Source organism: Hyla sarda, chromosome 10 (assembly GCF_029499605.1).
Source record: "Hyla sarda isolate aHylSar1 chromosome 10, aHylSar1.hap1, whole genome shotgun sequence".
Lineage (NCBI taxonomy): Eukaryota > Metazoa > Chordata > Amphibia > Anura > Hylidae > Hyla > Hyla sarda.
The window spans coordinates 126,623,800-126,695,888 of record NC_079198.1 but is presented as its reverse complement, the minus strand read 5'-3'; the positions used below and the strand labels follow the sequence as shown (position 1 = coordinate 126,695,888).

The 72,089-nt window shown below is 43.9% G+C and overlaps 3 protein-coding genes across 18 annotated transcripts in view; all 3 read right to left on the bottom strand.

The window, feature by feature from the left end:
- Positions 1-175: 175 nt before the first annotated feature.
- LOC130293252 (indolethylamine N-methyltransferase-like) lies at positions 176-4,373 on the bottom strand. The gene is made up of 2 exons (XM_056541753.1): positions 4,147-4,373; positions 176-1,418 (listed from the first exon to the last, which is right to left on the bottom strand). Exons 1-2 carry the CDS (start codon positions 4,371-4,373, stop codon positions 998-1,000), a joined length of 648 nt encoding a protein of 215 aa, XP_056397728.1. The 3' UTR covers positions 176-997.
- A 17,208-nt stretch (positions 4,374-21,581) lies between these two features.
- LOC130294189 (indolethylamine N-methyltransferase-like) lies at positions 21,582-43,790 on the bottom strand. Of its 11 annotated transcripts, none has more exons than XM_056543701.1 (4): positions 36,017-36,165; positions 29,073-29,218; positions 23,793-24,000; positions 21,582-22,820 (listed from the first exon to the last, which is right to left on the bottom strand). In XM_056543701.1, exons 1-4 carry the CDS (start codon positions 36,148-36,150, stop codon positions 22,391-22,393), a joined length of 918 nt encoding a protein of 305 aa, XP_056399676.1. In that variant the 5' UTR covers positions 36,151-36,165; the 3' UTR covers positions 21,582-22,390. The 11 variants fall into 11 exon arrangements, with proteins under 11 accessions (XP_056399676.1, XP_056399681.1, XP_056399678.1 ...); XM_056543706.1 differs by lacking the exon at positions 36,017-36,165 and adding an exon at positions 43,646-43,790 and having other exon boundaries at positions 21,583-22,820; XM_056543703.1 differs by lacking the exon at positions 36,017-36,165 and adding an exon at positions 43,646-43,710 and having other exon boundaries at positions 21,583-22,820; positions 29,073-29,247.
- A 20,557-nt stretch (positions 43,791-64,347) lies between these two features.
- Positions 64,348-72,089, bottom strand: part of UBASH3B (ubiquitin associated and SH3 domain containing B) — a 131,595-nt gene continuing 123,853 nt past the window's right edge. For 5 of the 6 annotated variants that reach the window (XM_056543058.1, XM_056543060.1, XM_056543062.1 and 2 more), the window contains exons 11-14: positions 71,092-71,236; positions 69,687-69,793; positions 66,944-67,071; positions 64,348-64,591 (exon numbers count right to left, since the gene is read on the bottom strand). In XM_056543058.1, coding sequence (XP_056399033.1) covers positions 64,454-64,591; positions 66,944-67,071; positions 69,687-69,793; positions 71,092-71,236 — 518 coding nt within the window. In that variant the 3' untranslated portion in view covers positions 64,348-64,453. The remainder of the gene's footprint in view (positions 64,592-66,943; positions 67,072-69,686; positions 69,794-71,091; positions 71,237-72,089) is intronic. The other variant, XM_056543059.1, reaches the window with a different exon arrangement.

Below are 72,089 nucleotides of genomic sequence, written 5' to 3'. Positions count from 1 at the left end.
AAATGCATGAATGACACAATGTATTTTCTCTTTTCCTCTAGTTTTGGATCATTCACTATCCCCCCCCCCTTCTTCTCCCCTGTTCATACTACAATGAGCTCCCAAATAGATTTGCAGCCTGGAAAGTATAAAAAGTGCGACATTCAAGATAAATGCAATATTCAAGATCAGCTGATCCACAGGTTTATTCCTGGGTCACGTCCCAGCTTACATAGTCAACATATCCATATTTAGTTTCCATAGATCTACCAGAAGGCAACAACTCGTCTGCAGTAATATATCTGTCATATCATAGACCTCACTGGGGTAAAACACTGAAGAGTAAAAGATCAGAGAATAATACAAATACATACATTGTCTTCCCACACTGATCAGCATCAAACTGTGTTAAATCAGTTAAAGAGTACCGGTCACCAAATAAAATGTGCAAAACAAATGTGTAATTAGCAGACACTTTCCCATTCACTTGCTTTTAAATTATCAGCATAAATATGTTTAAAATGTAATATAAAAAACGTCCACTAGGTGGCTCTATTCTGTTCCCTGCCACAATTAATACAGTGAGTTTGGTCTCCTCCCGGCCTGGCAGGAGTCCAAACTCAGGAAGTGTTTCTCTGCACTGAGCTTGATTGAAAGCTCCAAAGATTCTCACAGAAAGCTGCACAGACTAATGGGTGCAGGAGAGCCTCATTGATAGCAACAAAGACTGAAACATGCACAGAGCCTGAGGTCTTCTATCCATCACAGCTCTGCAACCATGTGAGGGCAGAAGTGGTTCCCCAGCAGGCTTCAGTGATGTCATGGCTACTAGAAAACACCCACTTTCTCCTGCTGGGAAATTGCACTATGTGAGCAAAAAGAATGGTAAGATACACAGCTTTATAAAGCTCTGATTTTTTTTTAAGGGTGGGAGGGTGTTAGGAGTAGTTAGGGAACATAGCCTGAGTTAGTTTAGAACAGTTTATTTGGTGACAGATACTTTTTAAGATTTTATGTCTCATATTTTACGAGCCCTGACATACACAAGGCTGTCATAGATGATGTAGTCGCTGATGTCCGCCCCTGGTCTCCTCTCCAGACTCTCGATGACAAATCCTGTGTCCCTAAGGGCCATCTTCAAAAAACTCTCATTGTAACCAAAACAGGGAACCAATTGTTCCCCAACTATGTACGACTTTCCATTTATGACACCAAAGAAAGCTATATGCCCCCCGACCTTCAGCAGAGCCGCCATCTTCCCCAGGTTCTTCCGGAAGTTGTCCTGGTCATTGATGATCAATTCAAGACCCCAGATGCTCAGTATGCAGTCCACCGGAGGAAGAGTGCCAGGGGTCACAAGGGGGTCCGCTGTGAGGTCACAATCTATCATCCGCTTCATTCTCTCTCTTAATTGTTCCTCCTTCTCTATCCACCCATTACTAAAAATACAAAAGAAAACAAAGATTAATGACATTTTCAATTTCAGGATGATACATTTAGAGCTTTACTGTCCTTTAGAACAATCTTTAACATGTTTCCCAGACATGTCAAAAGCTGAGATTATAAGAGAAAATAAAAGGAAAGAGAGGACAGCGCCTCGTGTAACTCTGCGAGTATAGAGGGAGGTGATAGCCTAAAGATGGACTCTCACCTGTTGCACCTCTTGGCTTTTAAACATATCGCCCCATATAGCGGGGTACCAGGGAACTGCCAGCCAGAGGAGTGGTTGCTGGACACCGAGTGATCGGGTCCAGAATTGGGCAAATACAGGAAAAGAGAAAAGAACTCCAACTCGGCGCTGTTCCAATGAGGCAACGTTTCCGTTCTTAATCAAGTAAAACCATATTTATTTGATAAAATAGTTTTACAGGCACATCAGAGGCAAGACGCGTTTTGGGTCACTACGTACCCTTTCTCAATTGCGGATCCGCAATTGAGAAAGGGTACGTAGTGACCCGAAACGCGTCTTGCCTCTGATATGCCTGTAAAACTATTTTATCAAATAAATATGGTTTTACTTGATTAAGAACGGAAACGTTGGCTCATTGGAACAGCGCCGAGTTGGAGTTCTTTTTTCTTTTCCTGTAAAAGCTGAGATTATACCAGGTCTCAGTCCAGAGACCCGCTACAATCTTGAGCTATTAGTTGGTGAAGTTCACAGAAGTGTGTTCCACTCCCCGGATGGCAAATCTGACCCTTTTGCTCCACAGGCTTTTTCAGTGAAAAGGTCGGGTTTGAGTGACAGCCGAGGAGAGAGGCGTGCACTTGTAAGTGGCGAGCACAGCGAGCCTCGGTTGCAATCTCAATTTTTTACATGTTTTGGCAACATGTCAAAAGTTGTTTTAAACAACAGTAACACTTTAAATTTAATATCCTGTTGACACTGTAAGGAAAGTCAAGAAGAGTATTTCTAAAGATGCCGGAAGCTTCCTGGTCAGGCAGAGTTCACACAGCAATTTACCAGGAGGAGTCTATATAGATCAGTGGTGTCCAAACTGTGGCCCTCCAGCTGTTGCAAAATTACAAGTCCCAGCATGCCTGGACAGCCGTAGTTTTGCAAGAGCTGGAGGGCCACAGTTTGGACACCACTGATATAGATCAATGATGTAATATATGGTTGGTGACATCATCTGGGTTTCCCGTAGACATGTGGAAGATGGGCTCTATAGTCAGCCTTCCTCTCCTCCTCCCCCGGAGATCACTACAGAGCAGTGGTGCTAATGGCAGCCACCCGACAAACATTTTATTGCGAAATGTATGTCAGCTGGTTGTAAGCCTTGTCACAGGTCTGCAGGGAGCTCAGGAGGAGGAGAGGATTCTTGCTATACCATGCATTTGTATCTACCAGCCATGGAAGTCTACTACACAATTTCATCTTTCATTTTTTATTTCCTGGCCAGACAGAGGCCAAATAGACACAATCTTTTAGCTCTCATCTGGCAATAGAAGTCTATAGGGTACATTTAGCACATATATAGGGAACTTTACTGACGTACACTCTAAAATAGGGTCCCAAATGCAGCCTAATAAAGTACATGCACTGTGTTCAATGTAATGTGGGCGGAGCAAGGAGCGAAGATTATATGTGGGGGAGGGCACAGCAGGGGCCATGTGTGGTGTGCCACTTTGGTGAGTGGCAGGGCCACGGGTGTCGCGGTGAGTGGTGGGATCAGGTGTTATTAACCCCGGGGGCCGGATGGTATAAACCCCTATGTGTTCGTGACACCAGTGTGGGTTTTCAGGTACCGGAACACCAAATGCCCGGATTCTCCGCTATCCCACGGGCTAGTAGTGAATAAAGAGTCCACAACCGGTTATGGTCAAACGGAGTCCACAACCAGTTATGGTCAAACCAGTTATGGTCAAACGAAGACAGATGTAATTATCTTCACAGCTAAGGCCAGAATACCCCGAGAGGTGGCCAGGACCCAGAGGACCTCACAGCTTGCTGGACCAATACTTGTAATTAACTTGACTTGTAATTAGACTGGACTTGTACTATGTGCAGGACTTGACTAACTTCAGTGGCAGCCGACATAGACTTGTAGACTTACTGGAGAGTTGTAGCCTGGTGGTCTCCAGATGCTGAACACTTGTCTCTAAGATTTCTGGTAGCTGCTTCAACAAAGACTTGTTTTCAGCAGCAGGTGGTAAAGCTTAGAGAGCTGGTAGCTAAGAGAGCTAATTAAAGATGGCCGCCCCTTTATATAGTGAGGGGGCTGGACTATTGCCCATTGGTCATACTGTGGGTCATAGGTTAAAGCTGGTGCTCTCTGGGAGTACAAGTTGCAACAAATCATATCACTGTATAACATAACATGTGACAAGCTTACTCACAGGTCCTTGAGTCCGCCAAAGGTCCTATATACTATCTATACATAAGGATCCTATCTATGATCTTAAAGTCACATGCACCACATTTAATAAATTACCAAGAGAACAAGGGGAGTCCCTGCAGGGGAGACCCCAGGTTACTGAGGGACTCAACCTGACAGGGCCTACAGTTATTACAGGACCATGTACCTGTAGTGGGACATGACACATGCATTAATATAAGCTTGGGTGACTCTGACTAAATGATATATCTATAGCTGACCACATGCAGCTTCTTAGACTCATTTACATGGATGATGAGATTAGTCTCTGGTCACAGCGCCATCACTTTACCTTTTTCCTTCCAGTGTACAGGCGTACTGTGAGGCGTGCGTCCAGTCCAGGGCCCCCGGATCTTTCTTCAGCCATTTCCTCAGTTCCTTGGAATTTTCTTCATTGAATTCCAGGACATTGATCTCTTCAAAAAATTCACAGCAAACCAGCAGCTTGTACGGGGCGGGGCCCGGGTTAAATTGTAGAAAAGTAGAGAGGACTGTGCAGCTACTGTATAACTTCATCATTTAGGAATTGGGGAGAGTTTTTAAGCACACAACTTCCTGTGGAGGATACAGCAGCTGAAAAGTACTGAAAGGATTCAGATTTTTATATAGAAGTAATTTACAAATCTGTATAACTTGCTGGCACATTTTTTCCCAATATAGTTCCCCTTGTAAGTGTGCTTAAAAACTCTCCCCAATTCCTGAATAATGATGTTATACAGTAGCTGCACAGTCCTCTTCACTCCCTTCTAACATTCATCCCTATGATCAGTGCAGTGAGTGTTTAATTTCCTGTTACAGACCATGGAAGGTAGAGGGATGATGGAGGCAGTCTATAAAAAATGCATAAGGAGCTGTCTATGAGAAAGGGGAATATAAGGAGCTGTCTGTGAGAAAAGGGAATATAAGGAGCTGTCTGTGAGAAAGGGGAATATAAGGAGCTGTCTGTGAGAAAAGGGAATATAAGGAGCTGTCTGTGAGAAAGGGGAATATAAGGAGCTGTCTGTGAGAAAGAGGAATATAAGGAGCTGTCTGTGAGAAAGAGGAATATAAGGAGCTGTCTGTGAGAAAGAGGAATATAAGGAGCTGTCTGTGAGAAAGAGGAATATAAGGAGCTGTCTGTGAGAAAGAGGAATATAAGGAGCTGTCTGTGAGAGAGGGGAATATAAGGAGCTATCTCTGAGAAAGAGGAATATAAGGAGCTGTCTGTGAGAAAGGGGAATATAAGGAGCTGTCTGTGAGAGAGGGGAATATAAGGAGCTATCTCTGAGAAAGAGGAATATAAGGAGCTGTCTGTGAGAAAAGGGAATATAAGGAGCTGTCTGTGAGAGAGGGGAATATAAGGAGCTGTCTGTGAGAAAAGGGAATATAAGGAGCTGTCTGTGAGAAAGAGGAATATAAGGAGCTGTCTGTGAGAAAGAGGAATATAAGGAGCTGTCTGTGAGAAAAGGGAATATAAGGAGCTGTCTGTGAGAAAGAGGAATATAAGGAGCTGTCTGTGAGAAAGAGGAATATAAGGAGCTGTCTGTGAGAAAAGGGAATATAAGGAGCTGTCTGTGAGAGAGGGGAATATAAGGAGCTGTCTCTGAGAAAGAGGAATATAAGGAGCTGTCTGTGAGAGAGGGGAATATAAGGAGCTGTCTGTGAGAAAGAGGAATATTAGGAGCTGTCTGTGAGAAAGAGGAATATAAGGAGCTGTCTGTGAGAGAGGGGAATATAAGGAGCTGTCTGTGAGAAAAGGGAATATAAGGAGCTGTCTGTGAGAAAGAGGAATATAAGGAGCTGTCTGTGAGAAAGAGGAATATAAGGAGCTGTCTGTGAGAAAAGGGAATATAAGGAGCTGTCTGTGAGAGAGGGGAATATAAGGAGCTGTCTCTGAGAAAGAGGAATATAAGGAGCTGTCTGTGAGAGAGGGGAATATAAGGAGCTGTCTGTGAGAGAGGGGAATATAAGGAGCTGTCTCTGAGAGAGGGGAATATAAGGAGCTGTCTGTGAGAAAGAGGAATATAAGGAGCAGTCTGTGAGAAAGGGGAATGTAAGGAGCTGTCTGTGAGAAAGGGGAATATAAGGAGCTGTCTGTGAGAAGAGGGAATATAAGGAGCTGTCTCTGAGAGAGGGGAATATAAGGAGCTGTCTGTGAGAAAGGGATATAAGGAGCTGTCTGTGAGAAAGGGGAATATAAGGAGCTGTCTGTGAGAAAGAGGAATATAAGGAGCTGTCTGTGAGAAAGAGGAATATAAGGAGCTGTCTGTGAGAAAAGGGAATATAAGGAGCTGTCTGTGAGAAAGAGGAATATAAGGAGCTGTCTGTGAGAGAGGGGAATATAAGGAGCTGTCTGTGAGAAAGAGGAATATTAGGAGCTGTCTGTGAGAAAGAGGAATATAAGGAGCTGTCTGTGAGAGAGGGGAATATAAGGAGCTGTCTGTGAGAAAAGGGAATATAAGGAGCTGTCTGTGAGAAAGAGGAATATAAGGAGCTGTCTGTGAGAAAGAGGAATATAAGGAGCTGTCTGTGAGAAAAGGGAATATAAGGAGCTGTCTGTGAGAGAGGGGAATATAAGGAGCTGTCTGTGAGAAAGAGGAATATAAGGAGCTGTCTGTGAGAAAAGGGAATATAAGGAGCTGTCTGTGAGAGAGGGGAATATAAGGAGCTGTCTCTGAGAAAGAGGAATATAAGGAGCTGTCTGTGAGAGAGGGGAATATAAGGAGCTGTCTGTGAGAAAGAGGAATATTAGGAGCTGTCTGTGAGAAAGAGGAATATAAGGAGCTGTCTGTGAGAGAGGGGAATATAAGGAGCTGTCTGTGAGAAAAGGGAATATAAGGAGCTGTCTGTGAGAAAGAGGAATATAAGGAGCTGTCTGTGAGAAAAGGGAATATAAGGAGCTGTCTGTGAGAGAGGGGAATATAAGGAGCTGTCTCTGAGAAAGAGGAATATAAGGAGCTGTCTGTGAGAGAGGGGAATATAAGGAGCTATCTGTGAGAGAGGGGAATATAAGGAGCTGTCTCTGAGAGAGGGGAATATAAGGAGCTGTCTGTGAGAAAGAGGAATATAAGGAGCAGTCTGTGAGAAAGGGGAATGTAAGGAGCTGTCTGTGAGAAAGGGGAATATAAAGAGCTGTCTGTGAGAAAAGGGAATATGAGGAGCTGTCTCTGAGAGAGGGGAATATAAGGAGCTGTCTGTGAGAAAGAGGAATATAAGGAGCTGTCTGTGAGAAGAGGGAATATAAGGAGCTGTCTCTGAGAGAGGGGAATATAAGGAGCTGTCTGTGAGAAAGGGATATAAGGAGCTGTCTGTGAGAAAGGGGAATATAAGGAGCTGTCTGTGAGAAAGAGGAATATAAGGAGCTGTCTGTGAGAAAGGGGAATATAAGGAGCTGTCTGTGAGAAAGAGGAATATAAGGAGCTGTCTGTGAGAAAGAGGAATATAAGGAGCTGTCTGTGAGAAAGGGGAATATAAGGAGCTGTCTGTGAGAAAGGGGAATATAAGGAGCTGTCTGTGAGAAAGGGGAATATAAGGAGCTGTCTGTGAGAAAGGGGAATATAAGGAGCTGTCTTCGAGAAAGGGGAATATAAGGAGCTGTCTGATAAAGGGGGCACAAGGAGCAATCTGTAAGAGATGGGGGACATAAGGCATAATTTGTGGAGGGGGATAAGGAACTGTTTAAGAAAGTGAAGGTGTAAGGAGCAGTGTAGCGTAGCAACAACAGTAATAGGGGCAAATGGAGCAGAAGAACTACATAACTTCCTCTGGAGCATATAGCAGCTGATAAGTACTGGAAGGATAAGTAATTTACAAATCTGTTTAACTTTCTGGCACTAGTTGATTTAAAAACATAGTTTTTCACCAGAGTACCCCTTTAAACAGAAATCCTTGTCCCTGGACTGCCATAAGAGGTGCACTTTGCCCACTGCAAATGTCCTCATACACCTGGAGACCCCCAGGAGATGCAACAGGCCCCTTTACAATCTGCTCTTCTCTGAGGACCTGTCTGTACCCTGAGCCGAGGAGAGAACATTAGGGAAACCAACCTTGGGAAAATTCCTTGTACAGCTGCCTCATGGGGTAGAGAACAACCTCATCGAGAAGTGTAGGGTTGACATCTGCAGATAGGTAAGTGTTATAAAAGTCTCTGGACTTCAGCTGGTGGTAGATCTTGTAGACGCTCCCGTTCATCCTGTATGTCAGATAATGGAGGATCGGATCCTTGGGATTATAAAGCCGCAGAAGTCAATATTAGTCACTATCATGAGACTCCAGAGACAGAACATTTGGTTAGGACCGCCGGCAATTTATGACCCTTTATATTGACTGAACATATATGACAATACCCATCATCCACCTCTCAGATACACAAGATGAGGTCCTGTGTTACTTCAACTCTCTAAGGAGAATACAATGTATCCAGTCATCAGGACACTAAGTCAATATAACAGCTTATGAATCCAATGCTGTCTATTATTATTAATATTTGTAGAAACATGGGCATAGATAGGAGACCCCCGAGAGATGGTGGTTAAGACCCCCACATCCCTCATCTTCAAACCGGAGGATAATTTATCCTCGCCTGTGTTTCCTAATGCTGTAGAGCATGCAGAGAGGAGAGGACCAAAGCCGGACCCCACAACATATACAGTATATACCGTATAGGGACCACCCTACATTGCTCCTTCTGATGCTGCCTCTACAGCTGATAATACGTGCAGATCTATGATTGCAAGAACTAACATCAGGAAGCGGAGATGTGTGGACAGGGTGACAGGTAAAATGTATATAAATATTTGCATAAATATCAGGGATATGGGACTACATAATAGGTAAGAATATACAGTACAGACCAAAAGTTTGGACACATCTTCTCATTCAGAGTTTTCTCTATTTTCATGACTATGAATATTGTAGATTCGCACTGAAGGCATCAAAATTATGAATTAACACATGTGGAATTATAGACATAACAAAAAAGTGTGAAAATCTGTCATATTCTAGGTTCTAGCCACCTTTTGCTTTTATTACTGCTTTGCACACTCTTGGATTCTCTTGATGAGCTTCAGGAGGTAGTCACCTGAAATGGTCTTCCAGCAGTCTTGAAGGAGTTCCCATGATGCTTAGCACTTGTTTGCCCTTTTTGCCTTCACTCTGCGGTCCGGTTCACCCCAAACCATCTGGATTGGGTTCAGGTCTGGTGACTGTGGAGGCCAGGTCATCTGGCGCAGCACCCATCCCTCTCCTTCTTGGTCACATAGTCCTTACACAGCCTGGAGGTGTTTGGGGTCATTGTCCTGTTGAAAAATAAATGATCATCCAACTAAACGCAAACCGGATGGAATAGTAGCCGCTGCAAGATGCTGTGGTAGCCATGCTGGGTCAGTATGCCTTCAACTTTGAATGAATCTCCAACAGTGTCACCAGCAAAGTGACCGCGATCTGACCCTTTTCCCCTTTGGATAGAGGATACATTTTTAATAAACTGGACTACTCCTAATGTATGAATAAATAACATATCCATATAAAAACCAATCCCCAATGAAATTTAAAGGGTAACTCTCATTAAAATAAATTTTTGCTATAGCACTCCTTATGGTAAATAAAAAATATTTCTAATATACTTTGTTTAAAAAAAAAGAACTTTTCTATGTTTTATTTGTGCTTAAAAAAACCTCAAGAGCACATTTTCCCCCATCTTATTCACAGACTTAGGACCGAAGCCCAAACACAGGAAGTGCAGCCTGGAGTGCTGAGGGGGGGTGTCCAACCTCATCCAATCACAGCTCCTCTCACACATAACTGCCATAAGCTGTTGGTTGGACCCCCCCCCCTCCCTCAACACTCCAGGCTGCAAATTCTGTGTTTGGGCTTCGGTCCTAAGTCTATGTATAAGATGGGGGAAATGTGCTTTTGAGCTTTTTTAAGCACAAATAAAACATAGAAAACTTCATTTTTTGTAACCAAAGTATATTAGAAATCTTTTTTTTATTTACCATAAGGAGTGCAATAGCAAAAAAAAATTTCATGAGAGTGCCCATTTAAAGTAAAAGTAGTGTAAAGAATGGATTCTTTATATTTCTGAATATTCATTTAATCTTTATAAACGGTGATTAATGATGTAAAAGCAAATTTTCTATGTCTGCGGGCCGTGATCCCAAGTGATAGCAAATACAGTGATATTACTGGTGTTTTGGTTATACTGGTACTGTTTAAAGTTAAAGGGGTAGCTCAGCGTTTGGAACAAACTGCCCTAATTGATAAGGGTTCCCAGGTGTCTACAATACCTAAAGATATCTTCTATAAATACTGGGTTATTATGTGAACCTGACGATGTCAACTTTAAAGTGATGGCAGGGAACGGGAAACCAGTACCCAGGCATGGGTACTGGGAGCCAACCATTCAAGTGGGAGAGTATGTCCTCAGGGGACAAGGAGTAATTGTGACTAATGTAGTCGATAAGGGGGCGGCAGAGTTCATACTAGGCATGAACATTATGAGACACTGTTTTGATGAAATAGTAGGACCTTTGCATGCCTCTCTCCCTCACATGTCACGTTCAGGCCGGCGGGCTGCGCAACACCACTTGAAGACTCTTCAAGCAGAGCAAAAGTTTGTCAACCGCCAGGGAGAGATTTGCCGAGTAAGGATTCAGGACATCTGGTCAGTAGTCTTACAGCCTCATACAGAAACAATCATCTGGGGCCGTGCCCAACCTGGGGTCAAGAACCAAGATTAAAAAGCATTGCTGCCATCATGCTGCCGAAGTATTCTCCTGTTGCTCAATTGTATCATCTTGGGCCAAAGGACATCCTCACCAAGACACAGGTCGCCCGACAGCTAACAGCCCAGACAGTTCATGGACCTAACACCAGTCATCCTGAGCTATGGTGGACCCAGCTCCAAGTGGGGGATGAGAGCACTCCCAAGGGAACAGGTGGGTGGAGTCATTCAAGGGGCTAAACAGTACCAGGAGGCCTTCAGCAAGCACTCCACCAATTTTGGCCGGACTACTATGATACAGCACCGGATCCTGACAGGCGAGAGTCGCCCAATCAAGGAGAGACACTGCCCAGTGGCCCTGGGTATGTACCAGATGGTCAAGAAAATGTTGATTGAAATGAAGGAGGCTGACGTCATCCAAGAGAGTCAGAGTCCCTGGGCCGCTCTCTTGGTACTTCTTAAGAAGAAAGATGGGACTATCCATTTCTGTGTGGACTATCAAAAGTTAAATAACGTCACGCATAAAGATGGCTACCTTCTACCCCGGATTGATGAGTCCTTAACTGCTTTGGGATCAGCCGCATACTTCTCTACATTGGATTTGACCAGTGGATATTGGCAAGTGCCGATGGCTGAAGAGGACTGGGAGAAGGAGGCTTTCGTGACTCCGATGGGATTATTTGAATTCAAGAGTATGTCCTTTGGGCTATGCTACACCCCTGCTACCTTCCAACACCTGATGGAGCAATGCCTAGGACATCTCAACTTCCAAAGCGTGCTGTTATATCTGGATGATGTCATTGTCTATTCCAAGACTTATCAGGAGCATCTTGACCACTTGACAGAGGTATTCCAAGTCTTGATCCATCATGGACTGAAGAGTAAGCCTTCTAAATGTCATTTGTTGAAGCCACAGGTTCACTACCAAGGCCATGTCGTCAGCTCGGAGGGGGTTCAACCTGACCTGGAAAAAGTGAGTGTTCTCAAGGACTGGCCTACTCCACACACAGTAAAGGACGTTAGGAGCTTCCTGGGATTTGCTGGCTACTATCGCTGCTTCCTTCCCCACTTCCCACAGATTGTGGTGGAAAACCCTAATTGGGACAGTGTATTTTATTTATTTTTTCTCTCCTGAGTATAAACGACACCTGGTGAAACACCTGTAGCACTGCAGGAGCAGATCTATAGTCTGCAGATAACTGAGCTTCTCCTGTGATACAACAAGCTGAAAGTGTCCGTTGGAAATATTTAGTTGGTAATCTTTTCTGAATCTCCCGGCGCAGCGTATGAAATACACATGACTGTTCTGGCTGGGACAATGTATTGGCAACTGGAGGATAAGATGGCATCCAAGCTGAATAAAACACATAGCCCAACAAAGGACGCTAAAGCAGCTGGGAAAGTGGATAAATATTTTGTCTCGCCGGGGGCAGTGCCTAGAAATCATGGACAAAATTACATCCAACGAGCTTAATGAATTAAACTCTCCAATTTCTATGGAAGAATTAATTGATACCATTAAAGCCCTACCTAATGGTAAATCGCCAGGTCCTGATGGACTATCCTACTTATATTACAAAACCTTCTCAGATATCTTGGCCCCCATCTATTAACACTGTTTAATTCCTTTCTTCAGGGTACACCTATCCCCCCCATGATGCTAGCTTCTCATATCACTGTGATCCCTAAACCTGGGAAAGACCCATCAGAATGCGCAAGTTATAGACCCATATCTTTACTAAATTTGGACCTCAAACTATTCACTAAAATTCTGGCGGACAGACTGAGCAATGTGGTACCTGGCCTTGTGAACAAAGACCAAGTTGGCTTTGTCATTCACCGTCAGGCGGGAGACAACACTAGGAGAGCCATTGACCTAATTGACATATTAAATAAGACAAAGTCTTCGGGTCTTCTTTTGAGCCTGGATGCAGAGAAAGCCTTTGACCGGCTTAGCTGGCCTTTCCTGCTGTCTACGCTTCAGAATTATGGTATAAATGGTCCCTTCCTTACTGCTGTCTCCCAATTGTACACCACACCTTCTGCTCAGATCAAATTACCACATGCCACTTCTTCTATATTCCAAATTTATAATGGCACACGTCGGGGGTGCCCCCTCTCACCGCTCCTATTTGTGCTCAGTCGGCAGCCTCCATTCGGAATTGTCCTGATATAGAAGGTTTAATGGTTAAAAATAGGGAATTCAAAATCTCGCTATTTGCGGATGATGTCCTTTTGACCATTCGTAACCCCTTAATATCCTTACCCAATCTCCATGCGGCATTAACTAATTATGGGCATTTGTCGGGTTACAAGATCAATACTTCAAAAACAGAAGCCATCCCAATTAATATCCCCCCAAATGATCTCTTAAATCTGAAACAGTCGTTTCCCTATAAATGGCAGGATGCGTCTTGGGTTACCTAGGAGTCCGTCTTACACCCACATACTCTTCCCTATATAAGCAGAACTTCCCTCGTCTCTTCCAAAATATACAAACATTGCTAGACAAATGGGCCCCAATATCACTCTCCCTATTAGGAAGAATAGCAGCTGTAAAAATGTCTATTCTACCAAAATTCCTGTATCTTGTGGAGACTTTGCCTGTCCCCATTCCCAAAACTGCCATTAAAAATTTCCAAACTATGTTGCTTAAATTCATATGGAGGGGTGGGAGACATAGGTTCTCGGCGGCGGTCCTATCTGCTAAAAAATATTTTGGAGGCCTGGCCATGCCTGATATATATAAATATTATTTGGCGGTGCACCTCCGGAGAATCCCCTCATGGACCAAATTTTTGGTATATAGCAGGTGGACTGAAGTTGAGAAGTTGTGGATTTCTCCTATACACCCATCCTCTATGATGTGGTCATCCACCCCCTGCACTGTCACAAGGAACCTTTTGGGGCCAATGAGACTAACTATTAAAATCTGGAATGAGGCCTCCTCCACATATCTCCCTCTCAAATCACTAACCTCTCTACTCACACCAATGTTATTTAACCCTAGTATTCCAGATAGTGATGACATCAGGACTGTCTCTCCTTGGATCACAGCCAAGATATTTTATTTAGCACGTAAGGCTAGAGATTTGCCCGAGATGGCAGGTCACCGGGTGGGGGGTGGGGGGGGGGGGGTCTTAGGGAAGGGGAAGGATGGGGGGGGGGGGAGGTTTGGGGAACCCTGGGGAAGTAGTATTTTTCACCTTTTTTTTTTTCTCTCCAAAAAAAAAGGGATTTTTTTTTCTCAAAATTTTTATTTATTTATTTTTTATTTATTTTTTTTCCTTTTCTCTTCCTTTTCACTACTATTGTGTTCAACTGGAATGTAAGAGAATGACCGCGGATGACTGTTAAGGCTGTGGTATGGAATGTACGAGGACTTAAAGATCAGCGGTAATGGGAGTTATTATGAAGCACGCACCAGGTATAGTCGGGTTACTTGAGACACATTTAACGAGAGAAACAGTAATGGTTTTGAATCGTAATGTTTGGGGACATTATTACCATTCTCTTCATACAGCAGATTCACGGGGGGTTTCGGTGTTAATCCGTAGAAACTTAAATTGGGAATTAATTAGAAAAAGGGTAGATGATGAGGGGAGGTTTGTTTTTTTATATGGGAGACTAGAAAATTTAAGATGCGTACAGTGATCCCTCAACTTACAATGGCCTCAAGATACAATAGTTTCAACATACAATGGTCTTTTCTGGACCATTGTAAGTTGAAAGCAGACTCAGCATACAATGACAATCTGGACAAAAACTGTCCAGATCTGTGAAACTTGTCAATGGGCAAGAGAACTGACCAATCAGAATGGGCAATTTACTGGTAAAACACCTGTATTACTGAAGTGTATGCACTGACTGATGTCTGGTAGTGCCCCCTACAGTACAGAGAGGTATTACATGTTTTGTACATTTTACCTGTACCTGGGTTACCTGCTCCTTTGGACACCAGGTGAGGGCGACTCCATGTTACTTTTTTAGGACACTGCCTGTACTGTACAGGACCCCAAAGAAGCTCCTGTCTTCTACATAGACCAGTGTTTCCCAAGCAGGGTGCCCCCAGCTGTTGCAAAACTACAACTCCCAGCATGCCCGGACAGCCTTTGGCTGTCCGGGCATGCTGGGAGTTGTAGTTTTGCAACAGCTGGAGGCTCCCTGCTTGGGAAACACTGACATAGACAGTGATTTACACCTCCCAGCAGATCTTTCTTACTTTTATATGTAAGGATTTGCTTTATCTCTTATTACTTATTTTTCTTTTATTCTCACTTTTTCCTATTTTTGGATGACATTTTGGGGGCTTCAGAACCAATTACCAGGTTTCCATAGAGTTCGGGTCTCAACATACAATGGTTTCAACATACAATGGATGTCCTGGAACCAATTAATATTGTAACTTGAGGGACCACAGTATTAGCATTTGTATATATACCCCCGCCTTTCTCATCCGCGGTCCTTCTTAAAATATTTGATTTTTGTGTGAGTTGCGGAGAATGCCCTGTGTTTGCCATGGGGGATATGAACTGCGTCCTAGATGAGAGGTTAGATAGATGGAGGGCAAGCGGGAGTAAAGGAGAGGTGGGCTGCACTCCCCTGGCGAAAGTATGTAATGAACTGGGACTCAGCGATATTTGGAGGATTTACAACCCTCAAAAGAAAGTCTGACAGGTCTTGTTCCAACATGAATATTCTATGTCCAGAATAGATATATGTCTGGGAAATGACTCTAGTTTAAAGGGGTACTCCGGTGAAAACCTTTTTTCTTTTAAATCAACTGGCTCCGGAAAGTTAAACAGATTTGTAAATTACTTCTATTAAAAAATCTTAATCCTTCCTGTACTTATTAGCTGCTGAATACTACAGAGGAAATTATTTTCTTTTTGGAATGCTCTCTGATGACATCACGAGTGCAGTTCTCTTTGCTGATGTTATTATAATAATAATAAGTCTTTATTTATTGTTGTCCTTAGTGGGATTTGAACCCAAGGTCCCAGCGCTGCAAGGCAGCAGGACTAACCACTAAGCCACCATGCTGCCCTTAGCATACATCTGCTATGCACGGTTGCTAAAAGGGACAGAGATGTCAGCAGAGAGCACTGTGCTCATGATGTCATCAGTGTTCCAAAAAGAAAGGAATTTCCTCTGTAGTATTCAGCAGCTAATAAGTACTGGAAGGATTAAGATTTTTTAATAGAAGTAATTTACAAATATGTTTAACTTTCTGGCACCAGTTGATTTAAAAGAAAAAAGGTTTTCACCGGAGTACCCCTTTAAATAAGGTGATAAAAATACATTATTGGGTTAGATGTCTGTCGGACCACGCGGCTCTAGAGGTACTGATAAAAACAGAGGAAGAGGTAAGAGATGGGTTCCAGAAAATTAACCCTCACTGGTTAAATTTGATAGAGAATGCCACAATAGAAAAAACTTGAGGTAGTTTTTTGCAAACAACTGGGGCACAGCAAGTGACCCGGTGGTCTGGGAGACCTGTAAAGCTTACCTAAGAGGGGAAATAATAAGAACAATAAAGTGGAAAAAAAAAAGAGTTTAAATCAAAAGAGGAGGGCTTAATAAGTAATCTTAGGGATACAGAGAAGGAATATACACAAAATCCATCAGAAGAGAGTAAGGAAAAATTAAATAAGCTACAAAATGAATTTAATGAATATATGTTGGAAAAGAGTAAAAATAAATAGATTTTTCAAGGCCAGCAAAGATTTGTACAGGCAGGGAAGCCTAACAAGTATTTGATGGCAATTGTCTCAAATCAACACACTAAGCAAAGAATTTCTGGGATAAGGAATAAAGAAGGAGATTGGTGTATAGAAAAAAAGGAAATAATAAGGGAATTTAGAGAATATTATGAGTTATTATATAGATCTGAATATAATAAGGAAAGAAAGGAAACGCTAAATTATTTGGACCAAATGGAACTCCCTAGACTCCCCGAAATGGAAAAACAAACCTTAGATGCTCCATTAACTAGAATAGAACTGAATAAAGTGCTAGATCACATTCGGGGTAATACAACACCTGGAAGCGATGGACTACCCTTTGAGGTATATAGAAGGTTTGGCGGAATTTTGATCCCGGCATAACATAGAGTGATTGAGACCAGCATGGTGACCGGGAAATTACCGGACTCAATGCGGGAATCGGTTATAATATTGATCCTGAAAGAGGGATAAGATAAAGAGGATATGGGGTCGTATAGACCCATATCGCTAATAAATACGGATATCAAGATTTTCGCCAAAGCATTAGCCATTAGATTACAGAGGAATATCACAGAGTTAATTCAGGAAGATCAGTGCGGGTTTATCCCGGGAAGAATGGCCTGACACAATATATATAGAGTCCTTACGAATATAGATATGGGAAAATTACAGGGCGGGGAATCCCACTCCATCCTGTCTTTAGATGCCACTAAGGCTTTCGACAGGGTGGAGTGGGAGTTCTTGTGGGCAGTATTAGAAAAATGCGGCTTTGGGAAAACATATATAGACATGATCCGACTGTTATACTCCGAACCTAAGGCAAGAGTGTCGATCAATGGGAATTATCGGAGCAATTTTCGCTCTCAAGAGGCACCAGACAGGGATGCCCTCTCTCCCCGATGCTGTTTGCTATGAGCATGGAACCTTTGGCTGTTAAGATCAGAGAGGAGAAGGAGATTGGCGGGTTTGGTGCAAGGGGGAGAGAGGACAAAATATCCTTATATGCAGACGATATCCTGCTTTTTTTGGAAAAACAGTCGGATCTGACCGGAGTGATGGAGATTATCAAGGAATATGGGAGTTTCTCAGGGTTAGAAATAAACTGGTCCAAATCAATACTCCTTCCATCGGGGGAGAATAATATATTCATAGAAAATGAAATAAAAATATTAAAAAAAGAAGAGCACTTTAAATACTTAGGTATACAAATCTCAGGTAAATTAGAAGATCAATATAAATTAAACCTAGAACCCTTAATAAAGAACATGGAAAAGAAAATTAAAATATGGAGCGGCTTCAAAATTTCTAAAGCAGACAGAATGATATTAATTAAAACTATTATGTTGCCAAAAATATTATACTTATTTAGTGCTTCACCCATTTGGTGTGATGAATTTATTTTTTTTAAATGCTGTCAATCTTCAATGCTTTGATATGGGGCTGAAGAAGGGTGAGGATTAAGATAGAATATTTATGTTTACCCAGAAGAGAAGGGGGAATGGCGTTTCCGGACGTGAAAAAGTATTTTTTAGCCGCCCAATTATACTTTATTAGGGACTGGAGGAGATCTCATATGATTGAGCATTTGATGGAATGATGTAGAGGATCATATGATGATATTTACCAGTTACTGGAGTCAGGGCAATTAGAAGAGAAAGGATGGAAAAACTGTATAACAATAAGAACGTGGAAAATGGTAAAAAGGGAGGTGGGAATAACTGGGATATTGGATATAGCCCTCATTTGGAATAATAAAAACACAGTAGAGGAAATAAATAGATTAGAATTTCGAACACTAGCACAATGGGGGGTGAATAAAATAGGGGATATATATAAGGAAGGGAATATTAAAACATGGGAAGAGTTAAAAAAGGGTAGAGAAGTTGGGGTTGGGACATGGTTTGAATATATGAGATTAAGAGGTATAGTAAAAGATACGGTAGATAAGGGGAAGAAAGTAGAAATAGTAAAAGGTAGTTTTTTTGATAAGATGGTGAATACAGAGATGGGAAAAAAAGAGTTGTCAAAGATATATAGAGCACTTAATAAATTTTCTATATTAAAGCAAAATCATCACAGTAGAAAAATATGGCAAAAATAATTGGTGAGATAGAAGAAGCACAGTGGGGAAAAATACACGAAATAATAAATTTTATTCCATTAAATGCAAATCATAGGGTGATACAGTTTAATATAGTTTATATGCTGTACTATACACCTCTCTTTTTGCATAAAATAGGTAAAAAGAACTCGAGTGCCTGCTCAAAATGTGGGCAAGAAGAGGCAGGATTGTTGCATATGCTTTGGACATGTCCAGAAATAAAGACATTTTGGGGAGAAGTTATACAATTAGTTGAGAAAATCCTGGGAGGTGATATTGGGACAGAAATAAAAAGGGATTGGGGAAAAAAAATTCAAAGGTCACTTTTTTATGCCAGATTAATTATAGTAAAACAGTGGATATCTGTAACAGGCCCGAGTGTGCATCAATGGAGGGAGGGGTTGAGGAGGGAATATAGAATTGAGATATAGAGAACTAAAAAGCTGAGCCGCGGGGTCCGATAAGACATTTTTGACCTTTTCCTTCTTTCTTTCTTTTTATTTTTTTTATTTTAATTTTATTTTTTCTCTTTTCTTTTTCTTCCTATAGGGGGGATAGGGGGTGGGGGGATGGGTGGGAGGAGGGTAAAAACAAGAAAAGAAAACATTTGTATAAACTATTGTATTATTCTTTTTTTTGTAATATGTGGTGGTAATAAAAAATTTTTTTAATTTAAATGTATAATTGGAGACTCTATGTCTATGAGAATCCAGGGTTTGATTACTTACAGATATCAAAAGTAATCCCTGAATTGTTAATTATGGTATAATTAGTCAAGTGTGGAATGTTGGTTTAAGACCAATTATTGACAGTTAACCCTTAATGGTAATGATGCTAATTGCTTATGCAATAGCACCCCCTAGTGTATGGAGAGTTGACATTACACTGACAGGAAAGGCATTCTGGGTAGTATAGTGATGTCATAGTCATTACCATATGTACACGCCCAACCTACATTCATTGGGGAATTCCAATTTAGGAGGGTGTGTCTAACTAATTAAAAAGTCTGGTAAACCAGATATTACTAAGAACTGAACTGGGCTGAACTGCTAACTGAACTGAACTGAACTACTCTGAGCTGTAGACTGTGCTGAGGGCTGTACTCTAGAGCACACAAAGACAAAGGAAAGAGGTCCACAAGATGGAAGCCATGAAAGCCATGTAAGATCCCAGAGGCCGGACTGATCACACGGTACCGACCCAATGGCTGTCCCTGACGATGAGATGGACCGTTCAGTGTTCCTCAGAGCAGAAGTAAGGTTCTTACAAAGTTTTGGTAAGAGACACAAAAATGGTATTCCATTTAATTAAGACTAATTGGGATAATGTGGTTGGGATTATACCATTTAGATTGATGAATAAATTAATTAAATAAAATAATTAATTAACTCGATATTGAGATTATAGTTTAGGATATTGTGAGACTTCATTCTACCTGCAGAAGAATCAAGACTCATAATCAAAGCATTAAATAATTGCTTAGATATTGATAGAATTCCTACTCGCCAAGCTAAGTGTTATAAATATATTTCCCACACAGGAAACTTGTTTCAAGTTCTTCCTCCTAAAATTTAGAGCAAGATCATATATCTCTGCTAATTGTCTTAATAATCTTACCAAGATCATGTATAGAAAATAGTCCAGAATGGGGGGGGGAAGTATATCATAATTCTTCCATATTTATATATTAGATGGATTTCCCCATTCTTGGAGTCATGTGATTTGTAGTTGGTTAGAAGGGGCGGAGTGTATTTAGCATTCCATATTGATATGTCTATGATTAGATATTGCCCATTTTGATATCATGAGGTTCCTCTGGATAGAGTGATATGTAACCTTTTTTCTTATATGATATTCTAACCTAGTAATTTTTGTTTATTGTAACTTTGTTTATAGTAATTTTGTTTATTATAAGTTACTAACTACTCACATGTATTGTTCTACTAATATGTAGTCAATTAACAAGCTTATACTGTTTACTAATATCTAATTGATATTAATTTGCATATATCATTGTGTTTATTACTCCTTTATGTTTATAATCATATAATCAATAAATCTGCATACTTTATAATACCTGTGTATTATTGTATATTGCAAAACTACATTCTTAAGCGTTAATGTCATCCCGTCATAAAAAGAACTTGTTGATATCTGAGGAAATAGTCGGACTCAGATGTATTGATTAGCTTTGTCTACAATTCACCAGGTGGTAATTTTGATATTAATAATTGTAATAATTTAAATTTTTTCATAATTCATAATTTTTATGATCATAATTCATGATTCATAATTTATTTATTACCGCACGACACACATATATCTTTGCCCGTTCTACGCCAACATAATGATTGTGGCCTGAGACACGTTGTCACAGTTATTTCAGGAGACAAAAGCATGAATGACACAATGGCCCTCATTTACTAAAGTCCAACCGACTCTTTTTCTCGGTTATTGTGCACTCGGAGTGTTTTTTTTTTTCACTCTTAAATGGGCGTGTTTTATGCAAAAATAGGTGTTTTACCGACAAAAAACTAAAAATACTCGGTGTACTTCCAAAATCACTCGAGAAAAAGTGTGAGTTTGCCTCACACAATAACCGACAGCCAAGAGGCCGAGTGAAATTCCAAAAATGGAGTGATTTCTAACAAGGGACTGTTTGTCATTGTGTTTTTTGTGAAAGTAACTTGTTTTATAACCTGAAAACATTTTGTACAGTTCAACACTTTTATGAATAAAATATTGAATGCTTTTGTGATAGTTAATGTTTATATTTTTTTTTCTTTTTAACACATTTGCAATATTAGGTTTAAATCAAATTAACACCCAAGGATAATTGTTGTGATGTTTGAAAAATGATAACACATGAAGACTTTTGATTCATGAAAACATTTTCAAACAAACAAGTCTAAGCCATTTTGACTCACACAACTAATTTCTTTAGCTATGAGTTTTTGTGACACAATTGACTAGTGCGACACAAAAAACCATGTGACAGAAAAATAACCGATATGTGCGACAGAATAGTAAATAAGCCTGAAAAAAAAGACAAGTGATATTGAAATCACTCCAGAATAAACACTCGTCTCTTAGTAAATCAGGGCCAATGTATTTTCTCTTTTCCTCTGGTATTGGATTGTTCACTACCACCCCCCCCCCCTCTTCTCCCCTGTTCATCCTACAATGAGCCCCCAAATAGATTAGCAGCCTGGGAAGTATAAAAAGATAAATGCAATATTCAAGATCAGCTGATCCACAAGTTTATTCCTGGGTCACGTCCCTACTTACATAGTCAACATATCCATATTTAGTTTTCAGAGATCTACCAGAAGGCAACAACTCATCTGCAGTAATATATCTGTCATATCACAGACATCACTGGGGTAAAACACTGAAGAGTAAAAGATCAGACAATAATACAAATACATACATTGTCTTCCCATACTGATCATAAAGAGTACCGGTCACCAAATAACATTTTTTATATAGTGTTCCTTGTGTAACTAGCAGACAAATGTTTAAAATGTCATAGAAAAAATGTACACTAGGTGGCTCTGTTCTATTCCCTGCCACAATTAATACAGTGAGTTTGGTCTCCTCTCGGCCTGGCAGGAGTCCAAACTCAGGAAGTGTTTCTCTGCTTTGAGCTTGATTGACAGCTGCATGGAAAGTGAAAGCTCCACAGATTCTCACAGAAAGCTGCACAGACTAAAACCTGCAGGAGAGCCTTACTGATAGCAACACAGACTGAAACATGCACAGAGCCTAAGGTCTTCTATTCATCACAGCTCTGCAACCATGTGAAGGCGTAAGTGGTTCAGTGATGTCATGCCTGCAGGGAAACGCCCACTTTCTCCTGCTGGGAAATTGCACTATGCGAGTAAGAAGAAAGGTAAGATAAGGTAAGAAATTTTTTTTAAGGGTGGGAGGGTGTTAGGAGTAGTTAGGGAACATAGCCTGAGTTAATTTAAAACAGTTTATTTGGTGACAGATACTTTTTAAGATTTTATGTCTCTCTTACTTTACGAGCCCTGACATACACAAAGCTATCATAGATGATGTAGTCGCTGATGTCCACTCCTGGTCTCCTCTCCAGACTCTCGATGACAAATCCTGTGTCCCTAAGGGCCGCCTTCAAAAAACCCTCATTGTAACCAAAACAGGGAACCAAATGTTCCCCAACTTTGTACGACTTTCCATTTATGGCACCAAAGAAAGCTACGTGCCCCCCGACCTTCAGCAGAGCTGCCATCTTCCCCAGGTTCTTCCGGAAGTTGTCCTGGTCATTGATGATTGATTCAAGACCCCCGATGCTAAGTATGCAGTCCACCGGAGGAAGAGTGCCAGGGGTCACAAGGGGGTCCGCTGTGAGGTCACAATCTATCACCCGCTTTATTCTTTCTCTTAATTGTTCCTCCTTCTCTATCCACCCATTACTAAAAATACAAAAGAAAACAAAGATTAATGACATTTTCAATTTCAGGATGATACATTTAGAGCTTTACTGTCCTTTAGAACAATCTTTCACATGTTTCCCAGACATGTCAAAAGCTGAGATTATACCAGGTCTCAGTCCAGAGCCCCGCTACAATCTTGAGCTATTAGCTGGTGAAGTTCACAGAAGTGCGTTCCACTCCCCGGACGGCAAATCTGACCCTTTTGCTCCACAGGCTTTTGCAGTGAAAAGGTCGGGTTTGAGTGACAGCCGAGGAGAGAGGCGTGCAGTTGTAAGTGGCGAGCACAGCGAGCCTCGGGTGCGATCTCAACTTTTGACATGTTTGGGCAACATGTCAAAAGTTATTCTAAACAACAGTAACACTTTAAATTTAATATCCTGTTGACACTGTAAGGAAAGTCAAGAAGAGTATTTCTAAAGATGCCGGAAGCTTCCTGGTCAGGCAGAGTTCACACAGCAATTTACCAGGAGGAGTCTATTTAGATCAGTAGTGTCCAAACTGTGGCCCTCCAGCTGTTGCAAAACTACAAGTCCCAGCATGCCCGTACAGCCGTAGTTTTGCAAGAGCTGGAGGGCCACAGTTTGGACACCACTGATGTAGATCAATGATGTAATATATGGTTGGTGACATCATCTGGGTTTCCCTGGGAAATGTGGAAGCTGGGCTCTATAGTCAGCCTTCCTCTCCTCCTCCCCCGGAGATCACTACAGAGCACTGGTGCTATTGGAAGCCACCCGACAAACATTTTATTGCGAAATGTATGTCAGCTGGTTGTAAGCCTTGACCAGGGGAGCGCAGAGTTCCGCTACCAATGCACCCCAACCACCCCACCCATTTACCAAGCCCTTTCCTTTTACCTTAAGAATCACAGACTCGAAGTATGATGCAAAGGCCACAGCGGACCACCATGATTAGCTGGCTACCAACCCAGCTCCCCCCCTCTCACTTTACCTTTTTCCTTCCAGTGTACAGGCGTACTGTGAGGCGCGCGTCCAGTCCAGGGCCCCCGGATCTTTCTTCAGCCATTTCCTCAGTTCCTTGGAATTTTCTTCATTGAATTCCAGGACATTGATCTCTTCAAAAAAATCACAGCAAACCAGCAGCTTGTACGGGGCAGGGCCCGGGTTGAATTGTAGTAAAGTCCTGCCCTTAATGTGACCTGCAAAGGTAGAGAGGGGTGACATGAGCATGTATGCTTCACAGGAAGTTGTGTAGTTCTTTCTTTTGACCACAGTGCTCTCTGCTGACACCTCTGTCCATGGCAGGCACTGTCCAGAACAAGAGAGGTTTGCCATAGGGATTTGCTCCTGCTCTGGACAGTTTCTGACACATACAGATGTGGACAGACTGGAAAGAACCACACAACTTCCTGTGGAGAATACAGCAGCTGATAAGTACTGATAGGAATATGATTTTTCTATAGAAGTAATTTACAAATCTGTATAACTTGCTGGCACATTTTTTCCCAATATAGTTCCCCTTGTAAATGTGCTTAAAAACTCTCCCCAATTCCTAAATTATGATGTTATACAGTAGCTGCACAGTCCTCTTCACTCCCTTCTAACATTCATCCCTATGATCAGTGCAGTGAGTGTTTAATTTCCTGTTACAGACCATGGAAGGTAGAGGGATGATGGAGGCAGTCTATAAAAATGCATAAGGAGCTGTCTATGAGAAAGGGGAATATAAGGAGCTGTCTGTGAGAAAGAGGAATATAAGGAGCTGTCTGTGAGAAAGAGGAATATAAGGAGCTGTCTGTGAGAAAAGGGAATATAAGGAGCTGTCTGTGAGAAAGGGGAATATAAGGAGCTGTCTGTGAGAAAGAGGAATATAAGGAGCTGTCTGTGAGAGAGGGGAATATAAGGAGCTGTCTGTGAGAGAGGGGAATATAAGGAGCTGTCTGTGAGAAAGGGGAATATAAGGAGCTGTCTGTGAGAAAGGGGAATATAAGGAGCTGTCTGTGAGAGAGGGGAATATAAGGAGCTGTCTGTGAGAGAGGGGAATATAAGGAGCTGTCTGTGAGAGAGGGGAATATAAGGAGCTGTCTGTGAGAAAGAGGAATATAAGGAGCTGTCTGTGAGAAAGAGGAATATAAGGAGCTGTCTGTGAGAAAGAGGAATATAAGGAGCTGTCTGTGAGAGAGGGGAATATAAGGAGCTGTCTGTGAGAGAGGGGAATATAAGGAGCTGTCTGTGAGAAAGAGGAATATAAGGAGCTGTCTGTGAGAGAGGGGAATATAAGGAGCTGTCTGTGAGAAAGGGGAATATAAGGAGCTGTCTGTGAGAGAGGGGAATATAAGGTGCTGTCTGTGAGAGAGGGGAATATAAGGAGCTGTCTGTGAGAAAGAGGAATATAAGGAGCTGTCTGTGAGAGAGGGGAATATAAGGAGCTGTCTGTGAGAAAGGGGAATATAAGGAGCTGTCTGTGAGAGAGGGGAATATAAGGAGCTGTCTGTGAGAAAGAGGAATATAAGGAGCTGTTTGTGAGAGAGGGGAATATAAGGAGCTGTCTGTGAGAGAGGGGAATATAAGGAGCTGTCTGTGAGAGAGGGGAATATAAGGAGCTGTTTGTGAGAAAGAGGAATATAAGGAGCTGTCTGTGAGAGAGGGGAATATAAGGAGCTGTCTGTGAGAGAGGGGAATATAAGGAGCTGTCTGTGAGAAAGAGGAATATAAGGAGCTGTCTGTGAGAGAGGGGAATATAAGGAGCTGTCTGTGAGAAAGGGGAATATAAGGAGCTGTCTGTGAGAGAGGGGAATATAAGGTGCTGTCTGTGAGAGAGGGGAATATAAGGAGCTGTCTGTGAGAAAGAGGAATATAAGGAGCTGTCTGTGAGAGAGGGGAATATAAGGAGCTGTCTGTGAGAAAGGGGAATATAAGGAGCTGTCTGTGAGAGAGGGGAATATAAGGAGCTGTCTGTGAGAAAGAGGAATATAAGGAGCTGTTTGTGAGAGAGGGGAATATAAGGAGCTGTCTGTGAGAGAGGGGAATATAAGGAGCTGTCTGTGAGAGAGGGGAATATAAGGAGCTGTCTGTGAGAGAGGGGAATATAAGGAGCTGTCTGTGAGAAAGGGGAATATAAGGAGCTGTTTGTGAGAAAGGGGAATATAAGGAGCTGTCTGTGAGAGAGGGGAATATAAGGAGCTGTCTGTGAGAGAGGGGAATATAAGGAGCTGTCTGTGAGAGAGGGGAATATAAGGAGCTGTCTGTGAGAAAGGGGAATATAAGGAGCTGTCTGTGAGAAAGGGGAATATAAGGAGCTGTCTGTGAGAAAGGGGAATATAAGGAGCTGTCTGTGAGAGAGGGGAATATAAGGTGCTGTCTGTGAGAAAGAGGAATATAAGGAGCTGTCTGTGAGAAAGAGAAATATTAGGAGCTGTCTGTGAGAAAGGGGAATATAAGGAGCTGTCTGTGAGAAAGAGGAATATAAGGAGCTGTTTGTGAGAGAGGGGAATATAAGGAGCTGTCTGTGAGAGAGGGGAATATAAGGAGCTGTCTGTGAGAAAGGGGAATATAAGGAGCTGTTTGTGAGAAAGGGGAATATAAGGAGCTGTCTGTGAGAGAGGGGAATATAAGGAGCTGTCTGTGAGAGAGGGGAATATAAGGAGCTGTCTGTGAGAAAGGGGAATATAAGGAGCTGTCTGTGAGAAAGAGGAATATTAGGAGCTGTCTGTGAGAAAGAGGAATATTAGGAGCTGTCTGTGAGAAAGAGGAATATTAGGAGCTGTCTGTGAGAAAGAGGAATATAAGGAGCTGTCTGTGAGAAAGAGTAATATTAGGAGCTGTCTGTGAGAAAGAGGAATATAAGGAGCTGTCTGTGAGAAAGGGGAATATAAGGAGCTGTCTGTGAGAAAGGGGAATATAAGGAGCTGTCTGTGAGAAAGAGGAATATAAGGAGCTGTCAGTGAGAGAGGGGAATATAAGGAGCTGTCTGTGAGAGAGGGGAATATAAGGAGCTGTCTGTGAGAAAAGGGAATATAAGGAGCTGTCTGTGAGAAAGAGGAATATAAGGAGCTGTCTGTGAGAAAGAGGAATATAAGGAGCTGTCTGTGAGAAAGGGGAATATAAGGAGCTGTCTGTGAGAAAAGGGAATATAAGGAGCTGTCTGTGAGAAAGAGGAATATAAGGAGCTGTCTGTGAGAAAGAGGAATATAAGGAGCTGTCTGTGAGAAAGGGGAATATAAGGAGCTGTCTGTGAGAAAAGGGAATATAAGGAGCTGTCTGTGAGAGAGGGGAGTATAAGGAGCTGTCTGTGAGAAAGAGGAATATAAGGAGCTGTCTGTGAGAAAGAGGAATATAAGGAGCTGTCTGTGAGAAAGAGGAATATAAGGAGCTGTCTGTGAGAAAGAGGAATTTAAGGAGCTGTCTGTGAGAAAGGGGAATATAAGGAGCTGTCTGTGAGAAAGAGGAATATAAGGAGCTGTCTGTGAGAAAATGGAATATAACGAGCTGTCTGTGAGAAAGGGGAATATAAGGAGCTATCTGTGAGCAAGAGGAATATAAGGAGCTGTCTGTGAGAAAGAGGAATATAAGGAGCTGTCTGTGAGAAAGAGGAATATAAGGAGTAGTGTTGCTCACGAATATTCGCAATTCGAATATTATTCGCGAATATCGCATATTCGCGAATTCGCGAATTTCGCTAATATAGCGCTATATATTCGTAATTACGAATATTTTTTTTTTTTTTTTGTTTGTTTGTTTTTTTTTTTCACAGTACACATCACAGTGATCACCCCTCTCTGCTTCCAGCTTGTGTGGTGTAAAGAAGGCTCTAATACTGCTGTGTGAGACTGGCGTGCGAAAATTCGCATATGCGAATTTTCGCATACGCGAATGTTCGCATATGCGAAAATAAAACGAATATGCGAATATTCGCGAATATATGACGAATATTCGTCCATATATTCGCGAATTCGAATATGGCCTATGCCGCTCAACACTAATAAGGAGCTGTCTGTGAGAAAAGGGAATATTAGGAGCTGTCTGTTAGAAAGGGGAATATAAGGAGCTGTCTGTGAGAGAGGGGAATATAAGGAGCTGTCTGTGAGAAAAGGGAATATAAGGAGCTGTCTGTGAGAAAGGGGAATATAAGGAGCTGTCTGTGAGAAAGAGAAATATAAGGAGCTGTCTGTGAGAAAGAGGAATATTAGTAGCTGTCTGTGAGAAAGAGGAATATAAGGAGCTGTCTGTGAGAAAGAGGAATATAAGGAGCTGTCTGTGAGAAAGGGGAATATAAGGAGCTGTCTGTGAGAAAGGGGAATATAAGGAGCTGTCTGTGAGAAAGGGGAATATAAGGAGCTGTCTGTGAGAAAGGGGAATATAAGGAGCTGTCTGTGGGAAAGAGGAATATAAGGAGCTGTCTGTGGGAAAGAGGAATATAAGGAGCTGTCTGTGAGAAAGGGGAATATAAGGAGCTGTCTGTGAGAAAGGGGAATATAAGGAGCTGTCTGTGAGAAAGGGGAATATAAGGAGCTGTCTGTGAGAAAGGGGAATATAAGGAGCTGTCTGTGGGAAAGAGGAATATAAGGAGCTGTCTGTGGGAAAGAGGAATATAAGGAGCTGTCTGTGAGAAAGGGGAATATAAGGAGCTGTCTGTGAGAGAGGGGAATATAAGGAGCTGTCTGTGAGAGAGGGGAATATAAGGAGCTGTCTGTGAGAAGTGGGAATATAAGGAGCTGTCTGTGAGAGAGGGGAGTATAAGGAGCTGTCTGTGAGAAAGGGGAATATAAGGAGCTGTCTGTGAGCAAGGGGAATATAAGGAGCTGTCTGATAAAGGGTGCACAAGGAGCTGTCTGTAAGAGATGGGGGGACACAAGGCATAATTTGTGGAGGGTGATAAGGAACTGTTTAAGAGAGTGAAGATGCAAGGAGCAGTATAGCGTAGCAACTACAGTAATAGGGGCAAATGGAGCAGAAGAACTACACAACTTCCTCTGGAGCATTTAGCAGCTGATAAGTACTGGAAGGATTACGATTTTTAAATAGAAGTAATTTACAAATCTGTTTAACTTTCTGGCACCAGTTGATATAAAAAAAATAGTTTTTCACCGGAGTACCCCTTTAAACAGAAATCCTTGTCCCTGTACTGCCATAAGAGGTACACTTTGCCCACTGCAAAGGTCCTCATACACCTGGAGACCCCCAGGAGATGCAACAGGCCCCTTTACAATCTGCTCTTCTCTGAGGACCTGTCTGTACCCTGAGCCGAGGAGAGAACATTAGGGAAACCAACCTTGGGAAAATTCCTTGTACAGCTGCCTCATGGGGTAGAGAACAACCTCATCGAGAAGTGTAGGGTTGACATCTTTAGAGAGGTAAATGTCATAGACGTCTCTGGACTTCAGCTGGTGGTAGATCTTGTAGACGCTCCCGTTCATCCTGTATGTCAGATAATGGAGGATCGGATCCTTGGGATTATAAAGCCGCAGAAGTCAATATTAGTCACAATCATAAGACTCCAGAGACAGAACATTTGGTTAGGACTGCCGGCAATTTATGACCCTTTATATTGACTGAACATATATGACAATACCCATCATCCACCTCTCAGATACACAAGATGAGGTCCTGTGTTACTTCAACTCTCTTAGGAGAATACAATGTATCCAGTCATCAGGACACTAAGTCAATATAACAGCTTATGCAGCAATGGCATTCAGGAGCAAGGAAAAGCTAGGTGATAATGTCTCACCTAGCTTTTTTATGCTCCTGAATGGCATATCTGCTTAGCTATTATGGACAGATTTGCCTAGAAGTTATACACAGATGTGCTTAACCCCTTCCTGCAAAAAAAAAAAGGAATAAAATTGAATTAACCCCTTCCCTAATAAAAGCTTTAAAAGGGTATTCCAGGCAAAAACTTTTTTATATATATCAACTGGCTCCAGAAAGTTAAACAGATTTGTAAATTACGTCTATTATAAAATCTTAATCCTTTCAGTACTTATGAGCTTCTGAAGTTAAGTTTGTTCTTTTCTGTCTAAGTGCTCTCTGATGACACCTGTCTCGGGAAACGCCCAGTTTAGAAGCAAATCCCCATAGCAAACCTCTTCTAAACTGGGCGTTTCCCGAGACAGGTGTCATCAGAGAGGACTTAAAAACATTTATAAAAAATGGATTAAAAGTTCTATATAAGCAAATATGGTATCAATAAAAAGTACAGGTCACTGCACAAAAAATTAGCCCTCATACCGCTGCTTATACGGAAAAATGAAAAAGTTATAGGTCTTCAAACTAGGGGGATTTTAAACGTGGTAAATTGGTTAAAAAGTTTGCAATTTTTTTTAAGCGCAACAGTAATAGAAAAGTATGTTATCATGGGTATCATTTTAATCGTATTGACCCAAAGAATAAAGAACAATGTCATTTTTTACCGTAAATTGTACGGCATGAAAACAAAACCTTCCAGAATTAGCAAAATTGCGGTTTTCTTTTTAATTTCACCACACAAATGGTATTTTTTTTGGGTTGCGCCATACATTTTGTGATAAAGTGAGTGATGGCATTACAACGGACAACTGGTTGCGCAAAAAACAAGCCCTCATACTAGTCTGTGGATGAAAATATAAAAGAGTTATGACTTTTTTGAAGGCGAGGAGGAAAAAACGAAAACGTAAAAATGTAATTGTCTGCGTCCTTAAGGCCCAAATGGGCTGCGTCCTTAAGGGGTTAATGGTCCGTGGTTAGTGATCTTGCATTATTTACAGTTTAAAACATACCCGTTTCTCCACTAGGGCATTTTGTGTGATGACCGCCTACGGAGACAGCGCATTTACATGTAAATGCGCTCTGTGAATGGGACCTTACTCTCTTTTGTGGATTATAAATCAGGTTTTTATGCAGAGACTTCCTACTATGGTGGACAGGGACATCTAGTGGTGGAAGAGGAATATTATTCTGATGAATTTGGTGATTTTTTTGTTTTGTTTACTGTAAAATCCGTTTCTTAGGTGATCAAGCAACGAAGTTGCAGGGACACCTTTTGTTTTTGCTCAGATTATTATTATTATTTTTACTCTGCAGCTTTTTTTTTATGCCTGGAATAGCCGCACTGTTACTCCAAAAATCAGATAAGTTTGCTCAATTGTACAGGAGGGGGCTAAAGGTAACATAGAGGTCATAGGTCACATGATCTGGCATCCATCTTTGCTTTTGTCGCAATTTTGCACAACATTTAAAAAAAAATCTTCTTCCCGAAACCACTAAAACTAAAGATGTATAAATTGTTGTATATGGGTACACTGTGATCTAGACCAGTGTTTCCCAACCAGGGTGCTTCCAGATGTTGCAAAACCACAACTCCCAGCATGCCTGGACAGCCTTTGGCTGTCCAGGCATTCTGGGAGTTGTAGTTTTGCAACACCTGGAGGTACCCTGGTTGGGAAACACTGCCCTAGACGGTCTGTTCCATCATCTCTGTCTTTGTTTCCCCCCACCCCATTGCTAAGCAGAAGGATAGCATTAGTCACGAGGAGTTGTGTCTCGGTCAGTCTTTGAAGCGTGTTGCTGAGGTGGTGGAGGGGGATTGCAGTGGCTGAGTGTGGTGACCCAGTACAGGATGATGTCCTGTCAGGTAAACCTTGCCTCAGGCACTTCTAGTGTCACTGTTCTGGGCCTACTACTCTAGGGTGTATTACTTGATTCTATTTTTGTGATTTTGTGTTATACATATGTTTACGTATACGTAGACTTCGATTAAGCTCTTTAGCGAAACGCGTCAGACTTTCTACCTTGTACTGCAGAATCTTCAAATAAAGAAATAAGAAGTTTTTACCTGCAGCCTAGTACCGGACCTTGTTCTTTCCTTTACAAGTGAGTAGCCGGAGGCGGTACCGGTCGGTCTGCGGCACAGGTGGTGAGGTGGGTGTGCACAGGGTGAGCGACTCACAATCCAGCCTTCTGATATGTTTATCAGTGTAATGCAGAGTAAACCATGTGATCCTAATGCACCAATGGGATGCTCCCACCTTAATTTTGATTTAGTGTGTGTGTTGGGGCAAAAGGTGAGCAAAGGTACAGTGTGAAGAGGACCTGGGAGAAGTCTGTAATAATCTGAGGAGGCCTGAGAAGTCTAAAGTCTACAGCCACACAATTTCCAAGAACCCCATTGCACAGGTACAGTCTCAAACCTGGTAGTAAGCTAGAAGCTCCTGGGGAATATTCCTTAGTTAGTCTACAGTCAGTGTGATCCGTCACAAGTCTAAGGCTAAAGTAAAAAGTCTTCAGCAACTATAATACAGTCAAGCAAAAGTAACTACAAGTCCCAGTACGGCAACCATCTCTCAAGGGTTACTCTGCTTCTCCCCTGCTCTTTTCTGTACGGTATTACCATCATTCCTGCCTCAGTAAAAGATAGTTTTACGTAACCCTGCATCTGTGGTCATTATTGTCCGGAGCGCTTGACCCAAGAGAACTGTCTAAACCTTGGAGCATGGTGGGTAATGCTACCCTGGCATCACGAACAGTACATCACCCCAGTAGTACATCACACAAGCATTGCACTAGTGGGACTGGTGGTGCTCGGCTTTGCGGGGATACTGTAAGGCATCATGGTTGTTATGCTGAGCCCATGATTAGACATCAGACGTTCATACAGAGAGGAGTGGTGGGAATGATGAGCAGGAGTTTCATGATGATTATATCAACACTGAAGAGCTGAGCCGAGGTAAGGTCAGAACATCTGCCAAACTTACCAGGCATAGGCTTGCTGGTATGATCAGCTCTGGAGGAAATGGCAGCAATGCTGCTGCATCTGCAGGCTTGAGAAAAAAGCCTTTCAGAGGATGAGCATAGTCTAGTGGTATGCATAGGTGTTCACGATATTCTGCCATGTGTACATTTTTTCATATCTTACCAGATGCAGAAGACCAGGCAAAGCGCAGTCTCTGCAAAAAGAAAGTAAGGCATAGCCAGGGTCAAAGTTTAGGAATTATATCTCTACGGAAGTACATGGAGTGGCATCACAAGGCCAGGCTACAAGTATCACTAGTCCACCACCGCCTGCTGTCTGCTGGCTACTAATCCTACCAGTCCACCACCCTTGCTGCTGCTACTACCAGCCAGGCCTACACATACACAACCCATGATACCCCAAAAAAAGACACTTTTTTGTTGTTGTACATAAGCTATTTCTTCTTCACCATTTTAGGACACCAATCCTATTGCAACTTCTAAGAGGGAGAATTTTTGGAATTTTGGAACCCTTATCATGTGCAACTCCCAACAAGGGATAATTGTTGATATATATATGTTTCAGCTTTCAATATTTACAAAAACTATTTCTATTTTTTACTGTTTGAAGACACAAATCCATTTGCAGCTCCCATAAAATTGATCATTTTTTATGTTTTTTTTTACTTTTTTATGTTTTCTTGACTGTTTTAGGACACCAATCCTGTTGCAACACCTAATAAAATCATACAAAACCAATTAGTGCAGTTAGTTACCATGGTTGCCACATGTTGCCGTAACTTTGACAAAAACTTAGCCTTTAACCCGTCCAAGACCAAGGACCCTGGTACTTAAGGACCAAGGGCGTACCTGTACGCCCTGGTCCCGTTAACGGGGTTTAAACCATTATCACCAGCAAAGAATGGGTTAAACCCTGTGGGTCCCGGTTGCTACGGGCAGCCGGGACCCATGGCTAATGCCAGGCACCGTTGATCGGGACGAGGCCCTGTATTAACCCTTTAGATAGACGCCGCAATCAAAGTTAATTGCGGCATCTAAAAAGAAAGTGAAAGTGTCCCGGCAGCTCAGCAGAGCTGATCGGGACTATCGCGACATAATCGCAATATCCCGATCAGCTTACCGGATGACGAGAGGGTCCTCACCTGCCTCTTCGTCGTCCGTTCGGCGATCTGCTGCTCCTAGCCTAGTTAATAAAAGTGAATATACCCCTTCCCCAGTAAAAGTTCAAATCACCCCCTTTTCCCATTTTTTTTATAAAATACTTTTCTTTTTCATTACATTAATCATATGCGGTACTGCCGCATGCGTAAATGTCCGAACTATTAAAATATAAGGTAAGCTAAACCGCATGGTCGATGGCGTACACGTAAAAAAATACTAAAGTCCAAAATTGTGCATTTTTGGTCACTTCATATACCATAAAAATATTAATAAAAAGCGATCAAAAATTCCCATCATAACAAAAAATTGCATCAATAAAAACTACAGACTATGGTGCAAAAAATGAGCCCTCATATAGCCCCATGTGCGGAAAAATAAAAAGTTATAGAGGTCAGAAAATCACAATTTTAAACGTATTAATTTTGGTGCATGTAGTTAGGATTTTTTTTTTTAAAGGGGTACTACCGTGGAAAATTCTTCTTTTTAAATCAACTGGTGCCAGAAAGTTAAACAGATTTGTAAATCACTTCTTTAAAAAAATCTTAATCCTTCCAGTACTTTTTAGGGGCTGTATACTAAAGAGAAATCAAAAAAGAAATGCATTTCCTGTGATGTCCTGACCACAGTGCTCTCTGCTGACCTCTGCTGTCCATTTTAGGAACTGTCCAGAGAAGCATATATTTGCTATGGGGATTTTCTCCAGTTCCTAAAATGGACAGGAGAGGTCAGCAGAGAGCACTGTGGTCAGGACATCACAGGAAATGCATTTCTTTTTGGGATTTCTCTTTAGTATACAGCCCCTAAAAAGTACTGGAAGGATTAAGATTTTTTTAATAGAAGTGATTTACAAATCTGTTTAACTTTCTGGCACCAGTTGATTTAAAAAAAAAAAAAAAGTTTTCCATGGTAGTACCCCTTTAAGTTCCGGGAGGCCGGAAGAAGTGCCAATTAGCACGAAAACACTGGTCGTTGCCTCTGAGTCCCCGTCTACAATCTTTCTCCCTCCATGGAGCCTCCTTTCGTGCAGCGGTGGACGCGGTGAGTGCGGGATTCAACATTTCTATTTACTGCCGCATATTTACAAATGTATTTTGTCATCATAAATATTTTCATAGATTAATAAAAAAAAGATCAAATAAAATAGATTAATTCATCTGCTGCATAGCCGAAAATGTGAATAAAAAACGCAAAAAAAAAAAAAGAAGAATTGATAAAATATTCATAAAATGTATTCATAGAAAAGTTTATGTAGAAGACAGGGGCTGGCAAACACCACTTATATGGAGAGAGATGGCATTTCTCCTGTTAAAGTCAACCATCTTAGGCTGCGTTCACACCACGTTTTGTTAAATACGGTTCCCGTATACGGCTGGGTTTCCCGACCGTAGGCAAAAACGCGGTCAACCACGTTTTTGCCTGCGGTCGGGAAACCGCATACGGCCGAAAACGAAGCCGGTCGGCTCATAGACATGCATTAAATACGGTTGCCGAATACGGCTGTGTGCGGGCGCCGCGATTAAGCCCCGCCCCCCCTCCTCCCAGCCGTATACGGGAACCGTATTTAACAAAACGTGGTGTGAACCCAGCCTTAGACTGTGCAAAAGACCATCTCTATGAGTGAGTGACCCCCAAGTTTGTCATATATGGTGGAGGATTCAGGCAAGAAAATGACACATGAGGTTTGCTGCTGCTGGATTTAAAGGGCCAGAAGCCTTACATGATAGAGTGTGTCTCCCATGATGACCGGCATCCAGACATTATTACTGGTTTATAGATAACTGTTTCTGCTGCTAAGAAAAAAGTTGTGATAGGTCTCATGGAGGAATAAGTCAGATGCCTATTGGGACACACAGCGCTGTGAAGACGTGGCCAAACTAAAGGGGCATTTGCATTGTGCAGTAAGCTTTGTGGGCCCAACTGCAGAGGACCTTGGTTTGCTTCCAGGTACATGCAATGCATTGCGACCACAACCAGGTGGTTACTATACCAAAGGTTAGGGGGCTCTCCTGTCTGAGCGTCCAGATGGAAAGCATGAGGGTGCCGTTCCAGCCAGAGCCAGGCTTGGCATATTGAAGAGTGTTGTGTTGCCGGAAGTCCTTTTGCCGGGTGCCCAAGTGTAAAGAACTAGGAGCAACCAATCTCGACAGCAAATGGCTGATGCTACCGTACAGCGGAGTGAGCCATGTTGGAGGTGCAAGGGAATGGATGTCTGCGCACTGGATTGTCCTCGGCTCGGGAGGCCAGAGAAGTGTAAAGTGACGGGTGGAATCCACTTTTGGTGGAGACTGTTAATGGAGGCCTCAAGGGTTCTTCCAAACATTTTACCATTTGTGATGACCCCACCAGAGTCTGATGAGATGGTTCTCATTGACTGGAAAACATGTTGTGGGACTGTTACTTATGTGCTGGAAGTGTGTGCAGAGCTGGAGGTAGACTTCATATTGGGCAGAGACCTCCATTATTTCTGGCAGTTGTGGGAGGGGGAGAATGTTCCAGATAAGACTAATGATTGGGGCGGAGACAGGACAGCCCTTCACCCTTCATTGGCTTAAGAGTAGACATGTGACATGTTATCAGCTTTACACATTGCAGATAAGGATTATGGGTACAGACAGTTAACCCCTTGCACTACATTTAGGCTCAGTACACACAGGAAGCAAATAAAGGCATGAAAAATACACTTGCATAGAAACACATTTAAAGACAATGGGGGAGATTTATCAAGGAAAAGTTGTCTGTTGCCCATAGCAACCAATCAGATTGCTGCTTTCATTTTTGAAAGGGCCTCAAAAAATTAAAGAAGCAATTTGATTGGTTGCTATGGGCAACTGGTCAACGTTACCTCTGCACAGCTTTTGATAAATCTCCCCAATATACTTGATTTGGAGCTGGGGACCTTTGAAGCAACAGCCACCCAAACAGTGTCCATGGTAGCAAAAGGTGACCCCGCTCCTGGACGCCGCAGTAGCATATCTGGACCCAGTTTGGACCAGTCTTGGTCGCAGTTTAGACAGTCAGTAAGACTTCGCACATCATCACCTATGCTGGATGCCGGACATATGTGAACCCAGCCTAACTGTGCTGCAGAATCATGCAGAGTTGCGGAATTGATGCGGTATTTCAATTCTGCATGATTTCCGCATGTATTCTGCACCATATCCAGACCAATTTCGCATTTTACGTAGAAATTTAATTCCCATCGACTTCAATAGGACTCCGCAGCTGAAGTCCGGAGAAATTTAAGACCAGACTTATTTATCCTGAACGCAGAAAGCGGGATTTCCGCATTAAACATTCGGCAGCAGAAATTCTGTTGTGTAAATGACCTTGTGGAATCCAATTAAAGGGAACAGGCAATGTATTTAGGTGGAATTCCTTGAGAAAAGATCATGCAAAATTCTGTGCAGAATTTCTGCCGTGTGAATGCGGCCTTAGCATGTCACTCTCGCTTTCCTGTCCGGGCATGCTGGGAGTTGAAGTTTTGCAACATCTGGAGGGCCACAGTTTGAGACCATTGGTCTTGACTTATCTGCACAGAGCACTACAACCTCGTGTTATAACCAAGGTGATTAAGAGTAGGGATCGACCGATTATCGCTTTGGCCGATATTATCGGCCGATATTCACGATTTTGGACATTATCGGTATCAGCAATTACCTTGCCGATATTGCCCCGCCCCCCAGCCAGAGACGACCGCCGCCGCTGCCCCATTGCCTCCCCAGCCTCTGGCCACATACCGCCGCCGCTGCCCCATTGGCTTCCCAGCCTCTGGCCACATACCGCCGCCGCTGCCCCATTGCCTCCCCAGCCTCTGGCCACATACCGCCGCCGCTGCCCCATTGGCTTCCCAGCCTCTGGCCACATACCGCCGCCGCTGCCCCATTGCCTCCCCAGCCTCTGGCCACATACCGCCGCCGCTGCCCCATTGCCTCCCCAGCCTCTGGCCACATACCGCCGCTGCTGCCCCATTGCCTCCCCAGCCTCTGGCCACATACCGACGCCGCTGCCCCATTGCCTCCCCAGCCTCTGGCCACATACCGACGCTGCTGCCCCATTGCCTCCCCATCCTCTGGCCACATACCGTCGACGCCGCTGCCCCATTGCCTCCCCATCCTCTGGCCACATACCGCCGCCGCTGCCCCATTGCCTCCCCCATCCTCTGGCCACATACCGCCGCCGCTGCCCCATTGCTTCCCCCATCCTCTGGCCACATATCACCACCACCGCTGCCCCATCGCCTCCCCCATCCCCGGTGTTATAATGACCTGTTCCCGGGGTCTGCGCTACTTCTGGCTCCTGCGTCGTCCTGCGCTGTTGCTGTGCTGCGCAATGACCGTCAGTGCGCACAGTGACAGCTCAGGACGCCGCAGGAGCCAGAAGTAGCGTGGACCCTGGGAACAGGTAATTATAACACCGGGGATGGGGGAGGCGATGGGGCAGCGGTGGTGGTGATTGGACTCAGGAGGACCCCAGGACAGGCAGGGGGAGAGAAGCGGGTGATGGCGGCAGTCTCTGGCCACGCAAAAGCCGCTGCAGTTCATTGATTTAAAACGCCCGCTCTAAATCATTGATTTGCAACTGCTTCTGCCCCGCCGGGGTGGAATAGCCGATAACTTACACCGGAATATCGGCCGGTTATCTGCTATCGGCCTGAAAGGTCACAGATTATCGGTATCGGCCCTAAAAAATCTATATCGGTCGATCCCTACTTTGAGTAACCCCCAACTCCAAATAGCTTTAAACTCAGAGATAAAGTAAGATACGATTTATCATCAGTAACTGCAGTGGCACTATTCCAAAAACTTCCAGAAAAAAAACCAAGTGGAAACTTATCCTCAGTCATGACATCATCCGAGCCTGATGATGTCACAATGCTCTGCTGCAGACAAAAAGGCTGAAGGAACAGGAGATGACAAACATTTCTCAAGTGGATTTGAGAAAGCGACTTCAAAATGAGAATCCTAGTGATGACTTTTATTGTTTTTTGTGTCCTTGTCCAAGGGCATTGTGGGCCACTGCGTCGAGGAAACGGTAAGGGAGATTTCATTGACCAGAGGAGCTGACATTAACCACAATTTTCCCCAGAAGTTCAGGTGTTATCCAGGATTAGAAAAAGCAGAGATGATTTCTTTTGAAAACAGCGCCACCCCCTGTCCTCAGGTTGTGTGTGATATTGCAGTTCAGTACCATTGATGCGAATGGAGCTGTGTTGTAATACCGCACATAAAAAAATAAAAATAAAAACAGCCCTGGATCACCAGAACATTTTAGTGACCAAACCAATTTATGTCTTATTGCCCAAACTATTTTCATTATTTCTTTTACCATCAGATTGTGAAAACTATGAGGGGAGATTTATCAAAACTTGTCTAGAGGAAGAGCTGCTGAGTTACCCATAGCAACCAATCAGATCGCTTCTTTCATTTCTGAAAAAATGAAAGAAGCGATCTGATTGGTTGCTATGGGCAACTCAGCAACTCTTCCTCTGAACAAGTTTTGATGAATTTCCCCCTATAACTTTATTTATTTATGAACATATAAGGCAGAGTTTCCCAACCAGGGTGCCTCCAGCTGTTGCAAAACTACAACCCCCGGCATGCTCGGACAGCCAACGGCTGTCCGAGCATGCTGGGGGTTGTAGTTTTGCAACAGCTGGAGGCTCCCTGGTTGGGAAACACTTATATAAAGGCTTGTTTCTTGCGGGACATGTATATATATATATATATATTTTTTTTTTTATTAAGGGGAGGTTCGTTTGCAGAAAGACCTAGGGGGACATTTATCATTGTGTATTTTTGGAAAGTGCATTTTCTGTATTTTGGTTTGGCTTACATGTGACATATTTATCATACTATTGCAGGGGGGGGGGGGGGGTTGATAAATTTGGTAAACTATAAATCACTTCAGAACACCACTTTGTATGAAGTCCTCTGCGACTTTTCTAGTCAAAAAAGTGTGGCACATATATATTAAATACTGTAATATAGATTATGCATTTATTAAAAAAAAATTCACATTTTAATTTTTTCACATTTATTTAATTTATTTTTTCACTTCTTTTTTCATACACAGATAATACAGTGCACTAAACATTTGTACTACTGTATTATGCCTATTTCTGTTATAGTACAACTAATCAGACGTTGCCTCAGGCTTCTGTAGTCATAACAACGGAGGCCACTGTCAGACCTCTGGTTGCCATGCCTATCATCGGTGATCCATTAACCATTGGGGGCGCGGTGAACAGCAGAGAGAGCCTCCTCCCTCTGTCACCCTATAGATGCTGCGGTCACACTGATCTATAGCATCTATAGCACCCTCTCTGCAGTACTAGGATGGGGCGGGCAGAACGGGTGCCGTGATGTCATAGTGATGTCATATTCCTCTATGACAGCTGATGTCACCTTTAGCCCTAGGACGAGCCGGCTAGTCCTGAGATGGCAACATGTTAAACATGCTTACTGCTTAGCAGGTTTAGGCTGGTGTAGAACTGCAGTGTCTTGCAAAGTAATAACTAAAATTGTTGTCGTTTTTTTGCTTAGAGCCTAAAGTCGCAAAAAAGATAAAATAAAAAAAGTGCTTTTTTATGCACATATAAAGCAAAACTCTTTAACCCATTCAGGACAAAGGGCGTACAGGTATGCCCTTGCATCCTCCTGGGACTTAAAGGGGTACTCCGGTGAAAACCTTTTTTCTTTTAAATCAACTGGTGCCAGAAAGTTAAACAGATTTGTAAATTACTTCTATTAAAAAATCTTAATCCTTCCTGTACTTATTAGCTGCTGAATACTACAGAGGAAATAATTTATTTATTTATTGTTGTCCTTAGTGGGATTTGAACCCAAGGCCCTAGCACTGCAAGGCAGCAGTGCTAACCACTGAGCCACCATGCTGCCCTTAGCATACACCTGCTATGCATGGTTGCTAAAATGGACAGAGATGTCAGCAGAGAGCACTGTGCTCGTAATGTCATCAGTGTTCCAAAAAGAAAGTCATTTCCTCTGTAGCATTCAGCAGCTAATAAGTACTGGAAGGATTAAGATTTTTTAATAGAAGTACTTTGCAAATATGTTTAACTTTCTGGCACCAGTTGATTTAAAAGAAAAAAACTTTTCACCGGAGTACCCCTTTAACGACTGACAGCGTACCTGTACACCCTGGTCCCATTACTGGGGTTTAAACTGCTCTCACGAGCGGAAAATGCTTCAAAACCGGTGTGTCCCGGTTGCTATGAGTAGCCAGGACCCACGGTTAATGCCAGGCAGTGCCGATTGGGCTGAACCCTGGCGTTAACCCTTTAGATGACGAAATCAAAGTTGATCTAGGTGTCTAATATGTGGGGTTAAATGTGTTGGTAACTCAGGGATGCTGATTGGGGCATCCGCGAGTGGACAGCTGGGGCACCCATACCTGCCTCCTCGCCGTCCGATTGGTACTCTGCTGCTGGAGCAGGAGAGCACCAATAACACTGATCAATGCTATCCTATGGCATAGCATTGATCAGTATAAGCAATCAGAAGATTACATGGTATAGCATCCTATGGGGACAAATAAAATAATAATAATAAAGTGAAAAAAAAGTTAATAAAAGTGAATTAACTAACCCCTTCCTAATAAAAGTTTGAATCTCCCCTTTCCTATTTTTTAAATAAAATAATGTAATTAAAAATAATCATACGCGGCACCGCCTCGTCCGAAAATGTCTGAACTATTATAATATAAGGTTAGATAAACTGCAGGATTGATGGTGTATACGTAAAATAATAATAATAAGTACAACATTGCAAATTTTTGGTCACTTCACATGCCATAAAAAAATAAAAAGCGATTAAAAAGTCCCATAAAAAAATAAATGGTACCGATAAAAACTACAGATCACGGCACAAAAAATGAGCCCTCATATAGCCCCATATACGGGTAAAAAAAAACTATAGGGCTCAGAAGATTTTAAGACAATTTTAAACAAATTTTTTATACTAAAATTGCACTGCGCAGAAACGGAAGCCCCCAAAAGTTATAAAATGACGTTTTTTTTTTTTTTCAGTTTCACCCCAGAAATATATTTTTTTTGGTTTTGCCATCGATTTTTCCTTAAATTGTACAATGACTTTTCCTCTCATAGCAGAGACCTCAGTGATATCTAGTCTGGTGCCGTACATATTGGTTGTTAGTTGTCTGAGCTGCTGATTTTATTCTTATTTTTATTCTTTTTTTAGAATCCGAACCTTCCAGCTGGTTCCGCAAAAAATGGGACGAATTTTGGGATAAGTTCTGGAATTCAGGTAGAAAAATTTTTGAATTTTCCATTGTTTAACCCCCTATTAACCCAGTGAATTTTGGCTCAATTTCTGACTCACGTTTTTTTTCCTCCTCACCTTCTAAGACCAATCATTTTTTTATTTTTCCACTGACAATGTTGTATTAGGGCTTATTTTTTGGGAGACAAGTTGTACTTTTCATTGGTGCAATTTTATCATACAATGTATTACAAAGCCAGAAAAAATAATATTTAGGGCAACATTGAAAAAAAAAATATGGAAACTTTACTCTATGGGTCAGTACGATTCCAATGATACCAAACTTGAAGAATTTTACCATCTTCTCACCCCTATAACTTTTATTTTTCCACTTACGGAACTGTGTTAGAGTTTATTTTGCGCCATGAGCTGTAGTTTTCAACGGTGCCACTTTTATGTAGTTCTGGCTTTTTGATCACTTTTTATAATTTTTTTGGAATGTGATATAACAAAAAATACCCAAGTTTGGAGACTGGTTTTTGTTTTGCGTTTACACTGTTTTGTTTTGCGTTTACAGTGCAGAATCAGACACATAATAATTTAACAGTTCGGACAATAACACATGCGGTGACACAAAATATGTGTATTTTTTAAAGGGGTACTCCGCCCCTAGACATCTTATCCTCTATCCAAAGGATAGGGGATAAGATGTCAGATCGCGGGTGTCCCACCACTGGGGACCCCCGGGATCTCGGCTGCAGAACCCCACTTTCATAACTGCACAGAGCAAACTCGCTCTGTGCCTAATGACGGGTGATACAGGGGCCGGGGCATTGTGATGTCACGGCCCCGCCCCCTCTTGATGTCACGGCCTTCCCCCTTAATGCAAGTCTATGGGAGGGGGCGTGATGGCCACCACGCACCCTTCCATAGGCATGTATTGTGGGGGCGGTCCGTGATGTCACGAGAGGCGGAGCCGTGACATCACAATGCTCCGGCCCCTGTATTGCCCGTCATTACACACAGAGCGAGTTTGCTCTGTGCAGTAATGACAGCGGGGTGCGGCAGCCGAGATCCCGGGGGTCCCCAGTGGTGGGACCCCCGCGATCAGACATCTTATCCCCTATCCTTTGGATAGTGGATAAGATGTCTAGGGGCGGAGTACCCCTTTAAGGCCTTTGGCTTTCCTAGCAACCCATCGCTTCCAATCTCGATGTAAATGGTACCACTGGACACCAGGAAATAGCTGCATTTAATATTTAATGTTTTGATCTGTATAGATCACGGTATTTATCCAGTTAAATGACGGACATCGGAGTGATCTCTGCTGTCCGTCATTACTGGCAGATGTCAGCTGCTGATAGAGGCGGGCATCTCCCGGTTATGATGGGGACCCCACCCGCGAGCCAGCGTCATGTCCGCTCACCTGACGCGTGAGGTATATGTATGTCATGGGTCAGGAAGGGGTTAAACTTGTTGTAAAATGGCATATTTGTTCTGTCAAGTTTTTTTTTTCTCAATGAATTTTTGTTCTTTTTCCCTAGTTATTCCAGGGAGGCCAACACTGGCAAAGATAGTTGTGCTAGGAACAATATTTATCACCATCGCCCTGGTTCTTGGTATAGCACTGTTCATTTATGTGTAGTAAGTTTTCATCATAATCTATTTTGGGGGACGTGTATAGAAATTGGTTACAACTCTTTTTTCCTGCTTTTACATCAGATAAGAGCTTTTCTTCCACATCCATGACTTCGAGACATCATATCATACGTATATACATTGTGGTGCAGCCATTACTGGTATCTACAGATCTATGGCCCAGAGTTATCAAACTGTGTGAGAGACAAAAATAGAGTGATTTTCCCTCAGCGACCAATCACAGGTCAGGTAACTAGCTGAGGTAAAGTGAAAGCTTAACTGTGATTGGTTCTTGTTGAAAAATCTCTCTATTTTTTCTCTCACATAGTTTGATAAATCTGGGCCTATTTTTTCTCCCACATAGTTTGATAAATCTGGGCCTATTTTTTCTCTCACATAGTTTGATAAATCTGGGCCTATTTTTTCTCCCACATAGTTTGATAAATCTGGGCCTATGGCCCAGATTTATCAAACTATGTGAGAGAAAAAATAGATTTTTCAACATGAACCAATCACAGTTCATCTTTCACTTTACCTCAGCTAGTTACTCAGCTGTGATTGGTTGCTGTGGGAAAAATCACTCTATTTTTTCTCTCACACAGTTTGAGATAGTATAAAGGGATTTATGAGCTCGTCCCTCCATGTTGGCTATCCACCGCGTCCAACTCGTGTTCTGTGGATCATCACTGGTCAGGACATACATAGATTGTAGGGAGTAAAAGCTTGCTCTGACTTCACAACTTCTGACTATGGAATTCCTAAGCTTCCTTCAAAGATGCATCCTTAAAGGGGTTCTCCGCTGCTTGACATCTTATCCCCTATCGAAATGATAGGGGACAAGATGTCTGATCACAGGGGTCCCGCTGCTGGGGCCCCCCGCAATCTCCCATTCTAAACAAACGCTAGGTTCCTGCAGCAGTGGTCGTGACATCCCAGTCACGCCCCCTTGTGATGTCACACCACGCCCCCTCCATTCATGTCTATGGAAGGGGGCGTGTCTGCCGACACGCCCCCTCCCAAAGACATGAATGGAGGGTGCATATTTGACGTCACGAGGGGCTCCGCTGCTAGACATCTTATCCCCTATCGAAATGATAGGGGATAAGATGTCTCATCACAGGGGTCCCGCTGCTGCCCCCCCCCCCCCCGCAATCTCCCGTTCTAAACAAACGCCAGATTCCTGCGGCAGTGGTCGTGACATCACGGCCACGCCCCCTTGTGATGTCACACCACGCCCCCTCCATTCATGTCTATGGGAGGGGGCGTGTCTGCCGACACGCCCCCTCCCAAAGACATGAATGGAGGGTGCATGGTGTGACGTCGCAAGGGGCGTGGCCGTGACTTCACGATCGCGGACTCCTGTTCCTAGAGTTCTGAACAAAATGTTCAGAGCGCTGGAGCACCGGAGTACCCATTTAAACAAGCATTCCAAGTCCATGTTCACACGTACATAATAATCTATTCGGGAGACATTTATAGAGAACGATTACTCCCCTTTTCTCCTGCTCTTTTACTATAGCAGCTGGAGACATCATATATACATTATATATATATATATACAGTATATATATATATATATATATATATATACACACACACATCATATCATATATACAGTCTGGGCCAATGGTAAAGTTCAGAGAGGAGGAGAGGATCACAGGAATGTAATGTTATAGAATTGTCCAGGACTCTCTCATCCCAGGAACTGTGATTTATAGAACTTTTTTTTTTTTTTTACTTCTAGTCGTAAAGTGCATCCTGAAAATAATGCACTCATGAATGACCTCCTACTGGGGAAAAGAATTTTCAAGTCTGAATCGCAAATCGGACTCTACAGTTTACTGATGCCGCAAGAACCTGGTAAGATTAATTCTACAACCGGGTGAGATGATGCAACAAGGAGCTAAGTACCATCTAAGTCATCTCACCATAGTCATGTTTCTATTAAAGGGGTACTCCACTGCCCCATTTAAAGGGGTGCTCCCCAACATTTAGTTCTCGAACGCTGGGTATGGGCTGCAGGGTCGGGATGTCACGCCCCTCCCCCTCAATGCAGTCTATGGGAGGGGGCGTGACAGTCTCCCATAGATTTGCATTGAGGGGGGCAGGGCATGATGCCACGAGGGGGCATGGCTGTGACGTCATAACCCCTGCAGCCCCAACCCAGCGTTCAGAACTAAATGTTCCGACCGCTGGGGCAGTGGAGTACCCCTTTTAAATAATTTAGTATTCTTACTTTTATTTATTTTATATTACAGTAGTCCTCCAGAAACATCAAACTGCTAGACGCAAAAGGGACATTGAAGAGGGTGGAGACTATGAAGACCAAAATGCCCATCCTAATAATTGGTTTATGGCGGCATCACAGTACTTTCTCAAGGATGAAGAGGAGAATGGAGAGGAAAGTACGGAAGAAGAGAGCGGAGAGGAAAGTGCATATGAGGAATAAAAAAAAAAAAGAATTCCTAAAAAGGCAATCAAGAACTATAAGGCTAAGATGAAGGAACTAAAAAGTAAAATAAAAGATAAGAATGTTGCCATCCAAATGCAAGTAAAGAACGCCATGAAGGCCAAAAACATCAAGGAGGCAAAAAGTATCTTGGTGAAAAAGACTAAAAACATCAAGATGGCCAAAAACATCATAGTGGAAAAAGCTAAAGATATCAAGAAGGCCAAGAAAGAGTCAAAAAAGGCCAAAAACACCAAGGTCCAAAAAATGAAAGGTCAAAAACATCGAAAGAAATGAAAGTAAGATCCTCATCTTGCCAATGTGATGACATCTTATTGCTGAAATGTACTAAAGTGAAGTTACATCCTTTCCTTGTTGCATAAACAATATGCTCTATATTAAATAAATCAAATAGTAAAAAAAAACACCTTACCTGGTGTGTACGTTCTGTCATTGATCATCCTTTATCATTACACTATATGGGTAGGGTCACACGTAACGGATCCACCCTAGAGTGAGCCCCCTGTGTGAGTCCCCGTCCATAGCAGCAATCCACTGCTACGAGAGCACACACAGGTGTGGAGTCTCATCACTGCAGTTTACCTTTTCAGGCTGCTGGTGTCCAGCCAGGTGAACTGCTGAGACTCATAAGTGGTTGGTTTTGGTTCATATCATGGGCAGTTTTGATGTGTTTTCTTATTCAAAGTGTGTTTTTAGAAAAATATTGACATGGAGGGAAAGCAATTTGAACTGTAATAACAGCTCTCCTATACACACAAACACACACACAGCTTTCCTAAACACATGAACACACTCACACACAGCTCTCCTATACACACAAACACACACACAGCTCTCCTAAACACATGAACACACTCACACACAGCTCTCCTATACACACACAGCTCTCCTATACTCACACACAGCTCTCCCATACACACACAGCTCTCCTATACACATGAACACACTCACACACAGCTCTCCTATACACACATACACACACAGCTCTTCTATACACACACAGCTCTTTTATACACACATACAGCTCTCCTATACACACACACAGCTCTTCTATACACACTCAGATCTTTTATACACACATACAGCTCTTCTATAAACACACACACATCTCTCCTATACACACACTCAGCTCTCCTATAAACACACACACACACACACACACAGCTCTTCTATACACACACAGCTCATCTATACACACACAGCTCTCCTATACACACACTCAGCTCTCCTACACACACACACACACACACACACACACAGCTCATCTATACACACACAGCTCATCTATACACACACAGCTATCCTATACACACACGCACACAGCTCTCCTATACACATTCACAGCTCTCCTATACACACACACAGCTCTCCTATATACACACACACACAGCTCATCTATACACACACAGCTATCCTATATACACACACACACACAGCTCTCCTATACACATTCACAGCTCTCCTATACACACACACACAGCTCTCCTATACACACACAGCTCTCCTATACACACACAGCTCTCCTATACACACAGCTCTTCTATACACACACAGCTTTCCTATACACAAACACACAGCTCTCCTACGCGCACACACTCAGCTCTTCTATACACACACACAGCTCTCCTATATACACACACAGCTCTCCTATATACACACACAGCTCTCCTATATACACACGCAGTTCTCCTATACACACACAGCTATCCTATACACACACTCACACACACCTCTCCTATATACAAACAGTTCTCCTATACACACAATTTTTGATAAATTATATGTACCCCCAATGTGACTCGTACCAGTCCCAGCACCATTCACTGTGTAGTGTGGGGAACCAATCAGCGATTAATCCTATTAACCTGAAAAAAAACTTTAATTCCTTTAAGGCTTCTTTCACACTACAAAATTCTCCGTTTTTAAACCCCCATATGAAGTTCCATCTGAAAAACAGCTGAAAACGGCAGTAACAAAATGAACTATTTCTCCCGTTACTATCTTCCGTCACAAAATAACGTTCGTTATCAATAACGGACTATAACGGGTTCAAACGGCTATTAGAAAATCCCATAGACTATAATGGGATTTTCTAACGGACGTATAGGATTTTGTTACTGCCGTTTTCGCCTGTTTTTCAGACAGAACTTCATACGGATGTTTAAAAACAGAGAATTTTGTGTGAAAGAAGCCTAAGGAAATTTTGCTTAAAATATTTTTATTTAACCATTTATTGTTTTGCAATTTTTATATTCAAGTTGTCACCGTATGATATTTGCTCCTCACCACATCCCACCATGGATACAGAGATAAGAATGATAGAAGACTTCAGATGTGGGTCACTGCTTTGAGTGTTTATCATTCGTCTTATAGAGTTCTGTGAGGCATTTGGGGGGGGTTCCCAGAAGCACCCGATGCTGTATTACCGCAGTGTTTTCAGGATCAGGCAGGATAGGAAGTTTATGCTTTTCTTACTTGAGTCCTGACATACACAGAGCTGCCCACAGAGTTTCAGCAAAGCCGCCATCTTCCTCAGGTTCTTTTGGAAGTCATCCTGGTATCTGCTGTGCAGTGTTTACCAAACTGGGTGCCTCCAGCTGCTGCAAAACTAAAATTCCCACATTGCCCAGACAGCCAAAGGCATTTTGGGCATGCGAGGAGTTGTAGTTTTGAAACAGCTGGAGGCACCCTGGTTGGGAAACACTGCACTATAGTCTAGACAGTTTACCAGAAGTAGAGTGCTGGTGGAACAAATAAGGATGTGCACATAATAGATAACAAGCAAGATAGCTAAATAGGCTCTATAAGGTGCGGTATAATATAACATTTATATGCACTTTGGACAATATGAATCGGTTCCAGGACGACCATTGTATGTAGTGTTGCTCGCGAATATTCGCAATGCGAATTTTATTCGCGAATATCGCATATTCGTGAATTCGTGAATATAGCACTATATATTCGTAATTACGAATATTCGTTTTTTGTTTTTTTTCACAGTACACATCACAGTGATCATCCCTTTCTGCTTCCAGCTTGTGTGGTGTAAAGAAGGCTCTAATACTACTGTGTGAGACTGGCGTACAAATTTTCGCATATGCTAATTTTTGTCTGTGCTAATTTTCGCATGCGCGAATTTTCGCATATGCGAAAATAAAACGAGAATATTACGAATATGCAAATGTAGCCAATATATGACGAATGTTCGTCCATATATTTGCAAAATATTGCGAATTCGAATATGGCCTATGCCGCTCAACACTAATTTTGTATGTTGAGACCATAACTCTATGGAAACCTGGGAATTGGTTCTGAAGCCCCAAAATGTACAAAAAGAGGACAAAGTGAGGATTATAGAAAATTAAGTAGATACTAATAGAGATAAAGCAAATCCTTCCATATAAAAGTAATAAAGATCTGCTGGAGCTGTAATCACTGTCTATGTAGAGGACAGGAGCTTCTTCAGGGTCCTGTACAGTACACAGTGTCCTAAAAAAAGTAATGGAGCCGCCCTCACCTGGTGTCCAAAGGAGCAGCTAAGCCTGGCACAGGTAAAGAGTACAGAACATGTAATACCTCCCTGTACTGTAGGAGGCGCTACCAGACACCAGTCAGTGCATACACTTCAGTAATACAGGTAAAGGGTACAGAACATGTAATACCTCCCTGTACTGTAGGGGGGCGCTACCAGACACCAGTCAGTGCATACACTTCAGTAATACAGGTAGAGAGTAGTACAGAACATGTAATACCTCCCTGTACTGTAGGGGGGCGCTACCAGACACCAGTCAGTGCATGTACTTCAGTAATACAGGTAAAGAGTAGTACAGAACAGGTAGTACCTCCCTGTACTGTAGGGGGCGCTACCAGACACCAGTCAGTGCATGCACTTCAGTAATACAGGTAAAGAGTACAGAACATGTAATACCTCCCTGTACTGTAGGAGGCGCTACCAGACACCAGTCAGTGCATACACTTCAGTAATACAGGTAAAGAGTAGTACAGAACATGTAATACCTCCCTGTACTGTAGGGGGCGCTACCAGACACCAGTCAGTGCATGCACTTCAGTAATACAGGTAAAGAGTAGTACAGAACATTTAATACCTCCCTGTACTGTAGGGGGCGCTACCAGACACCAGTCAGTGTATAAACTTCAGTAACAGAGGTAAAGAGTAGTATAGAACATTTAATACCTACCTGTACTGTAGGGGGCGCTATCAGACACCAGCCAGTGCATGTACTTCAGTAATACAAAGGTTTTTCCAGTGAATGCCCATTCTGATTGGTCATTTTTTCTGGGTTTTGACAGGTTTCACAGATCTGGACTGTCCGTACATTGTATGTTGAGTCTGGTTTCAACTTACAATGGTCCAGAAAAGACCAATGTATGTTGAAACCATTGTATGTTGAGGCCATTGTAAGTTGAGGGATCACTGTACTTAAAAAAGACACTAAATATGTATCAATAACAAATAAAAAAATTGTTTAAATGATTCCCACAATTATTAAATATTTGAGCATATATCACCCAGTAATGTATTCTGTTTATTGTACATTTTGACGATTTTATCAGTATTTTATTGTATATTAACGGTATGTTTAGAAATGTCCTCTTTCTAAGGGTGTTTGTTTTGGATATTCTGTCCAAGATGCAGTTGTAACCACACATCAATCTGAGGAAGAGGACAGTGACCCCGAAACGCATTGTTTCGGGTGTCTCTGGCTTCTTTTTGAAATATAATTACTTTAAGGCCAGAGCGCTCCTCTAAAAAGGGCCTGTTTTTGCTATTTCCTTTGCCCACTGGTCGGCTCCTTCTTTTAATCCTCACCCTCCCTCCTAAATTTATCATTCACTCTGTAAAACTTTTCGGACACAGATCTGTTTTCTGAGGGATCAGTTTACAGCTACCCATAGAAGTCTATGGAGATGGGTAGGGAAAGAGGAGGGAGATTCTGCAGAGTGAAGCAGAGACACAGAGGCTCTAGTAAGTGTCATATCTCTCCAGTGCTGTATTCACAGCCTACACTGCTCAGTACAGCTCTATAATGTTCACCATGCTGCTGCTCCTCCTGAGGGGGTGCTATAGAGATATAGGGGAGCAGACCCCCTCCTCTGTCTGTGTGCAGTCCAGAGCGCTCCTCTAGAAAGAGTCTTTCTTTGTAATTTCTGATATTACTACTACATTGGATTAGATTTCCTCTCCAGCTGTTGCAAAACTACAACTCCCAGCATGCAACAGCTGTCCTGGCATGCTGGGAGCTATAGTTTTGTAACAGCTGGAGGTACCCCGGTTGGGAAACACTGCCCTTCATGATCCTCTGAGATGTTTCCCATACAACGTATTCATCTCTGCCCCATTCCATGACACTATAAAGGACTGCAGCCCGGAAACATGTTGTCACATTTTATTTCAGGAGACCAAAGCATGAAGGACACAATACAGAACTGGTACATAGACAGGGGAAAAAAGGAACATTTTAATGTCTCCTCCTCTCAGTGGTTGTGGATGAATCATGTTCCCCCATTAATGCTACAATGATCCTCCAAGCAAATTAGCAGCCGGGAAAGGGTAAAAAGTGCAACATTACAGAAAAAAAATGGCGCTCTCCGGTCGCAGTGATGACAAGTGGGTCCACAAGGGCGTCCCTTGATCCCGTCCCAGATTACATATTCATCACTGCTTTTTTCTTAAAGGAATCTTCCAATCGGGAGGTTTGGTGTTTAGTTAAAGGAAATCTCCATGTTTAGTTGCCAGAGATCTCCCAGGAAGCAGCGACGCGTCCACGGTGATATAATCCGTCACATCGCAGAGACCTTAAAGGGGTACTCTGGTGGGAAACATTTTATTTATTTTTTTAAATCAACTGGTGCCAGAAAGTTAAACAGATTTGTAAATTACTTCTATTTAAAATTCTTAATCCTTCCAGTACTTCTTAGCGGCTGTATATTACAGAGGAAATTTTTTTCTTTTGGGATTTCTGTTCTGTCACGACCACAGTGCTCTCTGCTGACGCCTCTGTCCATTTTAGGAACTGTCCAGAGCAGCATATATTTCTTCTACTCTGGACAGTTCATTATACGGGCATCAGGTGTCAGCAGAGAGCACTGTGGTCTTGACAGAAAAGAAATCCAAAAAAGAAAAGAATTTCCTCTGTAGTATACAGCCGCTAATGAGTACTGGAAGGATTAAGATTTTTTTTAATAAAAGTAATTTACAAATCTGTTCAACTTTCTGGCATCGGAGTACCCCTTTAAAGGAATACTGCAGTGTAAGACAACAAGTGTCTGATCGCGGGGGTCCGACTGCTGGGAATTTCCTGCACGGCACGAAGCGGTGGTCAACTTGCTTTCTCCATGTATTTCTATGGGAAAGCCAGAGATCCACAAAGAGATGCATGGAGGGAGCGTGTCAGGGCGCAGTGCAGGAGATCGCAGGGGGGCTCCAGCAGTCAGACACCCCGCGATCAGTTGTCCAACGCTGCGGCACTCCTTTAAGCATTGACATCATAAAACAATACAAAACCAACTTCCTAATTCCCCCTGAGACAACTTTAACATGCTGTTGCTTCATGCAACTTTAACTTAAAAAAAAAAAAGGGTTAATCTACAAAACTTTTGACCGTCATAGAGACAGGTCAGATGTTTTGATTGGTCACGGTGTAGGTGTTCAGAGCGAGCGAGGAGAAGCGCGCGGCCGTGCACTTCACTTCCAGGCTCGCTGCATTCTCCATCCAGTTGCAGGAGACGAGCTCCATAGACTGGTGTTCCCCAACCTGGGTGCCTCCAGCTGTTACAAAACTACAACTCCCAGCATGCCATAGGCTAGAGAGCTGCAGGTTGGGGGATCACTTACCTAAACCAGTTTTTCCCCTACCAGGATACATCTAGCTGTTGCAAAACTACAACTCCCAATAGGCCAGGACAGTCAAAAACAGTCCGGACATGCTGGGAGTAGTTGTTCTGCAACAGCCGGAGAGCTGCAGGTTGGGGATCGCTGACCTACACCAGTGTTTCCCAACCAAGGTACCTCCAGCTGTTGCAAAACTACAATTCCCAGCATGCCCAGACAGCCTTTGGCTGTCTGGGCATGATGGGAGTTGTAGTTTTGCAGCAGCCCTCTAGTTGGGAAACACGGCCCTAAAGATTTGCCCTATTAGGATCTACGTAAACACATCATAAGCCATGCACGGCTAACAAGTCAAAGTTGTCTGAATGTCGCCAAACCCTCTGATCACATTGCTGCATAAAATAATCCGACACTGAACATTAACCCCATTTCTCATAATAAGAGTCAGACGTTTTTTGGTTTGTGATTGTCGTCCTTAAAAATCAACAAAAAATATATGGTAATCTGTAGTACAGCGCAATAGTAACCAGTCCGTCTTGGCGTGTCACCTGCGTCAGAGGCATGCTGGGAGTTATGGTTCTTCCACAGGTAATTTCTTATGGCCCAGGCCTACAGGGCAAGGTCCATGGCGGTTCCTATTGATGCGCGGCACAGGGACCGGCTCTCACCGTGATTATTTTATTTTTTTTGTCTTTTGTTTTTTTTTGCTGTTAGGCAAATACATCGATAAGTGCAAATTCACATTAAGACAAATATATAATTTACTATCACAAGGAACAATGTGAAATCCCACCTGAGACTCTCTGTAACCCCCTCACTATAATTCCCATTGTAGCCCTTTTAATCTATACCCCAGCCCAGTGTTTCCAAACCAGAGTGCCTCCAGCTGTTGCAAAACTACAACTCCCAGCATGCCCGGACAGCCAAAGGCTGTCCGGGCATGCTGGGAGTTGTAGTTTTGCAACAGCTGGAGGCACACTGGTTTGGAAAGCACCGCCCATATAAACCACACGTGAAGGCAACAAGGAGCTTAAGAACTGTTCCCGGCTCTCTAGTTGTTGCAAAACTACAACTCCCATTATGCCCCGACAGCCTTTGCATAATAAGGGAAAACAAGGAACCATGCTGAGAGTTGTAGTCTTTCAACAGCTGGAGGACCACAGGTTGGGAAGCACTGCCATTAAGGAACTTAGGGGGAGAGTCATCAAAACTTGTGCAGAGGAAAAGTTGACCAGTTGCCCGTAGCAACCAATCAGATCACTTTCACTTTTGAAAAGGCCTCTGAAAAATGAAAGAAACCATCTGATTGGTTGCTATGGGCGACTTTTCCTCAGCGCAAGTTTTGATGAATCTCCCTTTAGGTGGAGATTTATGAAAACCTGTGTAGAGGAAGAGTGGCGCAGTTGCCCATAGCAACCAATCAGATTGTTCCTTTCATTTTTTCAGAGGCCTTTTCAAAAGTGAAAGAAGCGAGCTGATTGGTTGCTATGGGCAACTGCATCACTCTTCTACACAGATGTTGATTAATCTCCCTTTTAGACATGATGGGAGTTGTCATTTTGCAAAACTACAACTCCCATCATGTCCCAGCGGCCTTCAGATAATAAGGGAACACAAACAATGTTTTGCAACCAAATGTGTGCCAATTGGGTGCCATGTACACACATTGGGTGCCATGTACACACATTGGGTGCCATGTACACACATTGGGTGCCATGTACACACATTGGGTGCCATGTACACATATTGGGTGCCATGTACACACATTGGGTGCCATGTACACACATTGGGTGCCATCTACACACATTGGGTGCCATGTACACACATTGGGTGCCATATACACACATTAGGGGAGATTTATCAAAACCTGTGCAGTAGAAAAGTTGCCCAGTTGCCCATAGCAACCAATCAGATCACTTCTTTCATTTTTAACAAGGCCTCTGCAAAAGGAAAGAAGTGATCTGATTGGTTGCTATGGGCAACTGGGCAACTTTTCCTCTGAACAGGTTTTGATAAATCTCCCCCATTGGGTGCCATGTACACACATTGGGTGCCATGTACACACATTGGGTGCCATGTACACACATTGGGTGCCATGTACACACATTGGGTGCCATCTACCTTTTATACACACGCAATAATATTCTCCTACATAAGTGCACACTGATCAGTGTAATACTGGACCTGGCGATAATATCTCACGTTTTATTCTAACGCCATTTTCTGCTGCAACTATTATTCCAGTTCTAAGAAGAAAAATAATCCTTAAAAATCTCCCAAAAATGAAGAATTCCACAGGTGTCCTTTTTTCTGAATTAGTTTCTGGGAAAGCTGAGTAAGGGTACGTTCACACGGGCGGATTTATTTGAGGGTTTCACGCTGCGTATTTGAAAGGGGTCATGGTTCTTTGCGGTTGTCCGCAGCGGATTTTCCCGCCGCAAGCCCTATTAAAGTCAGTAGGGTCTGTGGCGGATTTTCCGCAGTGGAAATTACGCAGCGGAAAATCTGCTGCGGACAGCCGAGAAGAGCCCGCCCCCTTTCAAATACGCAGCGGGAAACCCGCAAATAAGTCCGCCCGCGTGAATGTACCCTAAGGCTAGGGCTACACGGTGACCTAATTTATGCGACTTGGCTACAACTCACTGTCACATGACTTTATTAGACTGCGTTCACACTGCGGAAATTCCGACGGATTTTTTAAAGTCGCGGATACACTGTGAAAAGTCAGCGAGAGGATTCCGCAACTTTAAAAAATCTGCCAAAATCACGCTGCCCTATTGTCTAACCTGATGCTCTCAAGCTGTTGCACAACTACAACTCCCAGCATGCCCTGACAGCCGCAGTCTGAACATGGCCTTCCAGTTGCAATTTGGCTGTCAGGCATCACAAGCAAGTCGCAGTTGCGCCACGTCACACGTTGCATGCGACACCATTCACTAACATTACGTGCGTTGTCGCACCCTCTTTGTGTCATGTGACCCAACCTTTCGACCAATAGGACTGCTGCTGGAATTCTCCGTGGGAAGGGATGTGTCACTCAGCTTCCCTGGGAGTCCTGCATGTCAGATCTCTAGGAAAGCTGCGTGACTGCCTATATAGTGTCTGCCATATTGGTCACCACCCAGCTTTCCCAGGAACAGATATATTAGTGGCTGAATTTATAAGGATTTTGTGATCATTATAGCAAAGACACCTATAAAATTAAATACACTGGAAGTCACTGGATCCAGGGGGCATTTTGTAGCTTAATGTAACTTAGCCCCTAAGTCATTAACCCATTGTTTCCCAACCAGTGTGCCTCCAGCTGTTGTAAAACTACCACTCCCAGCATGCCTGGACAGCCAAAAGGCTGTCCGGGCATGCTGGGAGTTGTAGTTTTGCAACAGCCGAAAGCCCCCTGCTTGGGAAATGCTTCATTAACCTCTTAGCTGCCAAACACAAATGACAAAAGACTCCCCTAGCTGTACCGTATCATAAAACTGCTACACTGTAACGCCATCCGCAGCTGCCGCCAGGCTCTGCAGACACATTGCTATAGGAGAGAATTGTATTCTGAGCAATTGTCCAATACAATGTTATTATAAAGCGGAGGGGTTAACATTACTTCCGCCCTATGACCCCCCTCCCCCGCCATGAGTACCGTATAGACCCCCTGCACTGTGCAGATCAGTTTTATACAATACGTCCTGTAGGGGGCAGCTTTAGTCAGAACCTTACAGTTGTCACCCCTATGGGGGCACTGCAGTGACTGATTGTCCCCTCTCATTGGTATAAGTCAGTGTTTCCCATCCAGGATGCCTGCAGCTGTTGCAAAACTACAACTCCCAGCATGCCCAAACAGCCTACGGCTGTTTGGGCATGCTGGGAGTTGTAGTTTTGCAACAGCTGCAGGCATCCTGGATGGGAAACACTAGTATCAGTTGTACTCTCCCCACCCCACCCCTTGTGCCATTGAACATGCTGCAGTGGGTGCTCAGTTTTGCAGCACCTCACACTTTACTGCAGCCCTCCTCCTGCATAGCTTAATCACACAGATGTATATGATGTGTTCACAATCAAGATGTAAAATAAATGTAACATATTGGACGGAAATGTAACATATGAAGCGTCGCGGATGGACGGGCTACACCCGGGTACAGGCGCTTAGATGGCAGAAACAGAACATTATATCTAGTCCAACCGCAGAAGCCTTATATCGGAGGCAGCACAGAGTATTTCAGGGTAGGGATAATGTTAGTAGGGACAGAAACAATGTTATATTGTGAGGAGGGGAATGGAGACAAAGTGAGGACTGCATAGTGAAAGGAGCAGGGTCCCACAGAGTACAGTATTTCAGGGAGGAAGCGTCTACTGATTTGATGGGAGGTCACAGACTGATACTTAGTGGAAGGTGCATGCAGGGCTGGAGCAAGGATTTTTGCCACCCTAGGCGAAAGCTAATTTTGCTGCCCCTTGACCCCGCCTATTGGCTCTGCCCTTTGACACTCCCAACCTTACTATTCGGGTGACACACTGTAACAAACCCCCTCCTTATGTAATCTCATTACTATTGGGGTGACACACTGTAACAAACCCCTATCTCATGTAATCTCCTTACTACTGGGGTGAAACACTGTAACAAACCCCTATCTCATGTAATCTCCTTACTACTGGGGTGACACACTGTAACAAACCTCCTCCTCATGTAATCTCCTTACTACTGGGGTGAAACACTGTAACAAACTTCCTCCTCTTGTAATCTCTTTATTACTGGGGTGACACACTGTAACAAACCCCCTCTTCATGTAATCTCGCTACTACTGGGGTGACACACTGTAACAAACCCCCTCTTCATGTAATCTCGTTACTACTGGGGTGACACACTGTAACAAACCTCCTCCTCATGTAATGTCCTTACTACTGTGCTGACACACTGTAACAAACCCCCTCCTCATGTAATCACCTTACTACTGGGGTGACACACTGTAACAAACCTCCTCCTCATGTAATCACCTTACTACTGGGGTGACACACAGTAACAAACCTCCTCCTCATGTAATCACCTTACTACTGGGGTGACATGGTGGTGCTGGCTGGGCGAGTGCTTCGGGTGAGCAGGAGCTTTGGATGCTAGCTGGCTACTATGTTTCTTGCAGCGTGCAGAGCTGCGCCCCCATCAAAAGGGCGCTCTAGGCGGCTGCCTATTTTGCCTATAGGCAGAACCGGCCCTGGGTGCATGGTCTCCAGCAGCTCAGAGTATTTAAAGGGGTACTCCGGTGGAAAAGATTATTCATATTTTTTTTAATCAACTGGTGCCAGGAAGTTAAACAGATTTATAAATTACTTCTATTAAAAAATCTTTACCCTTCCAGTACTTTTTAGCAGCTGTATGCTACAGCGGAAATCATTTTCTTTTTGAATTTCTTTTTTGTCTTGTCCACAGTGCTCTCTGCTAACACCTGATGCCCGTATCAGGAACTGTCCAGAGCAGCATAGGTTTGCAATGGGGATTTTCTCCTACTCTGGACAGTTCCGGATACTGGCATCAGGTGTCAGCAGAGAGCACTGTGGACAAGACAAAAAAGAAATTAAAAAAGAAAAGGATTTCCTCTGTAGCATACAGCTGCTAAAAAGTACTGGAAGGGTAAAGATTTTTTAATAGAAGTAATTTACAAATCTGTTTAACTTGTTTGCACCAGTTGATTTAACAAAAAATTTTTTTTTTTACCACCGGAGTACCCCTTTAAGGAAAAGTGCGTACTACTGATCTTGTTGGAGGTCACGGGCTGTTACATGGTGGAAGGAACAGGGTCCCCCAGCAGCACAGAGTATTTTAGGAGAGGTGTGTACTGATTTTGTGGGAGGTTACAGGCTGTTAGTTAGAGAGTGGACGGAACAGGGTACTATAGCAGCACAGAGTTTTTCAGCAGAGAAACTTACTGATCATGTGGAAAGTGGCCACCTTAAGGTTTTACATTAGAAGGGCAGGGTCCCCAAGCAGCACAGTGCTTAAAGGGTTAATTTTTTTTTGTTAAATCAACTGGTGCCAGAAAGTTAAACAGATTTGTAAATTACTTCTATTAAAAAATCTTAATCCTTCCAGTACTTATTAGCTGCTGAATACTACAGAGGAAATTTTTTTCTTTTTTGAACACAGAGCTCTCTGCTGACATCACGAGCACAGTGCTCTCTGCTGACATCATGACCACAGTGTTCTCTGCTGACACCTCTGTCCATTTTAAGAACTGTCCAGAGTAGGAGAAAATCCCCATAGAAAACATATGCTGCTCTGGACAGTTCCTAAAATGGACAGAGGTGTCAGCAGAGAGCACTGTGCTCATGATGTCAGCAGAGAGCTCTGTTTTCCAAAAAGAAAATAATTTTCTCTGTAGTATTCGGGTGCGTTTACATGCTCTTTGTTTTTGCGGGTTTTCCGCTGCATATTTGAAAGGGTGCGGGCTCTTCTCGGCTATCCGCAGCAGATTTTCCACTGAGGAGTTTACGCTGCGGAAAATTCGCCACAAGCCCCATTGAAGTCAGTAGGGACTGCGGCGGATTTTCCACAGCGTAAATTCCGCCACGGAAAATCTGCTATGGACAGCAGAGAAGAGCCCGCCCCTTTCAAATACGCAGCGGAAAACCCACAAAAACAAAGAGCGTGTGAACGCACCCTTAAGCAGCTAATAAGTACTGGAAGGATTAAGATTTTTTTTCATAGAAGTAATTTACAAATCTGTTTAACTTTCTGGCACCAGTTGATTAAAAAAAAGTTTTCCACCGGAGTACCCCTTTTAAGGAGAGGGGCATGATGATATTAGTAAGGACAAGTCAATGTTATACTATAAGGAGGGAAATTGAGGAAAGGGCTGAGCCCCCTTGTTACGCCGAGCGCTCCGGGTCCCCGTTCCTCCCCGGAGCGCTCGCCTCATCCTCGTTGCTGCAGCGCCCCGGTCAGATCCACTGACCGGGTGCGCTGCGGTACCGCCTCCAGCCGGGATGCGATTCGCGATGCGGGTGGCGCCCGCTCGCGATGCGCACCCCGGTCCCCGTACCTGACTCGCTCTCCGTCGGTCCTGTCCCGGCGCGCGCGGCCCCGCTCCCTAGGGCGCGCGCGCGCCGGGTCTCTGCAATTTAAAGGGCCAGTGCACCAATGTTGGTGCCTGGCCCAATCTTCCCAATTACCAATTAGTGTGATCACCTGTGTACTTCCCTATATTACCTCACTTCCCCTGCACTCCCTGGCCGGATCTTGTTGCCTTAGTGCCTAGTGAAAGCGTTCCCTTGTCTGTTCCTAGCCCGTGTTCCTGACCTCCTGCCGTTGCCCCTGACTACGATCCTTGCTGCCTGCCTCGACCTTCTGCTACGTCCGACCTTGCTTCTGCCTACTCCCTTGTACCGCGCCTATCTTCAGTATCTTCAGCAGCCAGAGAGGTGAGCCGTTGACAGTAGATCCGGCCATGGATCCCGCTGAAGTTCCTCTGCCAGTTGTCGCTGACCTCCCTACGCTGGTCGCCCAGCAAGCTCGTCAGATCGCCCAGCAGTCGCAACAGATAGCGCAACGAGATCAACAGCTGGCATACTTGACCTCCGAGGCACTGCGTATTCAGTCACAGATACAGCAGCTGCAGCCGCAGATACAGCAACAGCTACAGCTGCAACTACCATCTCCTCCGCCGGCTCCTGCAACTCCTCCGCAGCAACCGGTCCTTCCTAACCCCTGCTTGTCCCTGCCGGACAAATTTGGCGTAAAGATCGCCCAACGAGATCAACAGCTGGCATACTTGATCTCCGAGACACAGCGTCTTCAGTCACAGTTACAGCAGCTGCTGCCGCAGATACAGCAACTTCAGTCACAGCAGCTGCTGCCGCAGATACAGCAACTTCAGTCACAGACACAGCAGCTGCAACAACCATCTCCTCCGCCGGCTCCTGCAACTCCTCCGCAGCAACCGGCCGTTCTTAACCCCTGCTTGTCCCTGCCGGACAAGTTTGATGGGGACCGCAATGATTCTGCCACAGCCACAGTCCAGTCCTTCTTCGCTGAGGTCCGTGGTGTCTTCGAGGAGCCTGCCCGAGCTTCTTCTGCCGAGATTGCCCTGCTGAACCTGGAACAGGGTGTTTCTTCCGTTGGCGAGTACGCCATTCAGTTCCGTGCTCTTGCTTACGAGTTGTCCTGGAATAGTGAGGTTCTCTGCGCGACCTTTAAAAAAGGCCTATCCAGCAACATTAAAGATGTTCTGGCCGCACGAGAGACTCCTGCTGACCTACATGAACTCATTCATCTTGCCACTCGCATTGACATGCGTTCTTCCGGATGGCGTCTGGAGCTCCGCCTGGGTATGGACTTTGTTCGCACGAAGCGTTTTTTCTCCCCGGCTCCTCTCTCCTCTGGTCCCCTGCAATCCGTTCCTGTGCCTCCCGCCGCGGAGGCTATGCAAGTTGACCGGTCTCGCTTGACACCTCTAGAGAGGACACGACGCCGCATGGAGAATCTTTGCCTGTACTATGCCGGTACCGAACATTTCCTGAAGGATTGTCCTATCCGTCCTCCCCGCCTGGAAAGACGTACGCTGACTCCGCACAAAGGTGACACAGTTCTTGATGTCAACTCTGCTTCTCCACGCCTTACTGTGCCTGTGCGGATATCTGCCTCTACCTTCTCCTTCTCTACTTTGGTCTCCTTGGATTCCGGATCTGCAGGAAAAATTTTTTTGGCCTCTCCTATCAACAGGTTCTACGTCCCTGTGACCAGTCTCGCCAGACCCCTCTACATCTATTGTATTAACAATAAAAGATTGGACTGTCTCATGCGTTTCCGCACAGAACCCCTCCTAATGTGCATCGGACCTCATCACGGAAAAATTTACTTTTTTTTCCTCAGGTTCTTTGGCCCCAAGAAGAGGGGGAGACCCAAGGGGGGGGGTACTGTTACGCCGAGCGCTCCGGGTCCCCGTTCCTCCCCGGAGCGCTCGCCTCATCCTCGTTGCTGCAGCGCCCCGGTCAGATCCACTGACCGGGTGCGCTGCGGTACCGCCTCCAGCCGGGATGCGATTCGCGATGCGGGTGGCGCCCGCTCGCGATGCGCACCCCGGTCCCCGTACCTGACTCGCTCTCCGTCGGTCCTGTCCCGGCGCGCGCGGCCCCGCTCCCTAGGGCGCGCGCGCGCCGGGTCTCTGCAATTTAAAGGGCCAGTGCACCAATGTTGGTGCCTGGCCCAATCTTCCCAATTACCAATTAGTGTGATCACCTGTGTACTTCCCTATATTACCTCACTTCCCCTGCACTCCCTGGCCGGATCTTGTTGCCTTAGTGCCTAGTGAAAGCGTTCCCTTGTCTGTTCCTAGCCCGTGTTCCTGACCTCCTGCCGTTGCCCCTGACTACGATCCTTGCTGCCTGCCTCGACCTTCTGCTACGTCCGACCTTGCTTCTGCCTACTCCCTTGTACCTCGCCTATCTTCAGTATCTTCAGCAGCCAGAGAGGTGAGCCGTTGCTAGTGGATACGACCTGGTCACTACCGCCGCAGCAAGACCATCCCGCTTTGCGGCGGGCTCTGGTGAAAACCAGTAGTGTCTTAGAACCGGTCCACTAGCACGGTCCTCGCTATCCCTCTCTGGCACAGAGGATCCACTACCTGCCAGCCGGCATCGTGACACCCCTGCAGGCAGCAGAGTATTTCAGGAATGGAGACTGATATTTAGTGGAGGAGCAGCGCCCCCCAGCAGCGCATTTTAGTATTTCAAGAGAAACGTACTGGGGGTTATCTTTTAGTAGGCCTATAGTTATAATATTCTGTCACTGCCATACAGGTCCTGGAGCCATAGGGCACTGAATCCACACGTGAGGACCGGACACAATATATATAATTTTCCAAACAGTGCATCTCCAGCTGTTGCAAAACTACAACTCCCAGCATGCCCGGACAGCCGAAGGCTGTCCGGGCATGCAGAGAGTTGTAGTTTTGCAACAGCTGGAGGCACACTGGTTGGAAAGCACTGCCCATATAAACCACACGTGAAGGCAACAAGGAGCTTAAAGGGGTATTCCGCCCTAGACATCTTATCCCCTATCCAAAGGATAGGGGATAAGATGTCAGATCGCCGCGGTCCCGCTGCTGGGGACCCCCGGGATCGCCGCTGCAGCACCGCGCTATCATTACAGCACAGAGCGTGTTCGCTCTGTGCGTAATGACGGGCGATACGGGGGACGGAGCAGCGTGACGTCATGGCGGCGCCCCTCGTGACATCACGGCCCGTCCCCTTAATGCAAGTCTATGGGAGGGGGCGTGACGACCGCCACGCCCCCTCCCATAGACTTGTATTGAAAGGGGCGGGCCGTAACTTCACGAGGGGCGGAGCCGTGACGTAACGATGCTCCGGCCCCTGTACCGCCCATCATTACGTGCAGAGCGAACTCGCTCTGTGCTGTCATGATAGCGCGGTGCCGCAGCGGGGATCCCGGGGGTCCCCAGCAGCGGGACCGTGGCGATCTGACATCTTATCCCCTATCCTTTGGATAGGGGATAAGATGTCTAGGGGCGGAATACCCCTTTAAACACTGTTCCCGGCTCTCTAGTTGTTGCAGAACTACAACTCCCATTATGCCCCGACAGCTTTTGCATAATAGGGGAAAACAAGGAACCATGCTGGGAGTTGTCGTCTTTCAACAGCTGGAGGACCACAGGTTGGGAAGCACTGCCTTTTAGGAACTTAGGGGGAGAGTCATCAAAACTTGTGCAGAGGAAAAGTTGACCAGTTGCCCGTAGCAACCAATCAGATCACTTTCACTTTTGAAAAGGCCTCTGAAAAAATGAAAGAAACCATCTGATTGGTTGCTATGGGCGACTTTTCCTCAGCGCAAGTTTTGATGAATCTCCCTTTAGGTGGAGATTTATGAAAATCTGTGTAGAGGAAGAGCGGTGCAGTTGCCCATAGCAACCAATCAGATTGTTCCTTTCATTTTTTCAGAGGCCTTTTCAAAAGTGAAAGAAGCGAGCTGATTTTCCAAACAGTGCGTCTCCAGCTGTTGCAAAACTACAACTCCCAGCATGCCCGGACAGCCTTCGGCTGTCCGGGCATGCTGGGATTTGTAGTTTTGCAACAGCCAGAGGCACCCTGTTTTGGGGCAAACACTGATATAATGAAATGAAGACCAGGAAGACGGTAATAACTGTGTCAGCTCAATGCCAGGAAGCTCCACGGACAGGACAGAAGCCGCGCACTGACTGCTAGACATTGAGTTGAGGCGACACTTGTATAAAGTGGCTGCAGGTTCAAGCCCTATCGTTCTCCCAATAAGTAGATATCATGGTAATAATATACAGATCTGTCACTCCGACCTGGTAAATATTGATTCTCAACAAAAATATCTATTAGAAACCTCACATATATTCATATTTATAATACATTTATATATATATATATATATATATATATATATATATATATATATATAATATATATATATATATGAAATAGGCAAAACATGGAATACATTGGTATATTAGGATGCGCCTGTCGCTTTGCCTGCATTCGCATCCAGAGGCAACATGTTCTACAGTCTGATAAATAACTCGCTCCTCCCCCCGCGCTCATTCCTGGAGTAAAGTCTCTCTCCAGTTAAATCCCCCGGTGGGTCCGTGAGTTAATGGAAGTATTGGGGGATCCGTCAGCTGCCACAGGCCCGATTCTCCCAGTTCTTCGCAACAGCAAAATCCGAGGTACGGGATCTGGAATGAGATGTGGAAACAAGATCAGGATGGTATCCTTTCCTGCAGGTCACTGCGGTATAATGTCATATGCATGGGAGCTGCGTACCTGCTTATTACTATTATTACTAGCAGGGTCGGCTGCTTTACAATTCTATTTTAGTAGGACTCCAGCTCACTGCATTGTCTATAGAAGGCTGTAATCCATCTCTTGTGTCATTAGAGGAACAGCTCTGCTCCTCCCTCCTGCTTTACACTGCAGCTCTGCTCCTCCCTCGTGCTTTACACTGCAGCTCTGCTCCTCCCTCCTGCTTTACACTGCAGCTCTGCTCCTCCCTCCTGCTTTACACTGCAGATTGGCTCCTCCCTCCTGCTTTACACTGCAGCTCTGCTCCTGCCTTGTTCTTTACACTGCAGCTCTGCTCCTCCCTCCTACTTTACACTGCAGTTCTGCTCCTCCCTCGTGCTTTACACTGGAGCTTTGCTCCTCCCTCCTGCTTTACACTGCAGCTCTGCCCCTCCCTCCTGCTTTACACTGCAGCTCTGCTCCTCCCTCCTTCGTTACACTGCAGCTCTGCTCTTTTCTCCTGCTTTACACTGCAGCTCTGCTCCTCCCTCCTGCTTTACACTGCAGCTCTGCTCTTCCCTCGTGCTTTACAATGCAGTTCTGCTCTTTTCTCCTGCTTTACACTGCAGCTCTGCTCCTCCCTCATGCTTTACACTGCAGCTCTGCTCCTCCCTCCTGCTTTACACTGCAGCTCTGCTCCTCCCTCGTGCTTTACACTGCAGCTCTGCTCCTTCCTCGTGCTTTACACTGCAGCTCTGCTCCTCCCTCGTGCTTTACACTGCTTCTCTGCTCCTCCCTCGTGCTTTACACTGCAGCTCTGCTCCTCCCTCGTGCTTTACACTGCTTCTCTGCTCCTCCCTCGTGCTTTACACTGCAGCTCTGCTCCTCCCTTGTGCTTTACACTGCAGCTCTGCCCCTCCCTCCTGCTTTACACTGCAGCTCTGCTCCTCCCTTGTGCTTTACACTGCAGCTCTGCTCCTCCCTTCTGCTTTACACTGCAGCTCTGCTCCTCCCTCCTGCTTTACACTGCAGCTCTGCTCCTCCCTCGTGCTTTACACTGGAGCTCTGCTCCTCCCTCCTGCGTTACACTGCAGCTCTGCTCTTTTCTCCTGCTTTACACTGCAGCTCTGCTCCTCCCTCCTGCTTTACACTGCAGCTCTGCTCCTCCCTCCTGCTTTACACTGCAGCTCTGCTCTTCCCTCGTGCTTTACAATGCAGTTCTGCTCTTTTCTCCTGCTTTACACTGCAGCTCTGCTCCTCCCTCATGCTTTACACTGCAGCTCTGCTCCTTCCTCGTGCTTTACACTGCAGCTCTGCTCCTCTCTCGTGCTTTACACTGCAGCTCTGCTCCTCCCTCGTGCTTTACACTGCAGCTCTGCTCCTCCCTCCTGCTTTACACTGCAGCTCTGCTCCTCCCTCCTGCTTTACACTGCAGCTCTGCTCCTTCCTCATGCTTTACAATGCAGTTCTGCTCCTCCCTCGTGCTTTACACTGCAGCTCTGCCCCTCCCTCCTGCTTTACACTGCAGCTCTGCTCCTCCCTCCTGCTTTACACTGCAGCTCTGCTCCTCCCTCTTGCTTTACACTGCAGCTCTGCTCCTCCCTCCTGCTTTACACTGCAGCTCTACTCTTTTCTCCTGCTTTACACTGCAGCTCTGCTCCTCCCTTGTGCTTTACACTGCAGCTCTGCTCCTCCCTCCTGCTTTACACAGCAGCTCTGCTCCTCCCTCCTGCTTTACACAGCAGCTCTGCTCCTCCCTCGTGCTTTACACTGCAGCTCTACTTTTTTCTCCTGCTTTACACTGCAGCTCTGCTCCTCCCTTGTGCTTTACACTGCAGCTCTGCCCCTCCCTCCTGCTTTACACTGCAGCTCTGCTCCTCCCTCCTGCTTTACACTGCAGCTCTGCTCTTCCTTCGTGCTTTACACTGCATCTCTGCTCTTTCCTCGTGCTTTACATTGCAGCTCTACTCCTCCCTCCTGCTTTACACTGCAGCTCTGCTGCAGAACTACAAGTCCCAGCTTGCCATGATCGCTTTTTTACAAAAATATTGCACTATGGCAGAGCTCCCAGCCTTCACATCTGTATAGTGCAGAGCTTACTATGTGACTATTCTATTAGATCAGTGGTTCCCAATGAGTGTGCTTCCAGCTATTGCAAAACTTCAACTCTGGGCATGCTGGGAGTTGTAGTTTTGCAACAGCTGGAGGCACACTCATTGGGAAACACTGATATAGTTCATAGAGACAGTTCTACAGACAGATGGGAGCTCATCACTAAAGATGGATGACACCTCTCTGGTTATTACCTTTCTGACAACCTGCACAAAGTCCTTGGAGTTCTGCGGCGTGATGCCCTGTAGCTGTCGGGTGCAGGCCTCCAGGGATGAGGCGTGGGCAACAATCAGGATGTTATTACCTGAGGAGGAAGGAACATCTGAGAAACATTTATTTTCCTCCATAGTAAAAGTCAGAAATAAAGCATAATTAGCTCTCCGCCCAGATCAACACTTAAAGGGGTACTCCAGTGGAAAACTTTTTTTTATAGGTCTTTATAAGTCAACTGGTACCAGAAAGTTAAACAGATTTGTAAATTATAGTAGCGAAGATTGTCAGCTCGCCCGATCCACCGCACGGCAGGAAAACCTCCAATTCAGGTAAAAAAGTGCAGAAGCCAGCGGTATATAATCTTCAACTTTATTCGGAATCAATATAAAATTTCGACAAGGCGTCTCAAAATACAAACGATAAAACCTCCTGGATAAGCAACATGACGCGTTTCAGGTCATGTGACCTTTCATCAGATGCATCTGATGAAAGGTCACATGACCTGAAACGCGTCATGTTGCTTATCCAGGAGGTTTTATCGTTTGTATTTTGAGACGCCTTGTCGAAATTTTATATTGATTCCAAATAAAGTTGAAGATTATGTACCGCTGGCTTCTGCACTTTTTTACCTGAATTGGAGGTTTTCCTGCCGTGCGGTGGATCGGGTGAGCTGACAATCTTCGCTACTATAATTTACAAATCTGTTTAACTTTCTGGTACCAGTTGACTTATAAAGACCTATAAAAAAAAATGTTTTCCACCGGAGTACCTCTTTAAATTAAAGTGGCGCTGTGCCTTTAAATAACTTCAGATAGTAGTCACACCCAGAATATATGATGAATATAAACAGTGCCATCTATAAAGGTTACAATTAGATGCCCATAAGATCCACAACTTCTACTACAGTGACAACCTAGCTCCTGGATGACATCACTGATATACAATAATACTATAATGATATTGTAATCACAGCCCCGCCCCCTGTATGACATCACTGATATACAATTGTACTATAATGATATTGTAATCACAGCCCCGTCTCCTGTATGACATCACTGATATACAATAGTACTATAATAATATTGTAATCACAGCCCCGCCCCCTGTATGACATCACTGATATACAATAGTACTATAATGATATTGTAATCACAGCCCCGCCCCCTGTATGACATCACTGATATACAATGGTACTATAATGATATTGTAATCACAGCCCTGCCCCCTGTATGACATCACTGATATACAAAAGTACTATGATATTGTAATCACAGCCCCGCCCCCTGTATGACATCACTGATATACAATAGTACTATAATGATATTGTAATCACAGCCCCGCCCCCTGTATGACATCACTGATATACAATAGTACTATAATGATATTGTAATCACAGCCCTGCCCCCTGTATGACATCACTGATATACAAAAGTACTATGATATTGTAATCACAGCCCCACCCCCTGTATGACATCACTGATATACAATTGTACTATAATGATATTGTAATCACAGCCCCGCCTCCTGTATGACATCACTGATATACAATAGTACTATAATAATATTGTAATCACAGCCCCGCCCCCTGTATGACATCACTGATATACAATAGTACTATAATGATATTGTAATCACAGCCCCGCCCCCTGTATGACATCACTGATATACAATAGTACTATAATTATATTGTAATCACAGCCCCGCCCCCTGTATGACATCACTGATATACAATAGTACTATAATGATATTGTAATCACAGCCCCGCCCCCTGTATGACATCACTGATATACAATAGTACTATAATGATATTGTAATCACAGCCCTGCCCCCTGTATGACATCACTGATATACAGTAGTACTATAATGATATTGTAATCACAGCCCTGCCCCTGTATGACATCACTGATATACAATAGTACTATAATGATATTGTAATCACAGCCCCGCCCCCTGTATGACATCACTGATATACAATAGTACTATAATGATATTGTAATCACAGCCCTGCCCCCTATATGACATCACTGATATACAATAGTACTATAATGATATTGTAATCACAGCCCTGCCCCCTGTATGACATCACTGATATAATAGTACTATAATGATATTGTAATCACAGCCCCGCCCCCTGTATGACATCTCTGATATAATATAATAGTGATATAATGATATTGTAATCACAGCCCCGCCCCCTGTATGACATCACTGATATAGAATAATAGTAATATAATGACATGTGATCACAGCCCCTCCCCTGTATGACATCACTGAAATAATATAATAGTAATATTATGACATGTAATCACAGCCCCGCCCCCTGTATGACATCACTGATATAGAATAATAGTAATATAATGACATGTGATCACAGCCCTGCCCCCTGTGTGACATCACTGAAATAATATAATAGTAATATAATGACATGTGATCACAGCCCCGCCCCCTGTATGACATCACTGAAATAATATAATAGTAATATAATGACATGTGATCACAGCCCCGCCCCCTGTGTGACATCAATGAAATAATATAATAGTAATATAATGGCATGTGATCACAGCCCCACCCCCGGTATAACATTAATTATATAATAGTAATATAATGACATGTGATCACAGCCCCGCCCCCTGTATGACATTAATGATATAATAGTAATATAATGACATGTGATCATAGACCCGCCCCTTTGACTATCTGTATAGGCTACAGGCAGCCTCTTACCTGTACTCCTACATTCCGCCAGAATGTCCTTGGTCACTTGGTAGCTGCGGTTCATATAGGTCTCGTACGTCTCGGACACCACCAGTTTACTGATCGGTATGTGAGGTCTGGCGGAAAGACATTACACGTCAACAAAGCCAACATCCTCTTCCACCTGGGGGCCAAACTACGACCCCAAGTCAGGGGCTGTCTGGAATGCTGGGAGTTGTAATTTCACCACAACTAAAGAAGCCCAAGGTTACAGACCACTGGTGTATACAGTATATACAGTGGAGGAAAAAAGGATTTGATCCCCTATCAATCGGTAACATTTCTGGCTCCCAGGTGTCTTTTATACAGGTAACGAGCTGAGATTAGGAGCACTCTCTTAAAGGGAACAATCTTAATCTCAGCTCCTTACCTGTATAAAAGACACCTGTCAAAAACTATAACGGTGAGAAATCAGCCCAGAACTACATGGGAGGATCATGTCAATGATTTCAGGGCAGCGGGGACCATATTTACCAATAAAAAAATTGGTAAGACCCTACACTGTAAATGACTGAAATCCTACAGTGCCCGCAAGGTCCCCCTGCTCAAGTACATGACCATCTGACATTTACCAATGAACATCTGAATGATTGATTGCTTCTGTGGACAGATGTCTTTTATACAGGTAACAAGCTGAGATTAGGAGAGTTTCGTTTAAGAGAGTGCTCCTAATCTCAGCTCGTTACCTGTATAAAAGACACCTGTGAGCCAAAAATGTTACCGATTGATAGGGGATCAAATCCTTTTTTCCTCCACTGTATCAGCCTTCGGCTGTCAGGCCTTGATGGGAGTTGTAGTTTTGCAAAAGCTGGAAAGCAACAGGTTGGGAAACACTGGTATAGGTATTACAGGGTTACACCCGTGGAAAACGTAAAAAAAAAAATATCAAATGGAGCCAGAAAGTTAAACAGATTTGTAAATTACTTCTATTAAAAAATCTTAATCCTTCCTGTACTTATTAGCTGCTGAATACTACAGAGGAAATGTTTTTCTTTTTGGAACACAGAGCTCTCTGCTGACATCATGACCACAGTGCTCTCTGCTGACATCTCTGTCCATTTTAGGAACTGTCCAGAGCAGCATATGTTTGCTATGGGGATTTTCTCAAACTCTGGACAGTTCCTAAAATGGACAGAGATGTCAACAGAGAGCATTGTGGTCGTGATGTCAGTAGAGAGCTCTGTGTTCCAAAAAGAAAACCATTTCCTCTGTATTATTTAGCAGCTAATAAGTACTGGAAGGATTAAAGATTTTTTTCATAGATGTAATTTACAAATCTGTTTAACTTTCTGGCGGCACCAGTTGATTAAAAAAAAAAAAAACGGGAGTACCCTTTTAACAATAACATCTCCTGTGTGTGTGTGATGCTTTTTACCTGTACGTTGTATCAACACTGAGATTCGCAGTAGCCAGCTCGGCCGGGGTGAGCCAGGCGGGGAGGGTGGTGCCGGACACCCACTTGGTCCATTCGAATAAACCCGGCTCGATCCGGATTTTGCCCTTGTTCTCTTGTTTGAGCCCTGGAGGATGGGCGAGGTATAGTTTAGCATACAATAGGAAATATAATGCTTTTACTCTAGTTACATCCAGATCTGCATTCAAAATCTGCACACTTCCTGTTAAAGAGTACCTATCATGATCTTGTTAAATGTTATAATCCTCCCAGGTCACTGCCCCCATCATGATAAACCACCCCCTGACATTATTTTTATTATTTGTTAGTTTTCTACCTTGATATTGCTCTGTATTTTCTGCTCAGTCAGATTCACAGACTGGGAAGGGGCGTTCCCCAGCAGACGTGACATCATCTGAAGCCATACAGGGGAGAACTTCCTCCCTCACCCTGCTACACACAGCCCAGAGCAGTTCAGTGTGAGATGAGCTTTGATTGGCTATGACTGCGCACCCCCCCCCCCCCCCTCAGCATTTCCTGATTTTGGACTTCTACCAGGCCAGCAGGAGTCCAAAGTCTGTGCAATAGGTGTGGTAAATGTGCTCTGGACAAGTTGGGAGGCACCTCGTGGCAGCTTTTTTAAACACAAATAAAACATAAAAAAATTCATTTTTTTTTTTAAACAAAGTAAATTAGAAAGATTTTTTTTATTTACTATAAGGAGTGCAACAGCAAAAATTAGTGTTACGCCGAGCGCTCCGGGTCCCCGCTCCTCCCCGGAGCGCTCGCTTCACCCCCCTTCGCTGCAGCGCTCCGGTCACGTCCTCTGACCCGGGGCGCTGCGATCCTGCTGCCAGCCGGGATGCGATTCGCGATGCGGGTAGCGCCCGCTCGCGATGCGCACCCCGGCTCCCCTACCTGACCCGCTCCCCGTCTGTTCTGTCCCGGCGCGCGCGGCCCCGCTCCCTAGGGCGCGCGCG

Coding starts and splice junctions, on each gene's coding strand:
- LOC130293252 (XM_056541753.1), bottom strand. CDS start 4,373: ATGATGAAGTTATACAGTAGCTGCACAGTCCTCTCTACTTTTCTACAA. Junction 1,419..4,146: donor TGTACACTGGAAGGAAAAAG/GTAAAGTGATGG, acceptor TTGTATTTTTAG/TAATGGGTGGATAGAGAAGG.
- LOC130294189 (XM_056543701.1), bottom strand. CDS start 36,150: ATGGAGGTCTCTGCCCAATATGAAGTCTACCTCCAGCTCTGCACACAC. Junction 29,219..36,016: donor TGGTGGGGTCATCACAAATG/GTAAAATGTTTG, acceptor TCTGACATACAG/GATGAACGGGAGCGTCTACA. Junction 22,821..23,792: donor TGTACACTGGAAGGAAAAAG/GTAAAGTGAGAG, acceptor TTGTATTTTTAG/TAATGGGTGGATAGAGAAGG.